This window comes from Myotis myotis, unplaced genomic scaffold, assembly GCF_014108235.1.
Source record: "Myotis myotis isolate mMyoMyo1 unplaced genomic scaffold, mMyoMyo1.p scaffold_m19_p_15, whole genome shotgun sequence".
Taxonomy (NCBI): domain Eukaryota; kingdom Metazoa; phylum Chordata; class Mammalia; order Chiroptera; family Vespertilionidae; genus Myotis; species Myotis myotis.
The window spans coordinates 351,793-420,089 of record NW_023416319.1 but is presented as its reverse complement, the minus strand read 5'-3'; the positions used below and the strand labels follow the sequence as shown (position 1 = coordinate 420,089).

The following is a 68,297-nucleotide window of genomic DNA, read 5'->3' as shown; positions in this document are numbered from 1 at the left end:
CAGCGGAGGGGAGTGTTCTGTTTCCATCCCCGCCAGAGCCCCTCCTGCGCGCTTCCCGCAGGGTCTGGGCCACCACACGGATGCCCACATGGCTTTTCCCAGCGTCCCTGTCCGAGCGTCCCTGTCCGTGTCAGGTGCCGGGTGCGGGGTGATCCGAGATGCCTGTGGGGGGCACAGGCGCTGCCCTGCCCTGAGCCTCTGCCTGACACTCTGGGGCCTGGACGGGAACATGAGACCTTCCCCTGCCACCGGGGGTGAGTCCCAAAAGTCCCTCGGAGCCCGGGGACCTGGCATCCCCCAGAGTGGCTCCGGAGCAGCTGGTGGCATCCTCCCTCCCCTCTGCCATGCGGGCGGGTCCCAGGGCCGGCCTCTGCCTATTTCCCCGATGTCACAGGACGGGTGTCCTGCTGCCTGGCAAGGTCCCGACATCCTGGCCGCTGTCCCGAGGCCTGGCGCGGCTGTTTTACAGGGTGGGGTGGGGCGGGCAAGGATGCCCCCCCTTAAAGAGCCTGTCTCCTTCACAGCAGCCTCATGCCTTTTTAAAGAAAAAAATATTTTTTATTGATTTCAGAGAGGAAGGGAGAGGGGAAGGGAGAGAGAAACGTCCATGATGAGAGGGAACCGTTGATGGGCTGCCTCCTGCACGCTCCACACTGGGGATCGAGTCCGCAACCCGGGCCTGTGCCCTGACCGGGAATCGAACCGTGACCTCCTGGTTCAGAGGTCAACGCTCCACCACCGAGCCACACAGGCTGGGCAGCCTCGTGCCTTTTGACCAGGCAGTGGCTACCCGTCTATCCATCCGCACGTCTGTCCCCACCCGTCCATCCACCGGCACAGTTTCCTGTGTCTCCATTGCCCCCGGATAAGGCCAGACTGGGTGCATCCACGGAGGGTGAGTTTGCTCTGAGGCATAGAAGCCGGAGTCCCGAGCGAGGCAAGCCCAACGGATGGCGAGGCGCTGGCCCCCTTCCTCCTGATCCCGGCAGCTCTGCCCACTCCCGCGTGTGGGCCTGGTCCCTGGCGGCAGGCGAGATGGCCGCAGCCGCGTGGGCACTGCTCCCAGGAAGGAGGCCCTCTCTTCTCTCCTCGTGCGACGGCTCCGGCTGTGGATCCTCTCATCCGCGGGAGCCCGTCATGAGAGTGGATTCAAACCCACTGCTGTCTTGCTGGGTCGCAGATCAGGCCGAGGTGTGGACGAGGACAAACGGCCGCCCCAGCCCATTCCGGACGCCGAGCCTGTCCACTGGGTGCGGTCATTACGACAGGCCCTGCCCAGAGGACAGCGCCGTCCTCCTCCCCGGCCTGGCATCCGCGGAGCCGCTGGAGGACAGGCTGTCTGCTCACCCGGCAGCTCTCCGCCGGCGTCCACGCCACGTCCAGGACTGGCCTCCCTGGGCCTCTCACAATCTCCCCGCTTGTTACCTTGGCTCTGCCTTTCCTTTTGCCCAGGAAAGAGGACAGTCCGCACAATGGCTCCCTTGTGCTGAGTGATACCGGAGACGAGGCTCCCGGAGCTGCCTGCCAGCACCCTGCTCTCCCAGCACCCTCCCCCACCCGCCCTGGGCTCCTCTGGGGAGGACGTGGGCTCACTCGTGCGCTGCCTGACATCTCTAGGCCTCAGTGTTCTCCTCTGGGAAATGGGGAGAATAAGCCCACATCTCAGAATCCAGTGAAATAAGACACTGGAGAGCGCTCTGTTCGCTGGGCAAGGCCGTGCGACTTTGCGGGGGGAGAGGGCAAAGGGCTATTCTTGGACGGGAGGGACCAAGGTCTTAGAATCCCGGTGTCAAGGTGGAAGCACGCAGTGAGGGCTGTGTTCATCCCATCCTCCTTCAGTTCCTCTTAAAGGCGCCTCACAGCACCCTCCGCCGATGGAGATGAGGGGAGATGTCCGAGTCAGCTGCCCTGGAGTGAGCAGGCAAGATGGGGATCGTCCTGGCATAGCTCACCACCTGCTCCCAGCACCAGGGCACGCCCCCCCGACCCCGTGCGCCCCCCCCCCCCCCCCCCGCGGCTCTACTGCATGAAAGGAATGCAAGAAGGAAGCGTCACTTGCATATTCATTCAATGAACCTGTGGGGCATTGTGGCGTACTAGAGCCAGGGCCAGGGCTGGGACGGACAGGTGGGGTCCAGCGCGGTTGGGCGCATTTGCGGTGGGTCTGGACAGACAGACTGCCCTCAGCGTCTGGCTGATGAAATAAGCCGTGGAACCTCTCTGAGCCTCGGTTCCCTGGCTTACAAAAGGGAACAATACAGAGTATGTCAGACGGTGATGACCAGAATTAGATAAGATACAGTGTGTGTAACGCATTTAGATGTGGTAAGAAAAGACACACGATGCTGCTGATGGTGATGAGGATGGTGATGAGGATGGTGATGAGGATGAAGATGATGGTGATGATGGTGAAGATGATGGTGATGATGGTGATGAGGATGGTGATGAGGATGGTGATGAGGATGATGATGATGTGAGATGATGGTGATGATGGTGATGAGGATGGTGATGAGGATGGTGATGAGGATGGTGATGAGGATGATGATGATGAAGATGATAAAATCCTTCCCCTTGGGGAAATCACAGTTCCCTGTAGAAGCGCAGGTTGGGGGCCTGAGGGGCTTGGGCAGGAGGCGTCTGGAGGAGGTGACGAGTTGTGTCCAAGAGGGAAGGGAATTCACCAGGATACCAGTCAGGACGGGCGAGGCCTCCGCTACAGCAGCCACCAGCCTGGCCTCTCGGGGGCTGGACACATATGACCCCTTCTTGTTCACGCAGAGGCCAGGCGTGTTGAGTGCCGACAGCTGGCGCCCCTTTGCGGTGACTCGGTGATGCAGGCTGTGTTGCCTGGGGGCCACCATCTCACCAGACAGTCGGCAACGAGCTGCCACCTGCTCCTCTGTCCTTCAGCCTGAAATGACACCGTCACCTGACGCACTGCCAGTCCGTTGTCCAGAGCTGGTCACGCGGCCTCCTCCACCTGCGAGCTGGGCCGGGAGGTGCAGGGGCGCATGGATAGTCAATGAGCAGGAGGTGTCTGCTACCCTGCAGGGGGTGCCTCCGGGCTGAGGGGGAAACATATTTAAGGCCCAGGGCTGAGGAGAGGTGTTGGGAAGCCATGAGTTATGGAGCTCTGGCTACAGTGGGCTGGAGGCCCCGAGGCCCACCAGAGGCTCCTGCAAGGGTCTGCATAAGGGGAGTAGGGGCCCCAGTGGGGCCACAGCCATGGGGCAGGAAAGGAGGGTCAGGTCCTTGAACTGTCACCAAGCAGAATGGAGAGCCCAGCGGGAAGCCAGGGCGGTCCCCAGTCTCCTCGTGGGGTGACTGGCCTTCCCTGAGTCGGGGCAGGAAGTCTGGGGCCGCTTTGGGGGAAGACAGGAAGCAGCGGGACACAACATGCAGAGCTTGGGAGAGAGGCGTGGGCTTAAGATCCACCCACCCACGGAGTGTGGCCATCCTGCCCACCTCCCCGGGCACCAGGACAAGCCCCGCCTGGTCTAAGGGGTCCTCCTCCCCCAAACCCCCGCTAGGCATGGCTCGAGGAGACAGGGAAGGCAGCCAGTTCTGAAGGGACAAAGGGGAGGCTGACGGACTGAAAGGCACCACGTCATGGATCGGCTGCCTCCTGCACGCCCCACACGGGGGATCGAGCCCACAGCCCGGGCCTGTGCCCTGACCGGGAATCGAGCCCTGACCTCCAGGTCAACACCCAACCCAGAGGTGGGCTCTTTACAAGTCCATCAGCACCTGCATCTGACTGCAGCCATTTTGCAGATGGGTAAACGGAGGTGCGGGGGCCAAGGCATTTGTCTGATTCCCCAGCAGGACCACATCGGGTTGGAAAGAGGAACTGGAGCTCGGCTTGTGTAAATGGGGCCTCTGCGGAGAGGAGCCCTGGTACCAAACCAGGAAAGGAAGCAGCCCCTGAACAGCCCCGCCCCACAGGGGCAGGTGTGGGAGACAGGCCGCACGTTCCCAGCCTGTCTGTCCCCTAGAGGCCTGAGCGCCTTTGAGGACACAGACGACTCTTCAACAATAAATATTTCTCACCCGCGGCCAGAGGAGGGCCCGCGGCCAGAGGAGGGCCCGCGGCCGGCGGGGCCCAGCCCGCTGAGTCAGCAGGAGGCAGCGAGGCGCAGAGAGCCTGGCCTCCACGGCTGGGGGTCTAAGATCCAGCTGCACAGCAAGCAGGACCGGAAAACACACACGGAAGCCACCCAGGGGCCCCAATCCCAGGAGAAGTGGGCCAGGGTCCTGGGGCGCTGGGACCCTCCTCTGGGTGAACATTCGGGGTTCGGGGAGGCGTCCCAGCAAAGCTCTGTCCGCGGCAGCATCCGTGTCCATGAAACAGGCGAAGAAAGGCCAGCCCTGGGACTGCTGCGGGTGCCGATCTGCGGAGTGAAGAGGGTGAGACAGGGAGAGCTTGCCCAGGTCCCAGGCTCGCCCTCCACTCAGGACTCAGCTCGGGGTCCGGCGGCTCTGCCCTCTCTGAGCCTAGCTTCCGTTATAAAGTGGGGCGCTTCTGTCTCCCTGGGGGACTTACGAGATGGGGTGCAGGCCCGAAGGACCGGGCGACCCCACACAGCTGCTCACGGGCCCTGCCTGCGCGTGGGGAGGCGCTGGGCGGCAGGCAGGCCTTGCTGGCGTCTGGGCTCTTCGTCGAGGGGGGCCGCGCCTTCAGGGGGCGCACAGAGAAGGAGGCCTCTGCGTCCCCTCGCCTCAGTGATGTTCCCGATGGGACGCACACCGTCGTTTCTATGAATATTTGATTCCTCGCTGCAAGTACCGCTCAGCTCGGGGCTGCGTTGGAAGAGGAAATGATTGTTGTTATAACGACCCCACTGGGAGGCAGCTGGACACGTACCTGACCGCAGCCTAAGTGGCAGCCTCGTTCGGACGCCCAGCGGTGCGGCATCCGAGGCGAAGACCGGACTTCTAGTTCCTGAGCCCCTCGAGGCAGAGGGAGCCCCGTGCGCCGGCGGGGGTTCAGGGGAGCCCCACAAGGAAGCTGGGTGCTGCACACCAGGACTCCTGGGGGTCCAGAGGCCACCCGGGGTGGGGGTGCGGGGAGACCAGGGTGGGCAAGGGGGTGGAGCAGGCACTGCAAGGTTCTGTCTCCAATGTGACCTCGTGGGCACCTGTGGGCAGCAGGCCAGGGGCAGGACTCAGGAAGGGTAGGTCCCTTCAGGTCGCTGGGAGAGAGGGACCCAGGCCTTCATGCGCTGCAGGGCCCAGGCCTTGGTCCAGGGGACGTCCTTCTCCCTTCCTGGCTCCCGGGGCCTGACTCCTCCTCCCAGGACCCTCCCTACCCGGGGCCAACCAGAGGCCAGAAACATCACAGCCGGGCTGGGCCGCAAAATAAAAGGCGTAAACAAGAATGACAGGTGGGCCCTGGCTGGTGTGGCTCAGTGGATAGAGCGTCGGCCTGCAGGCTGAAGGGTCCCGGGTTCGATTCCGGTCAAGGGCACATGCCTGGGTTGTGGGCTCCATCTCTCTCTCCCTTCCTTTCTGAAATCAATAAAAATATATTTTTTTTAAAAAAAGAAAGAATGACAGATGGCCCTGAGGCCTGTAACGGTGGCACTGTCCCCTGAAGCCACTTGCAGCCCTGTGGGCATGGGCTCCTGGTGCAGAGATGTGCGAATCAGGAGCCAGGTGACGGGCCCCTCACTCTCCTGGCAGAGGCCCCCACCTGAGCGCCCAGCTTTCCTGGTGATGACCGGCCGGGGTGGGGTGCCCACGTGACATCTGGTCCACTTCTGGATGGGGGGGTACCACCCCGTCTGCTGCTCTGCTGTTTGCAAAGCAGTGTGCCTTTGGCCAACCACACGATCCTGTTTTCTCAGCTGTAGAACGGGCAGCATCCTCCTAGCCCTCCCAGCCCCGCACAGACCCGCTTAGCTGAGGAGGCGGGAAGCCCCTGGCCCAGGGGCATGGAAGTGGTGGCCCGTGGACATCTCTACTGCACTCGGACCGGTTGACTCCACTGGATGCTCAATTTCTTATCTGACTTAGTTGCCAATCAAAGATTTTTTTTTTTATGGCTGCTTCACAATAAAACTCGGGTTTCTGGCTCCCCTGACCCGCCCAGCAGGAGCTGAGCTGGCCAATGTCCCCTTGGACAGGGCTGTGTGCTCCGTGGTGCCTCGGCCTGCTACGGGCCACCTCTGGTCCCGGTCAGTAGTGCCCTGGCCTGAGGGGACGTGTGAGGCCCCCAGGTGAGCGCTCAGCCGAAGGTCAGGGTGGGCCAAGCACCCTCTTCCTGTCTCTATGTAGCAAGGAGGCTCCTGAGGGGAGGGGGGACCTGTCCTGCCCCTCCTCCTCCCCCTCCTCCTCCTCCTCCCCCTCCCCTGGGGCCTCAGTAGCCAGGTGCATGGCCCCTCTCCTTGCTCTGCCCGTGTGCTTAGGGGACTGGGGTGGGTTGGCGTCTAGGTCTCTGAGACGAGGCCGGAGGCCGGAGGCCCAGCCTCACCACTGACCAGAAGGCCACCGCCCGGTCCAGATCAGTGGCCAGCGGTGACGCCAGCTCCTCTGGGTGCGCTGGCCTGGCTGTGGGTTCAGCCCCCAAGTGCTGCCTTGACTGAGGACCTCATCTCAACCTCCCCGAGCACTCAGGATGCCTGCGGCTCCGGAGAGACGGCAAAGCCACCTGCAGGCTCCTCGCGGGCCTGGGGCGGGGCTGGGCGGGAGGAGAGGCGCTGATGGACACTCACAGGACTGGGGGCTGCGGGTGGAGCAGGTGGGCTGGAGCCAGCAGCAGAGCTGGGCAGGGCGTCACCAACACGGCTGAGCCTGTGTGTGCGTGCGTGTGCGTGTGTGTGTGTGGCGGGGGTGGGTGGGTGGGTGTGTCATTCCCATTTGCTCCAGGGGCCCCACTTCACGTGGGTCTCCGTCTGGTTTCCTTCCGAGGTTCTGCCTGTGCCTTGCGGACCCCAATCTCACTGGTGGGAGAACAGTGATTGTGGGAGATGGTGAAACTCTCATTGCGTCTGGTGGACAAGTCACAGCCACTCACCGGCATTCACGGGGCTGCGGGCGGCTGGGCTCTGAGCCGGGGCTGGGAAGGGACTCACACGGCTGCCCTCCTGGGGCTGCTGGTCTCTCACCTCCCAGGAGGGAACGTGGAAATAGAATTCCACAGCCTTCCATCTGAGGCAGCATCTTCCGAGTAAGGAACTGCCCCCCCGGGGGGGGGGGTGAGGGGGGGGGACTCGTGAGGGTGGACAGCTCTCAGAGGAGCACACACGTTCGGTTGTTTAAAACTGGTCCCATCCCCCCCTCTCTCTTTTTAAAATATATTTTTATTGATTTTGGAGAGGAAGAGAGAGAGAGAGATAGGAACATCAATGATGAGGGAGAATCATGGATCGGCTGCCTCCTGCACGCCTCCTGCTGGGGACCGAGCCCGCACCCGGGGCCTGTGCCCTGACCGGGAATGAACCCTGACCTCCTGGTTCCTGGGTGGACGCTCAAGCACTGAGCCACGCCGGCCGGCCTCACTCCTCTCTTCACGGAAGTTTCCGCGCGGAGTGGGAGCCTGCAGCTTTCAGGAGCCCGCTTGTCAGCAATCTAAATCCGGTGGCGGTTTGGAGCGGGGGTAGGAGATTTTCACAGGAACCTATGTCGCGGGATCGGTGACGGATTAGCACACCCAAATCGGCTTCAAGTGCCCTTAATGGATGGGCTGCTGCGGCAGGAGAGAGTCTAACGGAGTATTTCTAAATTTATGAAACAGAGATGCGCTCCAGGGGGCCGAGAAGTCTACCTGTCAGTCACAGGCCGAGGCGCATCTGAAGCCCGGGCCGCAGAAAGGAATGGAGAGCCTGTGCCTGGTCCCCGAGGCCCCGTCACCCGTCGCAGCCTCGGCCAGCAGGGGGCTCTGACCCCGCAGCCCTCCACGCCCACGCCGTCCCTGCGGAAACCTCCTCGCACGTGGGAGTGAGGGGAAGGTGAAGCGAACCCTCACCGTCCCTGCAAATGTTCACGGAAAATGAAGGCATCGGCTGGTCATGAAGGCCTGTGGGCGCATCGCACATGGCTCTCCTCCAGGGGCGCTGGGTGCTGGGAGGCGGCGGCTGGGAGACCCCGCACGCCCAGCCACCATGTCCTGGCCGCCGATTGACCCAAGCGAGGCTGTGGCTGCCGAGCCGGCCGTGATGAGTGGTGCCCAAGGCCTGGCCTTGTCTCCTTTCCTCGGGAGTTGTCTGCTGTCCCCGCTCTCACGGTGCTGGAACCGTTCCCAGAACTGTGATTCCTACCCCGCCACTCTCTCGAAATGGACTGACTCCCCGCACCCTCTCCTGCTGACGGCTCTATGACCCCCCAGCGCAGCTTTCAACATGATTTCCCTGCGGTCGGAGGCAGTGGGGGCCGGGGCGGGGCTGGTGGCAGGAGCGGAGCCGGGGCTCTGAGCCTCCTATCCCAAGCGCCCAGCACGTGTGATGTGGACAGGGACCCGCTGTGCTCACCGCGTTCTCTGCTCCCACCGTTCTCCCCTGTCCGGTGTCTCCGCCATGAACTTGAGTTCACTGGCACCAGCACACACGCATGGAGTGGCCTCGGTCCTCTTCCCATGTTGTTTGGTTTCTGAGCCCCCCTCCGTCTTCTTGCCTGAAAAATTGGGTCTAAATACTATTGGCTCACAAGGCTGTTGAGGGTCAGATGACGGAGCCGAAGGGCTCAGCAGAGGGCCTGTCCCACGTGGGGCTCTGTGGTCCCGTCCGTGGCTGGGGATGGAGACTTGGTGGCTCTAACATTCGCTCCAGTGTGTGGCGCAGAGCAGGTGTCAGGGTCCACCTGCTGGATGAAGGAAAGAGCGAGTGATGCGACTTGGGGATCATGGCAGGCGCCTGGCCTTGCCGTTTTGTGATGTCCTCGCTCTTAGAGAATCTTTATCAAGTAATACTTATTCACTAACCCAATTAGCCAGCTACAAATTATGACGTCGCTGTGCAACACTGCTGTCAATTATGTGGATTGCTAATAAGAGCTCATGTTTCTGAGCTCTTTCCAAGTCCCAAGAATTGTACTTAGTATTTGTCAAATATTTTGTCATTAATCTTCACACCAGCCCACTGAGGGAATGTACCCGTCAGCGACTGCCACAGCGATGCTGTGTAACAAAACTCCAACCTTTACTGGCTTACAGCTGGCATTCCCATCCCCCAACCCCCATGTGTCTGTAGGTCAGCGGGGGCAGCTCCGAGGCCAGCTGTAGGTGGGGTGATCCGGCTCTGGCCCGCACACTGAGTTCAGGTGTACGCCGCCTGTGTTCCTTCCGGAGCCTTGCTGGAAGAGGCCGCAGCTTCTTGGGACATGTTCTCCTCATGTTGGGCCACAAGAACCAACGAGAGCAGGCCCGGCTCGCAACACGCTTCCAGCCTCTGATTCAGTCGCAAGCCCCTGGATCTCATCGTCTGAAGCAAGTCATGTGGCCAAGTCCAAGTCCAGGAATGGGGAAGATCATCCATGCTCTCTGAGACTGTGACGAGGATGTGGACCCGTCATCCCCACCCCCCCCGCCCCCCAACCCAGGGAATCAATAATTCAATCTACCGCTAGGAGGTGCTATTGGAAGCCCCAACTGAGACATAGAAAGGAGAACGGGCTTGCCCAATGTCCCTCAGCTGGTAGGAATGGGAAGCAGGTTTGACCCCAGGTGATTTAACTCCAGAATTATGGCATCCTCCAAGCGTGCATATGGGGAAGGGAAATTTATTTTCTCCGATATCTGCATTTTTTTTCATCCCTTACTTGCTAATGTCATGCTGGCATCAGCCTCTCTCACAGTTCCTCGTCCATCTATCTATCCATCACCCCCTCCTTCACACATGCTTGGCATTTGGGTGTTCTCTCCACTCTCCAGAATCACAGGCTCAAGTGCAGTTCTTGGGTGTTTTTTGAAATGAACGTTGAGAGGGAAAACTCGCCCCCCCCCCCCCAAGTTAATCTCAGGCACGTGCATAAAATCCCTTTGCAAAGTCCCTGGTGGAATTCGTATCAAAGTGGCTCCGTGATTTCACTTAGAAACAATTTGCTCCATGTCAGACGTGGTTCCTGACACCTGAATGTGAACGCGATCCCGGTGGGCCCAGCGCCATCTCCACAAGGAGCCAGTGTCGACTCGGAGGGAGGAGAGGAAAGACGGCTGGGCGGCGGTGTGTGCGGCTGTGGAATAATGTTCCACACACCCTTACAGAAGGGATTTCCTCCTCCGTGTTTCCATAGAACCTTCCCCGTGTTTGTTTAAACCCGTCGCACACGCCGGTCTGACAGCTGCCTGGCCCAGGGCCTTCCTTGCAGACGCCCGTACAACCGGCCCTTTTAGCGGCGCCCTGCCCCGTGTCCCCCGACGCAATTACTTGGGTATATAAACCTCCCTGAAAGGCGGGCTTTGCTTGGGAGCTAATAAATAAGCCCCCAAGCCACAGCCTGGGTAAGACCTTGAAAAATGGCATCACCATCTACGGGGAATTATGAACCCCGCAAAAAAGCAGCTCATTGTATTTCCAGAAAAAAGAGTTTTGTTTTTAAAAAAATAATGATGATGAATAAAAATCACCAAGGCGTCTGCGTGGAAAAAGCCATCGGGTCTGAGGTTCCAGGGCTGGTCGCGTGGCTGCGTTACTTTTCGGTGCAGATTTTGTGTAAGAGGCATTATTTGCAGGAAAACAAGAGGCCGTTTGGAAGAACTCCCCTCTCACCCCATCTTCCCATTTGCGGTTTCATCCGGAGTGTGACTCTGCATGAGCTGCCACGGACACGGAGCAGGAGCGGGCCACCTCCAGGCAGGTTATCCTTTGCGGGGGGGGGGGGGGGGGCTGAAGATCATGTTTTTCAGAAAAAAGAGGGGGGGAGGGGGAAGGACACTGCCAGGAGGCGCCCCCTAGCGGTGTGCAGGCTCCCCGCTTAGAAGGCACTTTGGGCCCCACTTCTGGACGCTTTAAGGAGGGCTCTGGACCGCGGCCACGGGGACGTGGGCCGGCAGCGGGCTGCGTGCCTGCAGACAAGGGTTCGCTTCTGTCCCTCGGACCTGTTTCCTGGGCGGCGGGCTGCGGGCTCTGAGCGCCCCTTGAGTCGAGTCTTCCCGGATTCAAAGCGTCTTTTCTTTAACCGATGGCGCCCTCACAACAGAATCCGCGGAACCGGCCACTGGCGCGGCTCCCGTGACCTCGGGCAGCCCAGGTGGTTTCTCGGGCGGCCGCCTCGGGCCACTGCGGCGGGCGGTGGGGTGGCGCTCGGTCCCGCCAAGCCTCCCCTCCCCTCCCCGCGGAAGCAACGGCGCGGGGCCCCGGAGCCCGTCAGCCTCCCGGGGACGCAAGCACAGCCCGGCCGGGGGCGCAGCACCCACCCGCGGCGCGGCCTGGAGTCCCAGTGCGTGGGGCTGGCTCCGGACCGCCGGGTCGTTAAAAACGTCTGGCGGGGGGTCGCTGGTCGACTCCAGGGTCTCAGCTTTCTTTCCATTTGAAATCCCCGCATCGCACCCCGTGTTGACTCGGAGGGGGGGCGGGGACCAAGCCCAGCGCGGCGCACGCCGGGGCCTCGCATTCCAGACCCGCGCGGCTGTGCGTCCGCGACCGGCGCGGGGGCGGGTCCTCCCGCGGTTTCCTTCGCCACCCGCGCGCCACTCCCAAACTTTTCCTTCCTGCGCTCGCTCGCCCGCTCGCCCGGGGGGCAGGTGGCCGCGCCTGGATGCCGGGCTCGCGGCGCGGGGCTGGGCGCGCTCCCGCGGAGCCGGAGCCGCAGAGGCCCCCGGACTGCGCTCGTTTCCCGCAGGTACCAGGGGGGAGCCAGGCGCGGGGGTGGGGAGCGGAGGGCCGGCGGGGGGCGCCTGGGTCCGGGCTCCCGCGCCCCTCCGCGTGCCCGCCCCGCAGCGCCGGCGGCGGCCGGGCCGGGCTGGGCACCGGGAGTCCCGGCCGCGGAGGCTGTGCGCAGCCTCAATCCCCGCGGCGCTCGCGGCGCTCCCGGCGCTGGTGGCGGCGGCGGCGGCGGCGGCCCAGCAGACAATGAACTTGCGAGCGCGCCACGCCGAGGCAGGTCTGGGCCCGGTGCGGCTCCGCGGCCCCGGCTCCGCGGCCCGGGCTCCGCCAGGCTCCCGCGGTCCCCGGGAAGGGCGGACCCTCGCCGCCGGTCCTGGCGGTGCTACAGCGGCTCCGCGCGCCGGGCCCCCACGGGCAGGATGGCCGGCGGCTGCGCCAGGGCCCGCGCGTCCCCCTCGCCGGCTGGAGTGGATGCAGCCGGAGCTGGGGGACCGGAGACCGGGCGCCGGGGTGGTGGCGCTGCGGGCAGCGCGAGGCCTGCGGAGGGCGCACGGGTCGGTCCCGGGGGTAGCGCCACCCGCGGTGGCGGCTGCGGGCGGAAGACGGACGGACCAACAGCCCGGCGCTTTCGCCGTGTGAGCGCGTGGGGGGCAGGGGAGGGGGGCTGGGGCTGGGGGCGGGGTTCCCTGGCCGGGCGCTCGCTCCGCCGCGCACTTCGGGGAAGTTTCGGGCGCCGGCGAGGCAGGTAGGTGGGCACCCGCCCCGCTCCCGGCTCTGGCTCCAGGGCCGCGGCTGCTCCAGTCGGAGGGGGCGTGTGATGGCGGGGGGCGGGGGCCCGGGCGCTGACTCCCGAGAAACCTGGTTCCGGGGTGGGGACCGCGGGGGCGGGCCTGGGAGGGACCGGGGCGTGGCCGGGCCCCAGCGGCCTGAACTTTCGCTCTCGGCGCCGCCCCTTCCCTCCCGCCCGCCGCCCGCGCCTCCTCCCGGCGCCCACGGGCTCGCATTGCGGGCGCTTCCCAGCGGCGGCGCGGGGTCCCTGGCGAGCCAAGCGTGGCAGGTCTGAGCGGGATGGCGGGGCGGCGTGGGGGTGGGGGCGGGGGTGGGGGCGGCCCCGGCGCGGGGCAGCGCTGCGGTCGGTCGTGGTGGAGCGCGAGTCTGCGGGGCTGTGTGCGCGGGCGGAGGACACGGTGGCTGTGGGAGGAAGCGCGGGGGTGGGCGTGGAGGGGGGTCCTTGGGGCCCCTGGGATGGCGGGATGGAGGCGCCGTGCCCGGAGCCTTGCCTCTGGGGGATGAATGAGGAGCTGTGGCAGCGCCTGCCGACTCCTCGGGGCGCCCCGGCGCGAGCACGCGTGTGCGTGTTGGGATTCTGAGCCGCCGGGCGCTGCGCGCGGCCGCCCCGCCGCCCCGTCGCGGTCCTGGGTGCCCAGGTGCCCGCGGCCCCGTGAGCGCGGGTGACGAAGCCGCACCGGGGCTGGGCTGCCGGCGGCTGGATGTCCGCGCCCCAGTGAGGAGGCTGGAGGAGGCGGCGGCGAGGCCGGGCCGAGGCCGCTCCTGGGGCTCCCGTATCCCCGTCCCCGGGCCCTGGGCTGGATTCAGTGGGCGAGTTAATGGCCCGGAGTTTTCGGGAATGAGGTTGGGTCCCCAGGACGCTGGGGGGATGTGGCATTTGCAGAGGTTGAGCAGAGGGGCCCGCTCGGTCCCCTCCCAACCCCATTGCAAAGCCATGACCCCCCCCCCCAGCACCGCACTAATTATCGTGCAGTTTACACGCTGTCGGAGCAGGACGTGTTGATTGGTCACAACAGATCGAAGGTGGTTTTGTTTGCGAGAGCGTCGGAATAAGCATGCTTTATACACGAGGCAGTCTTCACCAGACACGTTCTTATAGTCCTAAATGAGTGGCAGGGAAGTGTTCTTTTTTAATTTTAAATATATTTTTTATTGATGTCAGAGAGGAAGGGAAAGGGAGAGAGAGAAACATCAACGATGAGAGAGAATCACGGATCGGCTGCCTCCTGCACGCCCCCTACTGGGGATCGAGCTGCGACCCGGGGAATCAAACCACTGGTTCATAGGTCGATGCTCAACCACTGAGCCGCCCGGCCGGCGAGCCCCACGCCCTTTGAACCTGCACCACCAGCCGCTTTGGGTTGGTGCTGGTTTGTGATGAGACTGTGGCCATCCAGGGCCTGACTGGCACCGGGAGGACGGGGAGCGGAGGCTGGGGCTGCCCTGACGGGTGAGCCCGGGACCCCCCCGGAGAAGGCAGCGTGGACTCAGCTCCAGCCGAGGGGGAGGAAACCCACTAGACAGGTCTTGTTAATTTTCCAGAGAATTCTCAAGCCTGGAATGAAGGGTGGGCTCGAGTTCTAGAAGCCGAGCAGAGGGTTGGGTGAGGGCCTGCCCGGAGGTCGGAGGGTCGGAGGTCGGAGCTTGGCGTCCCCGGTGTTTGTTTACTGGGAAGAGCATTCCACGTCAGAGATGCGACAGGGCCACGCCCCCGAGGCTGAGGGGCTGAGAATTGCCCGTCCTGCCTGTGGCCGCGTGCCAGGCTCCCTCGCCTGCCTGTGGGCCATCCGATAGCTCTGTGAATGTGCGTCTGCATGAAACTTTTTGTAGCATTTCATGGACCAAACAGATCCCTCGGCTGAGCCCCTGGCGATGGCCCCATGGGAAGGCGGACGTGGGCCCAGCCCTCGCGGGAGGGAGCTGACCCGCCAGTGAACGAGGGAACGGGCGCGGCCTGCCGAGCTGGGGGGACAGGGAGGCAGGGACCGTGCTGGAGAGGCCTGGGTTGTGAGGGGCTCATCTCCTTAACAGACGTGGTGTTAAGAGGAGGCTCACACAGCCAGTAAGTGGGTGATGAGTCCAGGCCTCGCACCCCAGCGCCCCCCGCCAGGCCGGGCGGGGCCTCAGAGCTCCCCACGCCTCCTTCCTCCCCCTCGCCAGGCCAGGATTTCACAGATGCCACCGGGAAGGAACCCTTTTGTAGGAGAGGAGTCCCCTCGAGTCCCTTTCAAAAGGAGCTGCCGGCACGGGAGTGCCCTTTAAGAGCAGCCGGTGGCGGGCACCCCTTTAGCAGCATGTGAGTTGGAGGGGGCGCGCTCTGTCACTGGTGGCGGTGGTGCCCCGTCCAACCCCCCCTCCCCGCGGTCTGGGGTCGGAAGCTCAGGAGTGACTCTGACTTCCTGCTCCGCGGTGGCGGTGGCTCCCCTCCGGTCGGGCCTGAGCGGCTGTGTTCTCCCGCGGCCAGCGGGCCAGGCGCTGGGAGGGGAGCGCTCCCACTGCACAGCGGGCTTCCTCACGGTCCTCGGAGCGAGACTTCCTTCCCGAGACGCTTCCCTGGAAATAAAGCACCGACACACACGGTGAGTTGGGCGGAGGCTGCGGCTTCACAGCAGGAGCCTGTATCAGGTTAGCGCATCAGCCCAGGGGGCCGGGCGGGAGAGCAAAGGGTTGGTGGGAATTTGGGCCAACAGGGGCTTCTTTTAAGTTGGGGAATTGGGAGGAAGACGTCGATCAAAACAGCCGTCGCTTGCCGGGTGCCCGCTGGTTCCCAGCTGGCCCTGTGCCAGGCAGGTCACAGGTGCCCCTTTGTCTCGTGGGGGGGGGGGGGGCTCGGAGATCCCAGGGACCGGCTCTGAGCCTGGGGAGGCACCGGCGGGCGGCAGAGAGAGAGCGGAGGAGGAGTGAGTGGGTGGGGAGAGAATGGCAATCACGGCTTCAGGGGAGGCGGGCGTGACCCAGAGTGGAAGGGGGGGTGGCGGCAGTGGCAAGTGGTTCCCGGTTTGTGCCGATGGCGAAAGGGACGTGGAGGAAATGCATCATCATCAGCAGCAGCTCTGCGGGGAGGCTGTTCCCCCAGGGCCGGGGCCAGGTGCGTGGGGGCGGCACTCAGCCAGGGGAGCGGGACCCCGAGAGTCAGAGTTACGTAACGCTGCTGCTGGGCGGCTCCGGCTGGGGGTGCAGCGGAGCCGGCCTCGGAGCGGGCTCCTGAGCGCTAGCACCTCCACGGCTCGGAGCAGGGCTGGCGTCAGGGTGCGCGCACACACGGGCTCTGTGGTTCCTGTAATGGTCAGAACCGGGGCTGGGGTGTCTCTGAGCCCCTGACCTTGCTCATGCAGTTTTCATGTATGTTCCTTGGGAGGGGGTGGGATGCATGACTTCTGCATATTCTCCCGCGTGGACACCCATAGGCCAGGACCCGAGGGATACCTGGGATCCTGGTTCGTTGTCCTCGCTGGTTGCTTCACTCTCTGGGCTGTTTCTCCATCTGTGCAGAGGGCTAGGCACACAGCTGCGCTCCGAGGCCTTTGGCGGGCGCTGTGGAGGGCTGGGGTCAGGCTGGGTTAGGCTGGGTCAGGCTGGGGTCAGCTGGGGTCTGGCTGGGGTCAGCTGGGGTCTGGCTGGGTCAGGCTAGGGTCAGGCTAGAGTCAGGCCAGGGTCAGGCTGGGGTCAGGCCAGGGTCTGGCTGGGGGCAGGCTGGGGTCAGGATAGGTCAGGCTGGGGTAAGGCTGGGTCAGGCTGGGGTCAGGCTGGGTCAGGCTGGGGTCCGGCTGGGGTCCGGCTGGGGTCAGGATGGGTCAGGCTGGGTCAGGATGGGTCAGGCTGGGGTCAGGATGGGTCAGGCTGGGGTCAGGATGGGTCAGGCTGGGGTCAGGATGGGTCAGGCTGGGTCAGGATGGGTCAGGCTGGGGTCAGGCTGGGGTCAGGCTGGGATCAGGATGGGGTAAGGCTGGGTCAGGATGGGTCAGGCTGGGGTCAGGCTGGGGTCAGGCTGGGATCAGGATGGGTCAGGCTAGGGTCAGGCTGGGGTCAGGCTGGGGTCTGGCTGGGGTCAGGCTGGGCCAGGCTGGGGTCAGGCTGGGGTCAGGCTGGGGTCTGGCTGGGGTCAGGCTGGGGTCAGGCTGGGATCAGGATGGGGTAAGGCTGGGATCAGGATGGGTCAGGCTAGGGTCAGGCTGGGCCAGGCTGGGGTCTGGCTGGCTGTGTTCCCACTGATGATGTCGGGCAGAGGGCCGGCCAGGCGGCTCCTGCTGGAAGGGTCCTGAGTGGCTTTTGAATGTCACCTGTTGGGCCCGGAGCAGGCTGCCCGGGGGCCTGTGTTAGGTTCTAGAACGCATCCCGGTCCAGGCCTCGGCGCTCCCGCCCTCGGGAGGAAGTGGCTGGCGGATCCTCAGAAGCAGAGGTGTTGTCCTAACGGAAACTGGGCCGCTGTCCAGGATTGTGTTTGTGACGGAAACGGGCAGCCTTGCCGCCGGGTGCCTGCAGACGCCCCGGCCTGGGCGAGCCATTAGGTCCCGGTGGCGCGATGCTGTTCTCACCGCGGGACTCCGGGGTTCCCAGTTTCTCTTGACGTGGAATGGACGCCCGCGGGCTGTTGGCTCCCTGGGCCTCTGAGAGGGAGGAGGGGCCATGAGAGCGGGTGGCTCCCCCTCCAGGCAGCCCTGGGCTCCGGGCATCTTTGCGGGGAGGCTGGAACCTGCATTTGGGGTCTGAGAGGTCTCATCCCTCGTCGCCGGGGTTCTGGTAGCTCTGCCCGCCCTCCGTGGCCTGTGGACGCCTCGCGCCGAGATGTCGGTGGGTTTGGGCCGCACCTGCACGCTTCCGTCAGCCGGTGCGCCCCCCCCCCCCCCCCCCCGGGTGAGCCCGGGCGCTGAGTCCCCGCGGAGGCCGGCAGCGGGGGAGGCGAGCGGGAGTCCCTCCTGTTCTCCCAGAAGCCCATTTCTGCTGGACAGAGGCGCCAGGGACTTTGTGGGCTCCCGGGTGTGCACCCAGAGAAAGGGAAAGGTCCCCAGTGGGTAGCAGGGTGCAGGCGAGTTCACGCTCGTCACCCACTGTCCGGAGGAGACCAGTGCTGATGGAGTGGCCTGGGGTCTCCCGGCGTTCGGTTTCTGGGCGATTGAAAGGTAGAAACCACAGCTTTTTGTGTCTTGAGCGTCTGGGGGGAGTAGCGTGGACATGGGGTGGGGGTTTCGGGAATCTGAGCAGGAGCCGCCTGCCCGGGGAAGGGGCCCGGGGTCCTCCTCGCGGGAGAGCCAGCTCGTCTCCAGGCTCCTTGTCTCGTGTGGAATGTGAGTGTTTGATTAAAGATGGGGAGCGTGGCCGGGTGTGGGCCGGCCGGGACCGCAGTGCCCGAGCCACAGGCCTGACCCCGGCCCGGGAGGGTCATTCCTCTGGTCTGTGAACCTGCGCACACGGAGGGGGTCTCCGGGTCAGAGCGGGTCCCCGGGGAACGTGGCCAAAGGGTGGTCTTGCCACCCCCACGCTTCTCACCTGCAGCCACGTCGGAGGGTGAGGCATTGGCCGAGGTCCCCTGGGGTCTGGGGCTCCCGTGTCCTCCGTCCCCTGGGCCCCGAATGTCAGACTTGCTGTTGCTCTAGGAAGATGTGAGGAGAACGGGGTTGGTGTCCTCTCTGTGGTCTGGGGGGGGCGGGGGGGAGCGGGAAATCTTTGTTTCTGGTTGTGGGCTGAACTCCGAGGCCTCTGTAGGGCGTCTTCCTCCCTCAGAGTCTGGGGAGCAGCTGACTCCAACCCTTGTCACGAAGAACAGCCGCGCTGTGACACGCACTGGTGGGAGGTCTCACACCGCTGGACCTCCGTCTCCGCTCGGAGGGAGAATGGGCTGCGGGGGGCTGGGCCAGGGCCTCTGCTCCGGCACTGCAGGGGTGTGAGTGTGAGTGTGTGTGTGTGAGTGTGAGAGTGTGTGTGAGAGTGAGAGTGTGTGTGAGAGTGTGTGTGTGAGTGTGTGTGTGTGTGTGAGTGTGAGAGTGTGTGTGAGTGTGAGAGTGTGTGTGTGAGTGGGTGTGTGTGAGAGTGTGTGAGTGTGTGTGTGTGAGTGTGAAAGTGTGTGTGAGTGTGAGAGTGTGTGTGAGAGTGTGTGTGAGAGTGTGTGTGTGAGTGTGTGTGTGTGTGTGAGTGTGCGAGTGTGTGTGAGTGTGAGAGTGTGTGTGTGAGTGTGTGTGAGAGTGTGTGAGTGTGTGTGTGTGAGTGTGAAAGTGTGTGTGAGTGTGAGAGTGTGTGTGAGAGTGTGTGTGAGAGTGTGTGTGTGAGTGTGTGTGTATGTGAGTGTGTGTGTGAGTGTGTGTGAGTGTGAAAGTGTGTGTGAGTGTGTGTGTGAGTGTGTGTGCGTGTGCGGAGTGTGTGTGAGTGTGTGTGTGTATGTGAGTGTGTGTGCGTGTGTGTGTGTGTGTGAGTGTGCGAGTGTGTGAGTGTGTGTGTGAGAGTGTGTGTGAGAGTGTGTGTGAGTGTGAGAGTGTGTGTGTGTGTGTGTGTGAGTGTGTGTATGTGAGTGTGTATGTGTGAGTGTGTGTGTATGAGTGTGTGTATGTGTGTGTGCGTGTGTGTATTTGTGTGTGTATGTGAGTGTATATGTGAGTGTGTGTGTGAGTGTGTGTGTGTGAGCTGTTCTTGAAATGCTTGGTGGCAGCTCTCGACAGAAGCCCTCTCCCCCGAGTCTCAGCACGTGGCCTCTCGGGAGGGCCCACCGGTGGGTGGCAGCCCATAGGCCCGCGTTCCCCACCTGCGACCTTCCTGTCACACGGGGGAAGGGCAGGTGGCACAGGGAGCGTGGGGTCCAGCAGTGCCCGAGTCCTAGCCGTGGCCCGGGTTGGCTGGTACCTGCTTTGCCCCCCGCCGGCCTGGGGGCCACTCCTCCCCTGCCCACTGCGGGCGCTGGTCCCCACGCAGCCCTGGTGTGCGGCCCGGGGCTGAGGCGGGACCCCGTTGGGCCCGTCCTGTGACCCGTCAGCCAACGTTCCGTCCCGGGAAGAGGCATTGGCCGGGCCTAGAAGTGGCTTTGACATGGCGTGTCCTCAGCGAGGCCCCGCTTCCTGTGCGCCAGGGGTTCTTGAACTTCATCTTTAGCCTGAGCCTCGATGATGGGTCCCTCCTGGCTGTCACAGCTCTTAATGAAGACGCTGTGTTCCCGAAAGCCGCGCGGCCCCGCCAAGGGCGCTGCTCCGACGCCAGAGGAAATGGCTGCGCTGAGGACGGAGCTGCCGCGGGGACGTGTGAGCGAGGAGCGGAGGGGGCGGCGGGCAGTCTGTTGTCCCGACTCCGAAAAGCTCTTACGTCCCCGCACCCCCCACCCCCCCCCCGCCCGCCCCGCTGCAGCGGCTCCCGTGAGAAGTCCGGTGGGAGGAGGCGTGGGGGCCGAGCCGCGGGGCCGCCTCCGAAAGCCCTTCCAGCCAAAACGTGCATCTGCGGCGGCTGACAGGTGACGGGTGACAGCTGACGGGTGACAGGTGACAGGTGATGGCTGATGGGTGACAGGTGACAGGTGCCAGTCCCGGGGCCTTTGAAGGGGTACAGTCTGGCTCAGAGAGTAAAACTGATGCATTAAAAAGTAGAGGAGACCTCGGTTGCCATTTGGGCGGCAGAAAATGACTTTGCTTTTGGCTGTTAAAACGGAAACGAATCCATAGGAAAGTGCAGGCCCACTCAAGTCGGCCGTTCTCCTTGGTTTGTAGATTTGCCCACAGAAACCAGCTTTGTGCCTGTGGCCCCGTTAGGAGCTGCAGAGCTGTTCAGAGGGCGTATGCGCGCGTGTGTGTATGAGTGTGCATTGCAAAATTCTCATCTGATTTATTTTTTTTCCATCTGATTTGTTATTTTAAAATCATGGAACAGACCTTTTGCCCATTCGACCCATTCTTTTTATTTATTTACTTTTAATTTAAATTTATCTTTCTTGTTGAAAGTATTGCGGACGTCCCCTTCGTCTTTTCCCCCATTAACTCCGTCCACCCTGCAGCCGCCCTCCCAGGCCCTCACCGCGCTGCTGTCTGCGTCCGTGGGTGATGCACAGCTGCAGTCAGTTTCCCAGCTGACCTCTCCACCGGCCTCCCGCTGAGACCGTCCGTCTGTGCCGTGCTCTGTGTCACCCGCTCTCTAAACACGGCTTGATTGGGATGGAACTCACACACGTGCGTCCGCCATGGAGAGGGTGCCAGGCAGGGGGCTCTGTATGTTCACAGACGTGAACACGGCCGGAACCACCTTCCAGGTGAGGCCACGGCATCAGCTCGGAAAGGAAGCCTGTGGCCATCAGCCCTCGGCCCCTCGTGACCTCCCCCCTCCCCCCCCCCGCCCCCAGCCCCAGGCGGCGGGAAGTGCGCTTCCTGTCCCCTCTCCCGGACTTTCCATGAACGCAAGCTTCCAGCAGGTGCTTCCGTGGCCGGGCCCCTTGCCCTCGGCGTTCCCACGGTTCTCCACGCGGGGATCCGGGTGGGCACGTCGTCCTCCTCGCGGCCAGGGCTGTGCTGTGTGCGGACGGACACATTCTCTGTCCCCCGTCTGTCGGTCGGGCTGCCTCCCTCCGGCTCCTGTGAGAGGTGCTGCTGCAGACGCTCCTGGCCGTTTCCTGGGGACCCGCCTCTGCGTCGCGGCTCTAGTCTAGGACGCTCTGTTTCCTGGCTCTTGTGCATGAGGTCGATGCCCTTTCTCACATGCTCTCTGGACCGGAGAAGGCTTGATTCTCAGACGGGGTTCCGCTGCCCCTCAGGATTACATGCAGCTTAGAGCTTGGATAGGCCCTCACCCACTTCATAGATGGGGAAACTGAGGCCCAGAGAGGCCACACGGAGCCTCGGGGTCAGTCCAGTTACCCTGCATGTGCTCCCTGATGAGCTCTGAGTAAACCCCAGTCCCCCTGAAGGGCTCAGGCGGTAAGAAGGCTGGCTGGGTGCACGTATACTGAGGCTGGCTGGGTGCGCGTATGCTGAGGCTGGCTGGGTGCACGTATGCTGAGGCTGGCTGGGTGCGCGTATACTGAGGCTGGCTGGGTGCACGTATACTGAGGCTGGCTGGGTGCACGTATGCTGAGGCTGGCTGGGTGCACGTATACTGAGGCTGGCTGGGTGCGCGTATACTGAGGCTGGCTGGGTGCACAGATGCTGAGGCTGGCTGGGTGCACGTATACTGAGGCTGGCTGGGTGCGCGAATACTGAGGCTGGCTGGGTGCACATATACTGAGGCTGGCTGGGTGTACAGATGCTAAAGGCTGTCTGTGTGCACATATACTGAGGCTGGCTAGGTGCGCGTATACTGAGGCTGGCTGGGTGCACGTATACTGAGGCTGGCTGGGTGCGCGTATACTGAGGCTGGCTGGGTGCACGTATACTGAGGCTGGCTGGGTGCACAGATGCTAAAGGCTGTCTGTGTGCACATATACTGAGGCTGGCTGGGTGCGCGTATACTGAGGCTGGCTAGGTGCGCGTATACTGAGGCTGACTGGGTGCGCGTATACTGAGGCTGGCTGGGTGCACATATACTGAGGCTGGCTGGGTGTACAGATGCTAAAGGCTGTCTGTGTGCACATATACTGAGGCTGGCTGGGTGCACATATACTGAGGCTGGCTAGGTGCGCGTATACTGAGGCTGGCTGGGTGGGTGTATGCTGAGGCTGGCTGGGTGCACGTATGCTGAGGCTGGCTGGGTGCGTGTATACTGAGGCTGGCTGGGTGCGCGTATACTGAGGCTGGCTGGGTGGGCGTATACTGAGGCTGGCTGGGTGTGCGTATACTGAGGCTGGCTGGGTGCACGTATACTGAGGCTGGCTGGGGGCGCGTATACTGAGGCTGGCTGGGTGCACGTATACTGAGGCTGGCTGGGTGCACGTATACTGAGGCTGTCTGCACATATGCTGAGGCTGGCTGGGTGCGCGTACACTGAGGCTGCCTGGGTTGGTTTGATGGGATTATGCTCCGGTATATTTTAATTAAACCGTCTACAAACCGATTTCCTAAAGGCGCAGACTCCCCATGCAGCCGGCCCGCAGCATCCGAGCCCCATGCCCACTGGGGCCGAGCGATGCTGTAATGACCAGAGGCGGTCACGTGGGGGCTGCTCACGGTCGGCCTCCAGGTGCATCCATCCTGAGATGCAGCCAGAAGGCGATGCGAGGGCATCGTCAGCAAGGACTTGATTGAGTCTGCGGTTTCCACCAGCGAAGGGGAAGGGGCAGCTGGCTTGCTACTGGTGTTTAAACCGCAGGGTCCTGGGGACGCTCCTGGGGGCGCTCAGTGTCCTCCCGGCTGTGGGATGAGCCCATCACCGTCCCAGGTAAAGACTTTCCCGTTGGAAGGGCTGGGGGAGCGTGAGGGCCATCAGGTAGTAAAATTCACAGGAGGGGCCGCCCTGAGCGCGGGGAGGCGGCCGGCCGGGGTGAGCCTGTCATCGCAGGAACGTGACAAATCAAAGGGCCCGTGGTTCTGCTCAGGGCAGAGCTGGTGAGAGGATGCTGTGTGGACCGAGGGCTGCCGGGCGGGCTCGGGGGAAGCGCTTCGCCAGCCTCGCTCCTGTGCCGCCTGGAGGCCGCGGGTTCTGAAAGGCTCCTGGGAAGGCCCCTCCTTGGGCCTTTGCTCTTCTTGTTAAAATACATTTTTGCTGATTTCAGAGAGGAAGGGAGATGGGGGAGAGAGAGAGACATCCGTGATGAGAGAATCACGGATCGGCTGCCTCCTGCACGCCCCACTTGGGGATGGAGCCCGCAACCCGGGCCTGTGCCCTGACCGGGCATCGAACCCTGACCTCCTCGTTCCTAGGTCGACACTCAACCCTTGAGCCAGACCGGCGGGCTCTCTGTCTCCTTTTTAAACTGTAAAGTCAACGCTAGTGGCCGTTCCTAGGGAGAAGCATCTTTGGCATTTGTTCCTAATCACTCATTTTTTTTGCTCGAGGTTTTACAGCAGCAAAAACTGTGAAAACCTCAGAAAAGCTGAGTCAGCCGAGGGCGGTCCAGCCAGGTCATAACTGTGTCTGCTCAGAACGTGAACATGACCCGATTGCTGGGTCACAGCTCAACTTGCTTCTTTCTGCCGGTTTCAGGGGGTGGGGCTCAGGAGGGAGGCAGGGCAGTGACAGCAGGTCTGGGTGTGGGTGTGAGTCCGACCGTCGCCTGCAAGCTGAAGAGGTTCTAGAAGCTTCTGTCCATCCCCCTCCCCTGCTGGAAAGAGCTGGTCGACACCCCTTCCAGCCCTGGCACCCTGTAATGCCGTGGGGAATTGTTTAATCCAAAAGTCTCGTTTTCCCCGCCCATAAAACCAGTAAAAACCCCGAATGGATTAAGTAGAGGAACTCATTTAATTACGTAGGTAATTGGTATCGTCCCTTCTGAAGTGCAGAGGAGGGGAAGGAAGCTGAGGGGACCAAACATTAAAAATGAAAAAAGAGGAAGAAGGAGAGAGGCGCTTTGGATTGTAGGTGCCTCTGAACACTCGCTGTCTTCGAAGCGTTCCCAGGCTCCCTTTGCAGGAAAGGAAGGGACATGATCGGAGGGAGGAGGGACTTTCTCCTTCCTCGTCCTGAAGTCAGTCCTGAAGTGCTGGGCGACGGAGCGCCTTCAGAAATGTGCCTGAAGGGCCTCTAAGAACAAAAAAACGGGTAAAAACAAAACAAAATGGAAAAACAAAACTTCTGGCCACAGATAAGAATCGTTTAATTCACCAAGACACAGCGTGCTGGTGTTTGCTTAAGTGGGAAAGCTCGGTTAGGAGGGCAGGCGGGAGGTGCACCCCCGCCCCACGCACCCCGGAGCTCTTGGGGTGTCCGGAGCCCGGGCCAGCCCAGCAGAGTTCCCCGTGGAGCCGGGCCAGCACAACGGCCGCAGGCTCGGTTGGTACCAGGAAATGGGTTCGGAGTAACATAGGAAGGAACTAACCCTAGAGAGGAGAATTTTAAAACTCGCAGAATTTCAGTTCTATTTTAAATGCAGAAACCACACTCCCTGGGGATTCTGTTGGCGACTGCGCTATATTTGTATGCGTGTTCCTGGCCGGGAGGCTTCCTTTCTGATTTCCTTCCTTCGGGAAACATTTGCAACCTTCGCAGAGGTGACAGCCCAGTGGTCGCGGCCGAGGCCGGTCCAGCTGCCCATGTCGAGGTGGGAGGAGGAGGGTGGGGCAGAGGGGGGCCTGACCTGGGCTTTGGGGGGCTGGGCTGCCATCTGAGGGTGAGCTGGAGTTCCAGTCCAGCCGGCCGGTGGTGCTGGGGGAGGCAGCTGGACACACAGACAGACAGACAGGCAGACACCGAGGCACTGGGATGAGACTGGAGGGCAGAGGCGGCACCGGGCGCGGTTCCATGGTCCCCTTCACCCTCCTGTGGTTCTTTCTAAAAAACATACGTTTTTATTGATGTCAGAGAGGAAGAGGGAGGGAGAGAGAGAGAAGCATGGATCGGTTGCCTCCTGCACGCCCCACACTCGGGATCGAGCTCGCAACCCGGGCCTGTGCCCTGACCGGGAATTGAACCCTGACCTGGTTCATGGGTCGACGCTCAACCACTGAGCCACACTGGCCGGGCCCCCCTGCGATACTTGATGGGGTTGGCGAGTGTCGCATTTACAGCCCAGCCCAGCGGCTGACTGGGGCTCAGAGCGTAGGTGGCCTGCCCACGTCACAGGGTCCGTGACCGTGTGTGTCCCCGGGGCCGCCGGGGCCGCTGGTCAGGCTGTCCCTGTCTGCTGGGCGCAGCCCGTGGCGGGGGGTGGGCCTGTGGGATAAAACAGTGCTGACAAGTGTTCAGACCGGCGGCTTCTGTGGGCGGCACCGCTGCCCTGTCCGTCGAGCGGCCGCTCATGTATGCGTCGGGGGGACCGGACACTTGCGCACCGTTGTTCGCACGCGGTTTGAACACGTGAGCATCGTGTGTACGCACGTCCCCTCCCTCCGCTGCCCGAAGGACACGGGGCTGGGCCTCTCTGCGCTCGCCACCTTCGCACTCTTCCTGACGCAGCCCACGCGGGCGGGAGGGGCCACGTGGGGACGGGCCACCCTGCTCCTCCGGGCCCCGCAGTCTCCGTGCTCTGTGCGCGGATCACATCTTCCACCCGCTTTCCTGCGCGCGGGGAGGAGAAGTCGGGGGAGGCAGCCGGAATCTCCTCTCTGAGGTCGGGCTGTGCTGGAGCCCAGGTGGCCCCGCGTCTGGCGCTCAGGGTCCGTTGGTGCAGCCGTCGGAGCCTTCGTGAGCCTGCGCAGAGTAAGGACAGAAGTGACCGCATCCGGGGTTCCGGCGACCCGTGGGCCGTGCGTGATGGCCCGCTGCGAGAGGGAGAGGCGAGGGTCCAGGTGGAGAGGGTTGGCCTGTGGTCATGCCGCTGGCTAAGGGGCCTGTAGATGCCCCGGCCAGCTCCCCTGTGCTAAGTCCTGGGGGAGGCGGGCAGGGCCTAGAGCCCCCGCCTCAGTTTCCCCGTCTGTAAAATGGGGATGCTGACCGTGTGTTCCACTTCGATGGCCGAGGTGCATCAACAGTACAGTCGACGGAGCGCTCAGCCTGGCGCCTGTCACTTGGATCGTCACTCGGTGGCCCGAGCCCTGGCCTGGGGACCTGCTGGCCGTTCGCTTCTCCCTCGTTAACTTAGGAACTACTTCGTGGGCAGCCCCCCGCGCCAGGCACGCAGCACACGGGCCGGAGCGGGAGGCCTGGTGCCGACGGTCTGAGTGAAGGTGGCGCGTCAGGGACCCTGCCCGAGTAGACGGTTTGAGACTCGGCAGCCCAGGTCGAGGAGGCGAGGGGAGGGGGTGCCTGCATCTCCTCCCGTGCTGCCTCCGAGTGCTTCCTGGGCTCCTGTCCGTGTCTGTGGGGGAGACAGCAGCTCTGTCCCTAAAGGGACTCCCGAGGGGTGGGGTGCGGGCTGGACGGCTGGGCTGTCCGCTCCAGGCCACGACGGGTCGAGGTTAGGATGGGCTCCCCCGTGGTGGGGGGCGCGGGGCGGGGACTGGGGTCAGACCTGGGTCTTTATGATGAGCTAGTCTTCATAATGAGCCGCCCTGGCCTCAGTTTCCCTGACTGAGAAATGCAGGCTGGGCAGCAGGTGCCTGCAGGCTGGTCCGCAGGCGCTGGCCTGGCGTGGACCTGGGCCATCACGCCCGGGGGAAGGGGTTCCTCTCTGCTCTCCCCTCCCAGAGGCAGCTCGCCCAGCCAGACCCTTAGGCCTTGGGGCCGGACACTTTCTGGAAAACGGACCCTCCCAGTGGCAGCGAAAGGTGCTGGGCTGACCCCGGTTCCGAGGGCTGAGCCTCTCAGGCTCCCCGCCCGGTCGCTCCTACCCCAATGATCGGGCGCCTCTGCCTTTGCTGTCTGCCTTGTGACTTCTCCCCACGTGTGGGGGCCCAGAGCCGCCACCTGCCTCCCTCCCCATGACTTGGGATCAGCCACAGGCAGGAGGACTGCTCCCCCCGGGGCCCGGGGTTATGTCCCCTGAGCGCGGGGGGCCCGGAGCGAGGCGGAGCCCCTCCTGTAGTCACGGGAACAGCGCCCGCCGTGGCTGAGGCTGCTCCGTGCCGGGCGCTTGTCTCCCCTGCTCTTCCCGTCTCCCTGGGGACCGAGGTCGTGCACCCCCGCTGTGCACACGAGGAAGGGGAGGCACAGCTGGCTCAGCCGGCTCCCTGGCCGGACGCAGAGGAGGCTGCCTGTGGGGAGACTGGGCCTCGGTGAGGGTGGGGGTGGGGGACGCCCGGCCTGCAGGCTGTGTAAGGCCCGGGAGATCACTTGGTGGGACCCTGCCGAGGAGCGGGGGTGAGTTCGTGACGCGTTTGACCAGACACCGCGGGGATATTTCGCACGGCCCCGCCCGCGAGTGGTGTGGTAAAGCTCCAAAGGGCCCTTGGAGAGCAAAGCCCCCCCCCGGGTTAGAACGCGTGCGGGCGCCGTGCCCTCTCACCACGGATGTGATGTCCAGAACGTAAAGTACCAGCCTGAGTTCCGCGGGACCCGCGCTCTGGGCCAACCGGGAGGAACTGGCCGGTTCCAGACAAAGCCCGGATGAGGCGGCTCGTCGTCAGGAAGGTGAGCTCTGGCTGGGCCCGAAGGAAGGATCAGGCTTCAGGAAGGGCTTGCTCCAGGGGAGGAAGGAGTTATAGAAGCTCTGGAGAGGAAGGAGCCAGGCCTCTTCCCCGGCGGGGCGCGGGGTCAGCCGTCGGAGAACAAAGCGGAGCAGCTGTGCTCGTCGGAACACGTTTTGCCGGAGAAGCGCCGGGGTGAGGCGTGCGGCGGGCCTGTCTCGCGCCGGGGACAGCGGCCACCTGGCGGGAGCGGCCTGGGGCGCTCTGGTTCCGGGTCCGCGATGGTCAGAGCCGTGGTTCAGACTATGCCTGGGTCTGCGGGTGAAGGGCCCGTGACTCCCTTTGCTTGTGTGAACATGCTTTCCGGACTCCTGCGTGTGGAGCCGCGCTGGTCTGGCTTGGTCACGTCCACTGTCTGTGGAGGAGCACGTCGGTCGGCTTTCGTCGCGTCACAGAACTCCTGGAACTAGGGAGCAACCTGCCATTTCTCGCGTGTCCGCAGGGATCGGCTGCGCCAGGCTGTGTCTCTCGCCCCCTCCCGGCCGCACCACCGCGTCCTTCGATGGTAAAGGTGCCGGGTAGCCGGGCAGGCGACAGGTCCTCACGCCTGGGCATGGACTGGCGTGTGGTCACTCCTGCCGCGTTCTATGGGCCAAAGCGGGTCTCCGAACTCGGTGGGGGTTGGGGGGTGGGGGAGGGAAGCGTATTCCACGCCTTCAGTTGTAGGAACGGCACCGTCGCTCATGTGGTGAGGGGTGTGGAGACACGGAGGGGTCAGCCATGGAAGCCATCTGCGATCTGCACTAAATAGACTAGACCTGCCCTGGCCAGTTTGGCTCAGTGGATGGAGTGTCGGCCTACGGACTAAAGGGTCCCGTGTTCGATTCTGGTCAAGGGCACATGCCCGGGTTGTGGGCTCGATCCCTAGTGTGGGGTAAGAGGCAGCTGATCAATGATTCTCATCATTGGTGTTTCTCTCTCCCCCTTTCCCTTCCTCTCAGAAATCAGTAAAAATATATTTTAAAAATAGTGCTAGGCTGCTGCTGAGCAAACACTTAGCTGTGGGCCAGGGCTGTGTGTGCAGAAGAGTGAACTCAATCCGTGGACCGGACGCTCTTCCGAACGCTTCACCCGAGCTGGCGCACTTCCGCTCACAGCCGTGCGACCAGGAGTCTTGGGCTCATTCCCACCTCACGTCCAAGGAAGCGGGAGGAGGGAGGTTGCGTGACCTGCTCAAGGTCACCGCCAGGCACCTGGCCGGGCGCCCCGCTCCGGTGCAGGGTGTGGCCTGTCAGGGTCAAGGACTTCTGCGAATACAGAGGCCCCATCACGGATGGGACTGGTCTGCGGTCTCCAAGTGGACACGCCGTTAGCGTCCCCGCCCACATAACGGCCCCCGTGTCCTTCCCACCGCGCAGGCCAGTGAGTGTCCACCCGGTAGCTTCGTTCTGTCGATTGACTAGACCTTGTGATCGAAAGCATTCATCTCCAGCTAGAAACTGAACCTGAGGCCCCAGATGGTGTGGGTCAGTGGGTAGAGCATCGGCCTGTGGACCGAAGGGTCCTGGGTTCGATCCCGGCCAAGGGCACATGCCTGGGTTGCGGGCTCGGTACCCAGTGGGGGTGTGCAGGAGGCAGCTGATTCTCTCTCACCATTGATGTTTCTCTCTCTCTCTCCCTCTCCCTTCCTCTCTGAAATCAATAAAAATACATTTTTAAAAAAGAAAAGGAACAGAACCGGATGAGCTATTATTGTTTGGGCTGAACCCTCCACTCTGGACAGCTCTCTCAGCCTCAGTGACGTTCTTAGGATGTCTTGGATGTGAATGGGAACCCTGGTCCCTCCTCTGCTCGTGGATTGATGGACTGATGTTCCGTGGGAACGTGCATGTCCGTGTCCACGGACTGATGCTCCGTGGGAACGTGCATGTCCGTGTCCACGGACTGATGCTCCGTGGGAACGTGCATGTCCGTGTCCACGGACTGATGCTCCGTGGGAACGTGCATGTCCGTGTCCACGGACTGATGCGCCGTGGGAACGTGCATTTCCGTGTCCACGGGCTGATGCGCCGTGGGAACGTGCATGTCCGTGTCCACGGGCTGATGCGCCGTGGGAACGTGCATTTCCGTGTCCACGGGCTGATGCGCCGTGGGAACGTGCATTTCCGTGTCCACGGGCTGATGCGCCGTGGGAACGTGCATGTCCGTGTCCACGGGCTGATGTTCCGTGGGAACGTGCATTTCCGTGTCCATGGGCTGATGTTCCGTGGGAACGTGCATTTCCATGTCCATGGGCTGATGTTCCGTGGGAATGTGCATTTCCATGTCCACGGATTGATGTCCATGGGAACGTGCATTTCCACATCCACAGCCCAGAGAGAGAGGTCAGCGTGATCGGAGCGGCTCCGTGTGTTAGTAAAGGTTAATGAGGAACCGTCCATTTTCCCCGCTAAAACATTCAAGTGAAGTGATGTGATTAGCCATCGCGTCCTCTCTGCTCCCAGAGGGCAGGTGGGAATGTTCCACCTACAAGAGGCGATTTGTGTAACTCCATCCAGATTGCTTCTGAAGTCACACATGTCTCTCTTCTGCTGTGTCAGCTCGTGGCTGCCATGCTTTCCTCTGTGTTTCCTGGGGTGACTCTGGACGCCATTATGGACCTGACATGAGGGGGCATTCAGTTACGGAGCCTGCGGTGGGATTCCTGGCTCTCGATTACGATTTTGTTATAAATGGCTCGCTAATGACGCTGGGGTGCAGAGGTTAATGGGGGGCCTCCCGGCCAGGGAATTGAACGCCGGCTATTTTGGGAGCAGCGATGCGATCTCTCACGGTGGTGGCGGGTTCCCACGGTGGCAGCCTGCGGCCACAGGCCCCGCATGGAGCCCGCTGGGAGCAATCTCCTGAAATCTCGCTGAAACGTACACCGGGTGCTGAGGGTGAACACCTGAGCGGGCGCGCCCGGTCCCGTCTGACCTGAGTCCGCTGGCACCGAACGTGGTGAGGGCGGGGCCTGCGTGGCTCCATTTGAAAGGCAGGACAGCCGAGTGTCGGGTGTCGGAGGGCCTGTTTCGGGGTCACCTGTGGCGCGTGGGAAAGGCCAGGCCAGGGACGGAGTAGCCATCCATCCTCCTCGGTGCAGGCCGTCCGTCCGATGTTTGTCCACGGAGGTGCGTCGGTTAAGAGCTGCACACATTGTAGGATCCTTTGGAAGATCCTGAGCCACGCCAGCCAGGCCCAAATACTCATGTTTTTTTATGACATCACCCCCCCCCATCTTGTACGGGCTCCAGGCCTGACCTGGGTGCCCCCCTCGCGGAGCCCACACGCCCGCCGTGCCGTGGCCACCGTCAGCGGCTCCCCTCCCTGGGCGTGTTTACTTACTTCGCTGGGATTGAGAAACCTTTGTTCTGGTTTGGGAATGTTCTGCCCCTTCTGCTGGGTCGAGAATGTACATTCTTGTCTTGGAGCATCAGAGACCGTGTTTTCTTTAAAAATAAATTGATGAGGCCCTCCACGCCCGGGACGGGGTGGGAACACGCCCCCCACGGGGACCCTGGCGGGAGCCTTATCTCCGACGCTAAAGCAGTGTGTTCTTGGCTGAGGGACGGGCTGCCAGGCCGGGGCCTGCCCTTTTGTGTCTTTGGTTTGGAAGGATTGTTTGTCCCGAGAGAGGGGTCAGGGTGGTGGACGAGTTGGAGGCGGAGGTTGGAGCCTCGCGGCGCGGACGCTCCTCAGACGCCTCGGGGTGCGGGCGGCGGGGCCTGGGATGTCCCCGTTCCGGGGCAGCTTGCTCCCACGGCCCCCTCCCCGCCCCCTCCGCTCTTCTCAGAACTGCCTGACCCCTGACTCAGCCCTCGCGGGCCAGGGTTTCTCAAGCTGGCTCCTTGAACCTCGGGGAGAAGTTCACGGCCGGGTATGTTTTGGAAATTCTGTGTATCTTCCTCTCCTGTGGGCTCACAGGGCTCATGAGCAGATGGAAGGCCCCGAAAAGTCCTGCTGTAAAGCTGTCTGTCTGTCTGTCTGCCCGGCTGGTGTGCCTCAGTGGCTAGAGCATCGGCCTGCGGACTGAAGGGTCCCGGGTTCGATTCCGGTCAAGGGCACAGGCCCGGGTTGTGGGCTCGATCCCCAGTAGGGGGCGTGCAGGAGGCAGCCGATCAGTGATTCTCTCTCACTGTTGATGTTTCTCTCTCTCTCCTTCTCCCTTCCTCTCTGAAATTAGTAAAAATATATTTAAAATACTTTTTAAAAAGTCTGTACTCTGTCCGTTCCACCTCTTCCCAGTGGTTTAAGCACACGGCAGGGAATGCTGGGGAAGCCCTTTCAGGAGACGCTGCCTGACTATTGCCTGGTCCACGTGCGTCGTTAAAGCACCGGCTTCGCCGCGGTCCCAGGGCGGGCCGCCCCCGCTAGTGACTTCCGACCGCCGAGCCCGCCAGCCAGCAGGACGAGGCCCTGACGCAGACTGGTCCCACCTTCCCTGGAGACGGCAGGATCTAGAGGGTGTGCGACAGTGGGGGGGCGTCCACCACGCTCGGGCAAGGGCACAGGGGGAAGTCGGTGCGGTGGGATCTCCCACTTCCAACGCCATTTCAGATGTCCTTGGCCTTCACGCCAATTAAAAACCGCCTGTCGTCATAGTCACTGCTGATGCGAGTATCATGAACGGCACCTCCCTTTCAGGGGATGGGAAAGGCGTGTAGACATTATGCAAACTCCTTTCATGCACCAGCTAACTTAGTGCTTTGGCCGACGGGTCGGGAGGGTCTCCGGTCCTCGTGTGACTGGTGAGGAGACCAGAGCTCAGAGAGGTTACCTGGCTTCCTCAGTTTCACACAGCTCGTGCGTGGCGGTCTACCACCCCTGGAACTGAGGAGGTTTGGCTTTTTTAAAAAAAAATATTTAATTTGATTGATTTTAGAGAGAGAGCAAGGGAGAGGGATGGAGAGAGAGAGAAACATGGATGAGGGAGGAACATCGATCGGCTGCCTCCTGCACGCCCCCTACTTACTGGGGATCGAGGCCACACCCGGGCATTGGACTGGTCACCTCTCGGTCCATGGGCCGACACTCAACCACTGAGCCACCTGGCCGGGCTGCCTTTTTTTTTTTCTACATCTACCACAATGGATCACCCGGGCAACAATACATTTTATCACCACAAGATTCTCTGCATAGACTTTAAAGACTCGTGTTGTTCCCAGGACGATGCCCGGGACAGCGAGTGCAGGGTCTGAAGGGCGATGCCTCACGGGGATGCTGCGCGCTGCGTCTCGTTGCTGAGGGACCGCGAGCCGAGTGGTGTTTGTGTGATCCCCCCTGTGAGGAGCGTCCTCGTCGGCCTGAATGCTCGTGAGCTCCTGCTTCCTGCACGGGCAGTAAAGCCGGGGTCCCGGGAGGAGGCGTCGGGCCTCGGGAGAGGAAAGCATTTGGCCTCCGCCTGCTCCTGGCCGCGCCGCCCGCCTTCCTGGGCATTCCGTCGGCTTAAAGCGCTGATATTTCAGTTCGTCTCTCACGTTCCCCGTCACCGGCTGAGCCTGAATCTGGGAAAGATTCCAAACCCGGGGCTGAGGGCTCCTGTAACTTAGCCAGGTCGGGGGGTGTCGGAGGGGGCTTGAGAGGTGGGCAGAATACGGTGTCTGACGTGGGGCTGGTGCTGCTGGCGTTGGGGCCACGTTTGCTGGCTGAGACTGAACCCCAAAGCCAGGCCCCAAGGCCCCAGGACCTCCCTGTACCCTGTATGCTTTCCTGTGACTTGTTTGTGACCCAGTGGGCTGGGGCCAGAGCCTAGCTGTCTCTCCTTGGAAGATGCCCCCGGGTTACTGTGTCACCGCACGAAGGAACGAAACCTCTTTTCTTGCCCGGCCCGCGTGGCTCAGCGGTTGAGGGTCGACCCAGGAACCAGGAGGTCACAGCTCGATTCCCGGTCGGGGCACAGGCCCGGGTTGCGGGCGCGTTCCCCAGTGCGGGGCGTGCGGGAGGCAGCCCATCCGAGATTCTCATCATCGATGTTTCTGTCTCTCCCTCCCGCTCCCTTCCTCTCTGAAATCAATAAAAATACTTTTGAAAAGAACAAGCAAGAAGAGCTCTTTCCTTTGCCGTTTAGGTGAGCTGACGCTCTAAGGACTGGCCTGCCCCCAGGAGGAGACATTCCGCAGGAGCACGGGATGCAGAAGGGGACCCCGCGGATGGCATGCCGGCCCGGCCCCCCGAGAAGACCATGACCCCTGCCGATCTCCTGGGCGTTCCCGCGTTCCCCAGCGAAGCCTCCCCCACTTCCTCCCGTGCCCGGGGGGGACCTGAGGGACGGCGGGGCTGCCCGCGAGCGTGAGGCCGCGGCTCGGGCGGAGCATGACCCTGGGAGGCCACGTCCTCTCGTCTTCCCGTGGCACCAGAGGTCGCCCTCCCCCGTGCCCCGGGGCTGCGGCGGCGCCTCCTTTTCACACCCGTGGCCCGTGCCGTCCGACCGCCTCCTGTGCCCATAAGTCGCCCTTCCAGCCGCCCGCACGCCGCACGCCCCCGGCTCCTCGCTCATGGCTGGGGCCGGCCGGCCGCGGGCGCTACCATGAGGCACAGCATTGACGGGGGCATCCAGGTGTCGCCGGACGACACGCACCAGCCGCTGCTTGGCGGCCGAGCAGGCCCCCCCCACATCCCCCAGGAGGGCCCCGCGCGCCCAGGCGACACCGGGGCCGCGTCCCGCGTGGACGGGAAGCTGATGAACCTGCTGGCCGTGCTGGAGGGGCGGCCGGACGGGAGCGAGAGTTGGGGCGGGTGCTGGCGCTTGGGGAAGGGGCGGCGATGCAGCCTGGCGTTCGGGCTGGTCATCATGACCTTGGTGATGGCCTCGTACATCCTCTCAGGGGCCCGCCAGGAGCTCCTGCTCGCCTCGCCCTTCCGCTACCGCGCCTTCCCCGGCAGCCCCGGCCCGCCCGACGGCGAGAGCCCGAGTGACGCCCAGGAGCTGCACCCCCAGCCGCCCGCGGGCAACCTGTCCTCCGCGAAGGACGCCCCGGGCCTGAGGTCAGTCATCGACAGCATCACGGCCAGGATCGCGTTCACGGCCAGGCAGCTCCCGGGCACAGACGACCTCAGGAGGCAGGAGCCCCACGTGAGTAGCCCCCCCTCTAGACCCTGTCGGTGGGCGGGTTTTGGAAAATGGATGCTTCTCTGTCAACATCGCTGGGAAGAATCTCTCCGGGTGACGGGGAGAATCGGACGCCTGTGGCCCAGGGTGCGCGGAGAGTTGTCTGTTACGTTACCCGAGAAGGGACTTTCCGATATAAATGGTGCAGCTGGACAGCTGAAGGAGGATGGACAGGTGGTCACGGCGATTTCAGCTGCTTTTTATTTTATTTATATGCTAGAGGCCTGGTGCACGAAATCCATGCACTCGGGGGAGGGTCCCTCAGCCTGGCCTACACCCTGGCAGTCCAGGAGCCCTTGGGGGCTGTCCAACTGTCCAGCTTAGTTGGACAGTCAGACATCCTTAGCGCTGCTGCGGCGGCGGGAGAGGTTCCCGCCACCACCGCTACGCTCGCCAGCCGTGAGCCCGGCTTCTGCCCGAGCGGCGCTCCCCCTGTGGGAGCTCACTGACCACCAGGGGGCAGCTCCCGCATTGAGCATCTGCCCCCTGGTGGTCAGTGTGCGTCACAGCGACTGGTCGTTCCGCAGTTCGGTAGATTTGCATATTAGCCTCTTATTACATAGGATAGGATGTATTTTTATAAAAAGATATTTTTTCTTGATGTCAGAGAGGAAGGGAAAGGGAGAGAGAGATAGAAACATCAACGATGAGAGAGAATCATGGATCGACTGCCTCCTGCAGCCCCACCCTGGGGATCAAGCCCACAACCTAGGCATGTGCCCTGACCGGGAATCAAACCGTGACCTCCTGGTTCGTAGGTTGATGCTCTACCCCCCCGGCCGGGCTACAGCTGCCTTTTAGGTCTCCCTCAGCCTGTTTCCATTCTGTCCTAATTAGTACTTTTGTCTCCATTCAATGTACAACCAGTGAGAAGCCCCCACTGTTTACCTAGCCTGTTGTGTGTGTGTGCGCGTGTGTGCCTGTGCGCGTGTGCGCGTGTGCATGTGTGTGAAAGATAAATCATGCTAGGGTGGCTCTTGATCAAACTTTCATCTTCGTTTTCTCCAAAGGTTTTTTTACTTTTTACCTTTGGGCTAAGAAAAGGCAGGGTCCTCGGCTCCTCACCGGTTTTGCTCGATGCTGGTGTGGAGTCCGTGTCGGAGCGTGCCTCCCACCGAACGCGCGTCCGTCTGTCCGCCCCCCTCCCTCTCTCGCCGCAGATGTTCGCCGTCATCCCCAGGAAATTCCTCCCGAGCAGCAGGAGCCCGTGCTGGTACGAGGAGTTCACGGGGCGCAACACCTCGGACCCCTACCTGACCAACTCGTACGCGCTCTACTCCAAGCGCTTCCGCGCCACCTTCGACGCGCTGCGCAAGGCCTTCTGGGGGCACCTGGCCCACGCGGCCGGCCGCCACTACCGCCTGCGCTGCCTGCCGCGCTTCTACATCGTCGGGCAGCCCAAGTGCGGCACCACCGACCTGTACGACCGCCTGCGGCTGCACCCCGAGGTCAAGTTCTCCGCCATCAAGGAGCCGCACTGGTGGACGCGCAAGCGGTTCGGTGCGTGAGCGCGGCGCCCCGGCCGGGGAGGGGCCCAGGGGTGGCCCGGGCCCCTGCCTCCATCACTCACCACACTTTTTCTTCTCTTTTTATTTTTTATTTTTTTAAAATATATTTTATTGATTTTTTACAGAGAGGAAGGGAGAGGGATGGAGAGTTAGAAACATCGATGAGAGAGAAACATCGATCAGCTGCCTTCTGCACGCCCCCTATTGGGGATGTGCCCGCAACCCAGGTACATGCCCTTGACCGGAATCGAACCTGGGACCCTTGAGTCCGCAGGCTGATGCTCTATCCACTGAGCCAAACCGGTTAAGGCTCTTCTCTTTTTTAAAATATATTTTTATTTTTATTGATTTCAGGGAGAAAGGGAGAGGGAGAGAGATAGAGAAACTTGAATGATGAAAGAGCATCATTGATCAGCTACCTCCTGCACGCTCCACACCAGGGACCGAGCCCACAGCCTGGGCATGTGCCCTGACTAGGAATTGAACTGTGACCTCCCAGTTCATAGGTCGATGCTCGACCACTGAGCCACGCGGCCGGGCTCACCACGCCTTCTGCTCACTGAGGTCCCTGGGGTCGGCTGGGAGCGAGGCAGCCTGCTCTGGGCCGGGCACTGGACTGGGCTCCTGGGCGCAGACACAGAGTCATCCTTCCCTTGTCTGAGGTCCCAGGCAAATGTCCACAGGCAGGAGCCGGCCCCGAGCCGTCCAGGGAGCTACTGAGCGCCCGTGGTGTGCAGGGCCCCGGGACGGAGCAGAATGGGCAGCTCGCCGTCCCGAGGAGCCTGAGGGCAGGCACCGGTGGACATTTGTCGGGGACTGTCCTGGCCCACTCTGACCTGTCCTCTCCCCTTCTGACCTGTCCCCTCCCCCTCTGACCTGTCCCCTCCCCCTCTGACCTGTCCCCTCCCCCTCTGACCTGTCCCCTCCCCCTCTGATGCTGGGGTCCAACCCCAGCAGATCCAGGGGTCCCCAAAGGTGTGGACGGAGTCGGCGAAGAAGGAATGACATGGAGGCAGCATTCAGTTCATCAGCGGCCTAGCCAGGATCTCTAGCCAAGTTCTGGTCTGGATCTCCAGCGAAGTTCTGGTTAGGATCTCCAGCCAGGTTCTGTGTCCATGTTCTCTTGCTAGGTTCTCCAGGTTCTCCAGCCAGGTTCTGTAGCCATGTTCCCTTGCTAGGTTCTCCAGGCAGGTTCAGTAGCCATGTTCCCTCGCTAGGTTCTCCAGCCAGGTTCTGTCCAGTTCTCCAGCCAGGTTCAGTCACCAGGTTCTAGTCAGGTTCTCTTGCCAATTCTGTAGTCAGGTTCAGTCCAGGATCTTTTGCCATGTTCTCTCGCTAGGTTCTGTCTCTAGGTTCTGAGGCCAGTTTCTGTCCAGGATCTTTTGCCATGTTCTCTCCAGCGAAGTTCTTCTGTCTCTAGAGAACGTTCTGTGTAGGTTCTGTGCCTCCTGGTTCTGTCTTCTTCTGTCTTGTTACATCTGTATTTATACCAGTTGATTCAATCCTGTCAATCTCTATTCCAAAGGTTAGGGCATTTCTTATCTCCATTCCAGGGAGTAAAGATTATGTAGCTTAAGCATGATTGTTCGTAGTTAAAGTGATTAATTACCCGCCTAGCACTTAGTTAAGAGGTTTTATTCCCTCCCTAACTTCAGGGGAAAATCCCTACCTGGGGAAAACCTTTCTCAGAGAGGTGACCTTGGTTAAAACACATAGTGCCAAGAAGGTGAGCAAACATATTAAGAACAGTATGCCATATATGCCAGGTCCCTTGAAACAGCAAGCATGGACCGGCTCCCGGCAAATTCCCCCTTTTTTATTTTTTAAAAGCAGGCATTAAAAAGAAAAACCCCAAATTCTCTCTTGTATCCATTTTAAGAGTAGGATTGGCACTTTCCGCTATTACCTGAGTCCTGATCTATCACCCCAGGGAGAGCTTGCCAATCCTGCACTTTCCCGGGGTGGAAAGGCTGTAGTGGGGTTAAGGATAAGGCTCCTTGGTCCTACCTTCTCCCATGCCTCTACATTTACCTTTCCGGCACCTTTCCTTCCTCAGAAAAGCATGGACGTATTTCTTGTATAAAATGTTCCATCTGACTGGGAGTAACCTTAACTCCTCTGCTAGCAAGCATATGTGTTAAAAGATCAATACAGAGTCTTATTTCTTTAGACTCAGTATGGCATATTTTCTTAATCTAAAGATCAATACAGAGTCTTCTTTCTTTGGACTCAGTATGGCACATCTTCTCAATCTAAGAATCAATACAGAGTCTTCTTTCATTGGACTGAGTATGGCACAACTTCACAATCTAAGTTCTGTACTATCCACCTTCTTACCTTACTTATCCTCTAAAGGGGGGGGGGGTCTGCAGCACCCTACGGTGCAGTCCTATCCGTCCCAAGTACGGGGGGGACTTACCTAAGGGTCCCTGTTCGGGCGCTCCCGGCACTCTGACCTGTCCCCTCTCCCTCTGACCTGTCCCCTCCCCCTCTGACCTGTCCCCTCCCGCTCTGACCTGTCCCCTCCCCCTCTGACCTGTCCCCTCTCCCTCTGACCTGTCCCCTCCCCCTCTGACCTGTCCTCTCCCCCTCTGACCTGTCCCCTCCCCCTCTGCCCTGTCCCCTCCCGCTCTGACCTGTCCTCTCTCCCTCTGCCCTGTCCCCTCCCCCTCTGCCCTGTCCCCTCCCCCTCTGCCCTGTCCCCTCCCCCTCTGACCTATCCCCTGCAGCCCCTCCAGGCCCCGGGCGCCCGCTCAGCTGCTCTGCGTCTTGTGTCCTCACCCGTCATCGGCATCTGGCTCGGGCTGGAACGAAGCCACATGGAGACGATTCTCGGTGCCTCTGTCTGGAGGGGGACCCAGCGCCCCTGCCCCTTGGGTTGGCGTGGCCTCGCCGTCCCTCCTGCTGTGGCTCCTGCCCGGCCGGGGCCACCCTGCGCTGGTCACTCTTTCCTCTCCTTGACCTTCTCCCTCTGCCAGGAGACATATGGTCACCGGAGCTCGGGAATGACAAATGCTGGAGTCTGGGCGGGCCAGGGCCAGGGCCAGGGCCGAGGGCGTTTTCCGATGCGGGGCCAGGCTGTGAGGAGGGACCTACGTTTTCCCGAGTGGAACCAAGTTGGGGCCAGCGCTTAATGTGTTTCCTGACGAACGTTTGGCCGAATCCTTTGATGTCCCTCCCGGAGGGGACAGAGCACAGATGTGTCGGGGGTGCGGCGGCGGCTGCGGCGGGAGCCAGGGTGTCCCGTTGGTGCTCATTTGGGGGTGCTCCCCCCACAGCTCCCCCTTTCCCTCGTGGAAGCTCCGTTCCCCTGGCGGGAACCGGTGGCACCGTCAGCCTCCTGTCTGTCCACGGGCGTGTCCACTCCCCTTGACCTCGGCGGCTGTGGACTGGGCCGGTGTGTGGTCACTGCCTGCAAGTGAAATGCAGCCACGTCAGGCTGGGCCCGTGGTGGCTGCACGTGGCTGATGCCAGAGTCACTGCCAAGCTCAACCCATGTGTCTGTCCAGCACCATCAGCTTCCTTACTGTTTGGACAGACGGACAGGCTGCTGGCTGACAGCAGAGGACAGAGCTGAGGTGCGGTGTGCGCGTCCCGCGACCCAGCCGTTGGCCCTGGCGCTCACCTCACCCAGCCAGACACTGGCCCTCCCAGCAGACACGGTGACGGTTCTTGAATGGCCTGGCCAGTGTGGCTCAGTGGCTGAGCATCGACCTATGAACCCAGAGGTCAGGGTTCGATTCCCGTTCAGGGCACAGGCCCAGGTTGCGGGCTCCATCCCCAGAGGTGGGCGTGCAGGAGGCAGCCGATCCGTGATTCTCTCTCATCATGGATGTTTCTCTCTCTCTCTCTCTCTCTCTCTCTCTCTCTCTCTCCTCCCTCCCTCCTCCCTTCCTCCCTTCCTCTCTGAAATCAAACTCGAGTGCCCACCCCGTCTGCCTGCCGCCCCCGCCAGCAGCCTCCTGGGCCGAGCCTGGCTCTGGACGCGGCCCGGGGCCTCCGTCCTTCCTGTCGCCCCGGGAGCCCTCAGCCCGCGAGCAGCGCTGTCCTGGGTAACTCCTACCTCTGGTCCTCGCAGGCATCGTGCGCCTGAGAGACGGGCTGCGGGACCGCTACCCCGTGGAGGACTACCTGGACCTCTTCGACCTGGCGGCGCACCAGATCCACCGGGGCCTGCAGGCCGGCGCCGCGGGCGACCCGGGCAGGAGGAGCCGCATCGTCATCGGTAAGCAGCTCGGCCCCTCAGCCGCTCAGCCCGGGGCCGTCCCACGCCTGTGCCCAGGGCATGACCCCGATGAGCATGTGTCCCCTCCCGCCGTCCCCTCGTCCTGGGTGACACGTTCTCGTCACCTGCACGGTTTCTATGAAGCAGACATGCTGGGGGCCTCCTGGTTCCATGGGGACTCAAGTGCAGCTGAAATGGCTGTTTTTAAGTTGCCGTTTCTTTGTTCCTATTCTAACGAAAGGCACAGGCCTGGCTTCTCTAAATGCCGAACCCGCCTGCGTTGGACGGGGTCACAGTGCCATGAAGTGATTAACGTGGCTTTGTAATCCCGGCTGGGACCCGGGGAGACGGGCAGCCTCTGGCACAGCCCCGGCCAGGACCCGGGGAGACGGGCAGCCTCTGGCACAGCCCCGGCCGGGACCCGGGGAGACGGGCAGCCTCTGGCACAGCCCCGGCCGGGACCCGGGGAGACGGGCAGCCTCTGGCACAGCCCCGGCCTGGACCCGGGGAGACCGAGGCAGCCCCTGGCACAGCCCCGGCCGGGACCCGGGGAGACGGGCAGCCTCTGGCACAGCCCCGGCCGGGACCCGGGGGGACCGAGGCAGCCTCTGGCACAGCCCCGGCTGGGCGTCCTTGCCAGCGAATCGCTGTTAGAAAGTGGCCCTTCTCACCCGGTGCCTGAGAGGCCAGAGCGAGGAGGTGCGATGCGTGTCATGGCTTTCGCGCACGAGCACGTGGTGCGCTATCAGAGCACATCTGCTCGCTGTGTGTTGGGTGCAGCTCAGGATATTTGTCCCCACGTATCTCCTGGAAGAGAGACATCGAATCACACACTTTGCTTAAGTTGGCAGGAAACCAGTTTTTAAAAATGTCCTGAGTCTTAGATTTTTGAATCTCCACATTCAGCGACTCTGTTAGCAGCGACCAGGAGGGATTGTAACCCGCCCTTTGATCGATGGTCTTTACTTAGGATTCTCTTGTCCAACTGCCTAAGTCCTGACTGTTTTGTTTTTAATTTTAGCTCCAATCCAAGCCCTGGGAGCCTGGATTGGCTACTCGCTATATTCTTACAGCCCTGGGGTCCAAACACCCCAAACCACAAGTCTCATTACTATTTGACTGTGATTCCCACCCCGTGTGCCTCTGGGAAGGTCTCATGTTCTTACGCAAAAGCCAAAAATATGCCTGCCAGGGCCAGGGAAGGGAGCCCGAGCTAATGAATGAGACAGGGAAGCCTTCGCTGGGTTTCCTGATGTTATTTACGTCTTCGTTTGGAAAAGCAGAATAAAGAGCAGATAGGCTGCTCTGTACTGACCCAGAGCAGAGCGTGTTGTTTTATGGTAGCGGAGAGGCGGGGGAGCTGGCGTCCAGCCCTGCTCATGCACCGTGTGCCGAGTCTGTCTTCGTGGTCCTGACCTCAGTCTGCACATCTGTAAAATGGGCTTGTTGGATCAGATCCATTCTGGGCTCCTCCCAGCCCTGAACGGTGACTCAGCTCTGCCCCGGTTAGAGCCTGGCTAGAGCTATAGGCTCTTTCTTTCTCTCAGCCCACAGTCAGAGGGCCTTTCCTCTGTGGTCTGGGCTGAAGGCTGGAGTCACCAAGGACTTGAGTGGCTGGGGTCATTGGAGCTGGGGCTCTAGACACATTGAAAGGTGCTGCCTCTGCCCTCGGCCCCTGCTCTGCCCTGTCAGAGAGCACCCGGGGGCTCTGAGTGCTGACCTGTTGGTCTTGCTCCAGATCCCGTCTGAGAGAGGAGGGGTTATCCGTCCTCTCTCCCTGATCTGTCCCCAACGCCAAGTGCAGTGCTGGGCATCTATTACACACCAGCTGGATGCTTTCTGGATGGGTGGGTGGGGATGGATGGGTGGGGATGGGTGAAGGATGGATGGATGGGTGGGGATGGGTGGAGATGGGTGAAGGATGGATGGATGATGGGTGGGGATGGATGGGTGGGGATGGGTGAAGGATGGATGGATGATGGGTGGGGATGGGTGGGTGGGGATGGGTGAAGGATGGATGGATGATGGGTGGGGATGGGTGAAGGATGGATGGATGATGGGTGGGGACGGATGGGTGGGGATGGGTGAAGGCTGGATGGATGATGGGTAGGGATGGGTGAAGGATGGATGGATGATGGGTGGGGATGGATGGGTGGGGATGGATGGGTGGGGATGGGTGAAGGATGTATGGATGGATGATGGGTGGGATGGATGGGTGGGGATGGGTGAAGGATGGATGGATGATGGGTGGGGTTAGATGGGTGGGGATGGGTGGGGATGGATGGATGATGGGTGGGGATGGGTGAAGGATGGGTGGATGGATGGGTGAAGGATGGATGGGTGGATGGATGATGGGTGGGGGGATGGACGGGTGGGTAGACAGTGCTTCTTGCTTGTAGAGCTCGTTTGTGACATCTGGCAGAATCTGTGCATTTTAGTCTAAGATACTCGCCTTGTCCTAATAGTCTCTTATTCACTGTGAGTGGAACTTTCAAAGGACTCTGACTGTCTTTCTGTATTCTGTGGCTTTCCTCTTAAAAAACAGAACAGCTCCCCGGGAAGGACTGAGGGGAGGCGGCTGGGTGGGGGTTGGGGGGTGGGCGTGCCGGACCCCAAGCCTGAGATAGAGGTCCCGGGAGCTGGACCTGAGCCCGAGATGGGGGTCCCGGGAGCCCCTCGGAGAGCCGGGAACTGGCTGTGGGGCTTCCTGGCGGAGTCGATGCCGACTGTACACGTTTCCTAGTGAGGATCAGCTCCCAGCATCCTCCATCCCCGATGCGTCCCTCCATCCCTGAGGGAAACACCTCGTCCGTGCTCCGCGGGCCCTTCGTGCCACAGAGCTGTGCAGGCGCAGCGTTAAACAGCGTGGAGCCGGGAGGCCGGCTGCCGGTGGAGGTTTGGGCACGTCCTGCAGGGACGAGCGTGGGAGGCACGCGCATGCCGCCTGGGTCACCGAGAGGTCCAGATTGAGGTCCTTTTTTAAAATACAGTTTTATTGATGTCAGAGAGGAAGGGAGCGGGAGAGAGAGAAACATCCATGATGAGAATCATTGATCAGCTGCTTCCTGCACGCCCCCCACTGGGGATGGAGCCAGCATCCTGGGCACGTGCCCCGACCAGGAATTGAACCCTGACCTCCTGGTTCATAGGTCAACGCTCAACCACGGAGCCACGCTGAGGTCCTTGGTGTGTGTGTGTGTCACTGCGGCAGGGGGTGGGTCTCAGCCTCCGCTCCCTGGAGACCAGCCTGCCAGCCTGGGGACCAGCTCGCCCCCCACGGCTGTGTGCGGGGAAGGCATCAGCCAGGCGTGGCCCTGGCGCAGGCTGCTCTGGGGCCCCGTCACTTGGCGCAGCTCACCGGCCGCGTCTCCGTTCCAGGGGAGGCCAGCGCCTCCACCATGTGGGACAACAACGCCTGGACCTTCTTCTACGACAACAGCACGGACGGCGAGCCGCCCTTCCTGACCCAGGACTTCATCCACGCCTTCCAGCCGGACGCCAGGCTCATCGTCATGCTCAGGGACCCTGTGGAGAGGTGAGCGCTTTGCTGTTATAATTTTTAATTGTACGGATCTCAGAGAGGAACGGAGAGGGAGGGAGAGAGAGAGGCATCCATGATGAGAGAGAACCACTGATCGGCCGCCTCCTGCACACCCCTCGCTGGGGATCAAGCCTGCAACCCAGGCCTGTGCCCTGACCGGGAATCGAACCCTGACCTGGCTCATAGGTCGACGCTTGACCAGTGAGCCACGCCAGCCAGACGAGAGGTGAGCCGTTCAGATTTTCTGTCCGGGCGGGGGTGGGGAGGAGACGAGGCGGATTGAAAGAATAGTCTTTCTTCTTGTCACAAACTAGATTGTGCCTCTTGGAAAAAAATAAACAAGCTGGCCTTGCAATGTTAGCGGTATTTCTTACGTAAATATTATTCGGGACGATCTTTTGCGTCTAAACGGTTGTGATGGTTTCTTGGCCGCTCAGGCCTGGTCTGCCGCCCGCAGCCTGTGGCGGGTTTGGCTGGACTGTGGCTGCTCTGCCGGCACCGCCAGGAAGTGAGAAATGGCCCTGGAATCGGGGGGTTAACGCCTGGGGTCCCCGTCTCCGGGCCTGACCGAGGCCTGTCTGGTGGCTCTGGGTGTGCGGCTCTGGCTTTTCCGTGAGACCAGCGGGAAGGAGGAGGCCGGGCGGAGTGGCTGTGGCATAAAGAGCAGGCGCTGCCTGGCGTGGACGAGGCACAGCGGCACCTCCTGCGCCGACGGGGACGGGGCGAGGCCGGGCCAGAGCCGCCTGGACAGCTCCGGGGCCATTCCTCCCACTTGAGACCCAGTCTGCATGGGAGGTCCTCACGCTGCGCCCGCTTCTCCCCATGGAGCCCCATGGGCATGCTCTCCCCCACGGAGCCCCACGGCCACCTTCTCCCCCACAGAGCCCCACGGCCACCTTCTTCCCCATGGAGCCCCACGGCCTCGTTCTCCCCACGGAGCCCTACGGCCTTGTTCTCCCCACGGAGCCCCACGGCCACCTTCTTCCCCACGGAGCCCCACGGCCACGCTCTTCCCCACGGAGCCCCACGGCCACCTTCTTCCCCACGGAACTCCATGGCCACATCCAACCTGTAACGGGTCACCCGCCAGGCACTGAGGATGGTGGCCAGGCCTCTGTCTTGCACCGATTAGCGCGTCACAGGTTGAACTGAGCGTCCAGGCCCGAGCCCGGATGTGGGCTGTGACCTTGCTGGATTGGGTCTTTGTGGAGTCCTGCGTGATGAGGTCACACTGGATTCGCGGGGCCCAGGTCTGTGATGGGCGGCTTGGGAAGAGGAGAGGACGCAGCGCACAGGAAGGAAGGCCGGGGCCATGGAGTCGGGCGAGGGAGATGCAGCCACCAGCCGGCCGCCCGCAGCCCCAGGAGCTGGGAGGCGAGGCCCTGACTGTCGTGGAGCCCGCAGGGCACCCACCCGCCCACACCTGCTTCCCGCCCGGATCTCAGCCGGGAGAGGACCCGCTCCCGAGGGGTGAGGCACCGAGTGTGGTCGTCCGTGCTGTGGCCTCGGGCACCAGCTCGGCCCGGTCCCTCCGAGGACGGCACACGCCCCACCCCACGGCCTCGCCCACAGCAAGACAGGTCGTCCCGGAGGCTTTGGGAAGCACCTTGGGAACTGTGTGAAATCACCCATCGCCCCCCCTCGCCCCCCCTCTGCCCCGCGCTGCTGCCTACACTGTGGTGTCCCCAGCCTGCCCGCCCAGCGTGAATGCCCGCCCAGGGTGAATGCCCGCCCAGCGTGAATGCCCGCCCAGCGTGAATGCCCGCCCAGTGTGAAAGCCCGCCCAGGGTGAATGCCGGCCCAGCGTGAATGCCCGCCCAGCGTGAAAGCCCGCCCAGCGTGAAAGCCCGCCCAGCGTGAATGCCGGCCCAGGGTGAATGCCCGCCCAGCGTGAATGCCGGCCCAGGGTGAATGCCCGCCCAGCGTGAATGCCCGCCCAGCGTGAAAGCCCGCCCAGCGTGAAAGCCCGCCCAGCGTGAATGCCGGCCCAGTGTGAATGCCCGCCCAGCGTGAAAGCCCGCCCAGCGTGAAAGCCCGCCCAGTGTGAAAGCCCGCCCAGCGTGAAAGCCCGCCCAGGGTGAATGCCCGCCCAGCGTGAATGCCCGCCCAGCGTGAATGCCGGCCCAGTGTGAATGCCCGCCCAGCGTGAAAGCCCGCCCAGCGTGAATGCCCGCCCAGCGTGAAAGCCCGCCCAGCGTGAAAGCCCGCCCAGGGTGAATGCTGGCCCAGGGTGAATGCCCGCCCAGCGTGAATGCCCGCCCAGCGTGAAAGCCCGCCCAGGGTGAATGCCCGCCCAGTGTGAATGCCCGCCCAGCGGGTGAGGGCAGCGTGTGAATGAGCCTCACACGGCGGCGTTTCGGATGCTTCACATCGATGCCCCTGGGGGGACACGCCACACAGTCCTGCCCCGGGCGCTCCTCTGCGTCTGCCCCTCATGGGGTGCTCAGAGGGGCCCGCTGCTGGGAGGCCTGGTCAGGGGGAGTGGACAATGCTCCTGTGTCCGCCCCACGGTCCCCCTGGCGGACCAGTTCTCTCTGTGTCTGTCCGTCTGTGCGGCCTCCAGCCTCAGGACCCCCCCACCGCGGCCTCGGAACAACCCGTCCCGCCTGCCGCACCCACACTCGGGTGGGCTGGTCCCGTGGCCGAAAGCAGTTGACACAGACCAGGGGCCCTCAGGGGCAGGAGAGCTGACGGTCAGCCCTGACGGAGGGCCTGGGACTAATGACCGCCCCCCCCGCCCATGGGGGTGTTGTCACAGCTGCGCTGCCTCCTCCAGCCGCCCCTCCCCCGCGGCAGGTCATGCGGTTGGCACACCTCCCAGGAGTGAGCTGCTCACTTCCTGCCGCAGCTCCTGGTTCCTCATTCGGAGGAAGGCAGGGGTCAGGGGTGAGACTGCGGCCTCTGTCGCTGCCTGGGCACAGAGGTTCCCGGGTGCCAGCCCGGGTCCAGGCCCTGGGAAGCCGGAGCCCACACTGGGGGGGTGGGGGGGGACACGCAGGCACGGCTGTGGTCACTGGGGCCTGTGGATCAGCCAGAGCAGAGAGGGGTGAGGCGTGGCCGTGAGAGACGAGGAGCTCCCAGTGGGGTCCTCAAAGGCAGCTCCGGAGGAGCTGAGGCCAGAGGGCTTTGAAGGATGAGTAGGAGTTTGCCAGGTGAGCAGGGAAGGAAGGTGAGCTAGGGGACGAAGCGTCCTGAGCAGGAGAGCGGACAGGACAGAGGTAGGGGCTGTTCTGTTTTGGGGAGCGGAGCCCACTTCCCCGAGCGCCCCCTCTTCCTGCGGTTCCTACTCTGCCTCGGAGGGCCCAGCGCCATGAAGGCGAGCCTTTGAGCGAGGAGGGCAGTGCTGCCCGGGGTCAGCCATCTGGGTCCCCAGCCCCAGCTCTGGCTTCCTTAGCAAGAGTCATGGTGCCCTGGCCGGTTGCTCAGTGGTTAGAGCTGCAGCCCCCACACTGAGGGTCGTGAGTTCGATTCCCAGTCAAGGGCATGGACCTGGGTAGCAGGTCCGATCCCCTCCCCCAGTCGGGGCGTGTGGGAGAGGCACCCAATTGGTGTGTCTCTGTCACATCGATGTTTCTCCCTCTTTCTCCCTCTCTCCCTCGCTCTCTCCCTCTCTCCCCTCCCACTCTCTCTCACTCTATTCCTCTCCCTCCCCCCTCTCTCTTCCTCTCTCCCTCTCCCCCCTCCCTCCCACTCTCTAAAAGTCAGTGGGAAAATACCCTCACTCCTGGGTGAGGATCAAGAGAAAAGGAGGGTCCCGCACAGGGAGGCTGTCCAGGCGGACGCCACGCTCTCACCTTCCTTCTTAAAGAGCAAGTGCTCTGTGTACGTGGGAACTGAGAGCGAAGGCTGCTGCCTCCTGGTCCTACACCCACTCGAAGTCCTTCACCAGTTAAAACGGCACCGAGCCCCGCCCCCACGCGGGGCCGTGCGTGGTGCTGCGCGCACACTCGGTGGTGAACGATGGAGCGTCTGGCGCCTGCCCTCCTGGAGCCGGCACGTGATCAGAGAAGGAGGCCTGGACCCCAATGTGCCACGGGTGTGCTGTGCCCAGGAGCGGGGAGGGTGCGTGGCTGCCTCCGGCGACGGGGAGCTCACGGGTGTGGGGCTGCCCGCTGCATCAGTCGCCTACAGCTGCGTAACAAACCACAGTGGCTGAGGGTCAGACCTGGCCCAGCCGCCCGGGCATCCACGTCCGCCTCTCCTCGCTGTCGGGGTGTCACCGGGGGGGTCTCATCGGCAGCTGGGTGGGGAGGACCCGCATCTGCCCGTGGTGGCGGAGAATGCAGGTCTCCAGGGCCAGGGGCAGAGGCGGCCTCCGCGTCCTGTCCCAGGGCCTCGCCCCCACCTCTGCACGTCGCCTGCCCCCTGGTCAGAGGCCTCCATCCCCGTGACCGGATCTCAGAGCGACAGCCATCGCCTTGGCCACGCTCTGTTGCTTAGACGCAAGTCACGAGGCCCAGGCCACACTCCAGGGGCGGGGAAGGCAGGGCGTGGAGACCAGGAAGCGGGCTCCGGGGGCCCATCCTCAGAGCCTGTTACCTGCCGCACCTGCTCGGCCGGTCCTCGCGGAGCCGGGCTTTGCAGCCAGGGGACACGGAGGCCGGTGGGACGGGCAGGCCTCCCGCCCACGGGGAGTGCGTGCTCCGTGTGGGTTATGACGGCAGCAGCTGTTTCATTGCTTTTTAAACATTTACACGCGATGTCACAGTGGGAATGTCTTCTTAGAAGCCGCGCCTCCTGGCCTCTCTGAGGGGCTGGCCCCCTCCCACCCAGCCAGAGGGGATGATCAGGCTGGGGTGCAGGCCACACTGGAAGGACATCGCCTCCTTGGTTCCATCACCTCCTTGGGCCCTGGCCGTGAGCCAGGCCGGTCCTTCCGTGACCTTGCGCTTCTGCAGGGAGATGCCCGGTGCTGGCTGCCAGGGAGTGGGGCCAAATCGTTCATTTCCTCTTACTAATTGGCTTGGTGATAAGGGGAGGGGGGGAGTTTATTTCTACATTTAGATTCACATGTGGCCCTTATTTCTATAATTGGTTGAAGGGAGAGGGTTTGAAAATGTTGGAACTGAGAGTGAAACCAAAAAGAAGTAAATTAGGTCCGCAGGACGGGGTGGCTCTTCGGCCAGAAGTTCTCGTCCATCTCTGCGTGAGAAATCAGGAGGGAAGACGCAGGCGGTGCGTCCCTGGGCTGAATGGCCGGTGAGTGAAAGAGTAGCCGCCGCCGACCAGCAGTTCATCCGATGCCTCCGGGGAAGGGCCTGTTCCTGTTCTTTCCGACGCCCCTCACCTCTGCCTCTGAGACGCTGACGGGTTTGCCCCTAATTCGGCGGCAGTTCCCGCCGGGAGCCGAGACCCGTGACCCGCGGCTGGCGGTGCCGGCCTCTGACCTAGGTCACCGGTGGGCACGGGGAGGGGTGTCCTGCCCTGTCTGCGAGGAGGTTGCCGGCTCCGGGTTCTCGTTCTAATTCTGCGCGTAGACTTCGCTGCTCACAGACCCCCCCCCCCCCCCCGGGGGGTTCGCACGGCACGTTTCATGGCGACAGGTTGGCGGGGAAGGAGCGCGGGACTTGGTTTTGACCCCAACGCCTTGGGCCTCTGGACCTGGGCCGCGGCGTTCCTCATCGGCTTATGTAACCGGCGCTGAGCCCTGGGCCTGGTTAAACAATCATCGGTTTACAAGGACGACTCGGAATGAGAGGAATGAGGCTGACCGACGGGCCTTCGCTCCCTGCAGCCCGGACAGCGAGGATGGGCGGGAGTCCCAGGCCCAGGCTCTCGCTCCGTGCTCAGCGGGTGGCGGGTGGCGGGTGGGGGTGGCGAGCAGAGTGGACCAGGATCCCACAACAGCGACACGGCCTTTGGGGGACAGGAGGCTGCACCTGACCCCCAGCTCTGCCGCTCACCGGCTGTGGGGCCTCAGGCGAGTTGCTTCACCTCTCGGTGAAATGGGGGGAGATGTCCTACCGCGAGGGCGTGAGCACTCCATGACGGGAGCCACATAATGACGGGCGATGGCGATTGGTCCCTGTGGTCGCACATACCAACAGCCAGCGGCCTGAGACGCTGGGCGCACCGCGACAGGGCAGGCAGTTCGCACACTGGACAGTGAGGTCCTCCCCCGCCCTCCTGGAGCCCGTCTGGTTGGGTGGGGACAACCCTCAGTGACGAGGCCGTGCTGACAGGGCACCTGCTCCGGCCTGGCTGCCAGCTGCGCCCTTTCCAGGCCTCGCCTCCCGTGAGCTCTCAGCCAGGGGAGAGGGGAGAGGTGATGTGCTCACAGGGGTGGCGAGCGGGCTCTGTGGGGTGAAGGCAATGACCCACAGTCACCTGTCAGTGAGGGGCCAGGCGGGGATTTGATCCCACGTTGGTCCAGCCGGGAAGCCAAGGTTTTCACGGCTGCCGCTGGCTGGGTCCCCGGAGGCAGACCTGAGGCCACGTGTGTGCAGGAGGGCGATAGGGTGCATGTGGGACAACCCCCGAGGGCCTGGCCTGGAGGGGAGACACGGGCTCAGGCTGCCCCTGCTGTCACGTGGTCCATGGACCTGCCTCTGGGCAGGTAGTGAGAGCCACACCCTCAGGTCCTAAGGTGAGGCAGCGTGGCCGTGGGTGTCTGTGCAGGTGATGCAGTGTGACCGTGGGTGTCTGTGCAGGTGAGACAGCGTGGCCGTGGGTGTCTGTGCAGGTGAGGCAGTGTGACCGTGGGTGTCTGTCTAGCTTCTACCTGGAGGGCCTTCCAGCTCACTGTGGCTGTTGCTCTGTCCCCATGGGGAGAGACTTGGTCCTTCCAGAAGCAGCAGGTCAGGGAGCCCCCCCCCCGCCCGCCAGTGCACACATGCAACCCCACTGCCCCCCAGGAGTGCGGGGTCCTGGGACCCGCCGGGCTCGGGAATGGAGCTGAGGAGCGCTGCCCAGGAGAGGCCGTGGTCACACCCCTCAGCCGCCCCAGCCGCCTCTAAAATAACCACAGCACAGAAGGCCGGAATGTGTTGGGCTTATATTTGGAATCGCTGTTGGAAACAGGCCCGGCCAAATGTAACCCCATCTGTTTGGGATGGTTTAAGAGCAAGAGAATGAGGCGGCTTTGCAGGAGGGGGCTTGCACCCCACACTCGGGGCTGCCTGGGTGTCGGGTCCCGGGCCCTCGCTCTGCCCGGGACCTCGTCCCCTGCAGCCTTGGGCTCCTACTGCCTGGCCGCTGACGCCATGCGGGACTGCCCAGCCAAGACATCTGCCCTTGAATCAAGCCTGCCTTTTTTCCTGAACCTTCCATGGACTGGTCAGTCCTTTAGGAACCTGGGCGGATCTCTCAGCCCAGGGCAGCTTTCCTGCCTCGGAAGCAGGTGCCTTCCTGCCGGCTCCCTTCTCTGGCTGCAGCAGCTCAGCCAAGGGTCCCTAGGGGTCCTGGCCTGCCGGGGTGGAGCCGAGGGACACCCTCCCGCATTCTCAGTGCCTTACCTCTATTAATGCATCCCCAGGTTGCATCGTGTGCCTGCAGCTCTGTGATGATTTGTTATGAGTTTATGTCGACTAAACGTCTCCTTTGTTTTCCCTACTTCATCCTGTAGAGTTGATTTTAAAGACGAAAATGACGTTCAGGGTCTCCTTACGTCGGGTCTTTTTATGGGTGTGCCTGCTCCAGTCTGTGAGGCCCATTTGGATACTTCTTCTTTTTAATGTGTTTTTTTTTTTTTTAAATTGATGTCAGAGAGGAAGGGCGAGGGAGAGAGAGAGAGAAACCTCCATGATGAGAGAGAATCATGGACCGGCTGCCTCCTGCACGCCCCACACTGGGGATCAAGCCCACAACCTGGGCCTGTGCCCTGACTGGGAATCGAACCCTGACCTCCTGGTTCATGGATTGACACTCAGCACTGGCTGGGCTGGGTACTTGATCTCGATACGTTTGCTGTCCTCAATGTTTTCTGAGTCGTTTTAACCCAGCAAGTGGCTTTCCCTCCTGCAAGGTGGTCACCTGACTGTTTCCCTGGAGGTAGTTGTGGGGAAGTCCTGGCACCGCTTACTGCAGGCATTCCTATGCAGCGTCCACCTACTTCTCGTGGGGGGGGGGGGGAGGAGGGGGCGAGGGAGGGGTGAGGGGGCGGACGGGCGTGGGGACCCTGACATGCTCCCTGAAAGCAGGAGCCCGCCCTTCCCCTTTTCCCTCCTCGGGTGGAGGGAGGTGCAGCCCTGGGGGGTGGGGAGAGGGGACACACAAAGGGAAGTAGGACTCAGCCCGCATAGCTTAGTGGCTGAGCATCAACCTATGAACCAGAGGGTCAGGTTTCAATTCCTGGTCAGGGCTCAGGCCCAGGTTGCAGGCTTGATCCCCAGTGGGGGGTTGTAAGAGGCAGCCGATCCATGATTCTCTCTCATCATTGACATTTCTATCTCTCTCCCTCTCCCTTTCTCTCTGACATCAATAAAAACATATTTCTTTAAAAAGGGGAGTAGGCAAATGGCTCACCGGCAGGAACAAAGAGAAACGGTCGAGCTTTAAGGAATGAAACTCCACACGGTCATTGCACGCTGGTTTCACGGTCACCCAGAGGGCGACCCCCTGCTCTGGGGGGTGACACGCTGTCGACTTTGCTTCCAGGCTGTACTCGGACTACCTGTACTTCGCCAGCTCCAACAAGTCCGCGGAGGACTTCCACGAGAAGGTGACGGAGGCGCTGCAGCTGTTCGAGAGCTGCCTGCTGGACTACTCGCTGCGCGCCTGCGTCTACAACAACAGCCTCAACAACGCCATGCCGGTGCGTGCGACCCAGCCCGGCCCAGGGCCCTGCTGCTGCTGCTGCAGGCGGTGTCGGGGGGTTTCAGCATACACACGGGCGGGGGGCAGGGTTTGTGTGTGTGTTTTTAATTGATTTCAGAGGGGAAGGGAGAGGGAGAGATGGATACCGCTTTTCCAGGCTGCTGTAAGGCTTAGAGTGGTAGTTCATCCATTGGCTGGGGCCGTCACGTAGACTGATGAAAGGCCGATTCGTGCGAGAAAATGAAACAAGTTGGTGGACACGTTTGTTGCACACCCACATGGGAGCGCCCAGTGGCGAGTAACTCAAAGAGGTGGTTATAACTCTGGCTTATAAAGCCTCTTAACAAAAGAGCAGTGCATTGGCCACAGGACAGAGCAAGCTGGGTGTGCCTGTCGTCTGTCGTTATTTTATTTTGAATTTTTATTTACTGATTTGAGAGAGAGAGAGAAACATCGATTTGTTGTTCCACTTTTTAATGCATTCATTAGGTGCTTCTTGTATGCACCCTGACCGGGGATCGAACCTGCACCCTTGGTGTACGGGGATGACCCTCTAATCACTGGGCTGCCTGCCCGGCCAGGGCTGGCCTGTCTTTAATGCCCCCTGGAGGCAGGTTGCCCGCAGCCACTTCCTCCCACGGCGAGGCCAGGGCGTGCCCTCCCTCCAGCTTCCAGCTTCCCCGTTGGCCCTGCAGCTGTGAAGGAAAACATGCGGAGGCTGGGGGACAAGGTCACAGGGACAAGGTCACGGGCGTGGTCGCCAGGCTCAGCGTTTGTGCAGCTGGTTTTTCAGATCAAACGTTTTGAAATTCCCCGTCCCTGGGAGGGGACGGGATTCGGGCTCGTTCATTACCGGACCGGCACCTTCCTGGTTCCTCCAGGGCACCCCCTTGCTCAGTCCTCCAGGGGCCCTGAGACCCAGCCTGCTGTACGGGGAGGCACAGAGGCTCCCGAGGGTCCCGGGCACCCCAGCCGTGTGGCTGGTCCCGGGCAGGCTCAGGCTGCAGCCCAGGCCCACGGCTTTGGACCTCAGGGGCTCCCACCTTCCCTGGGGCTCCTGAGGGCAGAGACCCGAGTCAGCAGGAGGCAGCCGCTTCTTATTGTTTTAAATGTGTTTTTGTTGATTTTAGAGAGAGGGGAAAGGAGAGGGAGAGAGAGATACTGAGCAGTTGCCTCCCATGCGCACCCCAACCAGAGCTGGAACCCGCACCCTGCGTGTGCCCCGACCAGGGCGTGGCCGTGCCGTGGAGCCGCCACAGGGTCCTCACGAGGATGAAGCGCCCCTCTAAGTGGGAGTCTTGCAAGAATGTGTGGTGTGCCCGGCGGGTGTGACTCCATGGTTGAGCGTCGACCTATGAGTCAGGTCACGGGTTCGATTTCTGGTCGGAGCACAGGCCTGGGTTGTGGGCTCGATCCCCACTAGAGGGCGTGCAGGAGGCAGCTGATCTGAAATAACAATATATCTAAAAAAAAGAAAAAGAATATACTATATACATCTAGAAAAACGAACGCGCGGCATTTAAACCCAGCGTCCGAGGTCGCTTGCGCGCCAGGCCCTCTTGGGGCTTGGCCCCCGAGGTCGCACCCTCCCCCCCCCCCCCCCCCCCGGGTGGTGCCGGCTGGGAGCTGCCCTGGAACAGGCCTTCCTCCCGCCCAGGTGCGCCTGCAGGTGGGGCTGTACGCCGTGTACCTCCTGGACTGGCTCGCCGTCTTCCACAGAGAGCAGCTCCTCGTCCTGCGCCTGGAGGACCACGCGTCCGATGTCAAGTCCACCATGCGGAGGGTCTTCCAGTTCCTCAGCCTCGGTACGGAGGTCAAAGGTCGCTGGAGCCAGGCAGGGATGGGCAGGGATGGGCAGGGCTGGGCTGAGCTGGGCGGCCATTCGGCACCAGCTGTGGGTGGTGTGGGGAGAGGTCCCGGGGAGGGACGGGGCGTCCCCTGGAGGGAGAGAGCTGCGCCCTGTTCCTGGTGGAATGGCGGGAGTGTGGGTGTCCCAGCAGGTGCACGGGTGGGTGACGGGGGTCCCGCTGCTGAAGGGCGCGGGGAAGGCCCCTGTCTCAGCAGGAAGCGGGAGGCGGGGGGAGGCCTGCCCCGCCTGGCGCCCCTGCTGCCCCTCAGCCTCTGTTCCCGCGCTCCAGGGCCGCTGAGCGAGAAGCAGGAGGCCCTGATGACCAGGAGCCCCGCCTCCAACGCCCGGCGCCCCGAGGACCGCAGCCTGGGGCCCATGTGGCCGCTCACCCAGCGGCTCCTGCGGGACTTCTACGGGCCCTTCAACGCCCGGCTGGCCCAGGTCCTCGCCGACGAGGCGTTCGCCTGGAGGAAGACGTGAGGCCGGGGCGCCCGGGTGCAGGCTCAGCGTCACGGTGATTGCAGACATCTCCCTCCGCGGGCCGTGGGCTCAGCGTGAGCAACCCCGACGTCCGAGGCTCCTGCTCCCGGGCACGGGTCCGCCGGGACCTTCCGGAGGCCTTTGCGAGGTCACAGCCCCGCCATCGGCCCCTCACGAGGCCCCAGCTCAGTTCACAGGCGACAAGACACCCCGTCCTGATTCAGAAACTCGGGGGTGAGCCCACGGGCCGAGCGTGGGGCGCTGGGATCCCCAGGAGAACCTGCGGGGCCACCGCAGCCTGCTGTGCCCGTGGACGGGCTAAAGGCCTCGTTGTTTCTCAGAGGCGATGGGGAAGGATTGAGGGGAGCCCTGAGCCCACTGCGCACCTGCCCGGGGGACCCAGCGAGGCTTCACACTCACTCGAGTGCTGTCGGAGGCTCCCTGTGGCCCAGACCAGGGCTCTCTGAGGTCCTGACGCCAAGGCGAGTGCGTCAGCAACCCCATCCCCACCGAAAGTCAACACCTCCACACCCCCGTCACTCCGCGTGCGGACGAGCTCAGCCTCCAGCCCGGCGCCCCGTCTTCCTGCCGTGGGGGCGCAGCCCGTGGAAGGCGAGCAGGGGCTCAGAGACCTGCGGCCTGGCTGTTCCTGACCGGAGGGTCTGTGTGTCCTGACCTGGCTTCCAGGGACAGTCCCCGCCCCTCTCGCAGCCGGCAGGGCGCAGAGCAGCAGCCGCGGGAGGTCTGGCCCCAGGACGGCAGTGTGTGAGTGTGTATTTATTTGCAGCACACGTGTGCGCGCGCGTGTGTGCGTGTGTGCACAGGTGCATGTTATGAGTGGGTTCCCTCCGGTTCTGTGGCTGACGTGGCTCCCGGCTCCCCACTCTGGACACAGCGCTCCTTGGACTCGGGTCTCTGCCCGCGAACTTTCCACGTTCACTGGGATTTGCTCCCAGCGCAGCCGCCACCACGGCCTTCTCACGCCTCCTCTGCACGTGACCGCGTGCAGCCCACCTGCTTCTCACAGAAGCACCCGGCGGTGTTGTTCCCGATGCCGCCGGCTTATTGTACAGATCGTTTTCTAGGCCAGCCGTCCGTCCGTCCGGGCCCGCGGTGCCCGCAGACGCGGTGTCTGCAGGGCCTCCCCGAGGGCACTGCCTGTGCTCTGCTGCGAGGCCTGTTGGTGCCGTTCTGCGTGGTGGCCCTGGAGCCCTCCCCCAAACCAAAGTGGAACGGGGCGTGCCCCCGCCTGTGCCCTGCAGAGCCGCATGCAGGCCCCGCGCCCCGTCCTCGCTGCGCCCCCTGAGCTGCCGAGGGAACCACGTGATGCTGTACTTTCTGCCGAATTAAACGTGGGCCCGACGGGGACGGAGCGCAGGCGCTTCCTTGCTGTGCTGAGCCCTCGGGGTCCTCTGGGGTTCGCTGTGTGTGACTGAGTCGCTGGGGAGGTCAGAGGTCAGCCTCCCCTCCTGCTCCCTAGGGCGACTGCGGAGGGAGGCAGGATCCCAGCGAAGGGTCCGGTGTGACCGGGGCTCTGCGGGCCTGTGGGGGTGAGCCGAGGGTGAGGCCCTGCCCCGACCCCAGACGGGCCCAGTGCTGGGCTCAGACGTCTGGGTTCAAAGGTTGAATGGCCACAGGCCCTGCCACTCCCCACAGGCTGCTCCCCGTCCCCGCCACCTGCCTGGCTCAGGGGCTGCGAGTCGGAGACGCCTGTGTCCCTGTGGACACTCATGTCCTGGGGTTTGTCTCAAGTGTGGGGTTTGGAAGGCCAGGCCATCGGGGGGCGGCGGGGACTCTGGTTGGTCCCCCAGTTCTGGGGAGACCACATTGGGAGAGCCTCTCTCGCCAGCGCTGCCCCCACGGGGTGTGTTGGGGGGAGGGGGGCTGGTGAGTCCAGACCTGGAAGTGAGGGGACCCATCTCTTGACAACAGAGGCAGGAGCGTCTTTGCCCAGCAGCGGACGTGTCTAAGCAGAAAGGGGGTGGTGGTGGGGGATGGGGACAGACAGGCGGGCGGGTCTGAGGGCTGATTGGCGACTCCCTTTCCCTCTGTGAGTGGCCCCCACTCAGGAACCAGCTCTCGGAACACCCTGCTGCGGCTCATGCATCTTCATGTCACTCTCCCCGGAATGGCCTCCCAGATGACCCCGCGGGGACCCGAGGCAAAGGCCGCTCCTGGAGACACCTCGGGCCTCATCGCGCAGGGACAGAGGCTCCGTGGGCGGCGTGTGTGGGTGGGAGAGCCTGGTCTTCCCAGAACCTCGCCCACAGGGCTCCCTGGGGGGCAGCAGGGACGGGGGGTCTTGGGAGGAGGGACAGTGGGTCCTGGGAGGAGGGACAGTGGGTCCTGGGAGGAGGGACAGCCATCGGCCTGAGGAGCTGCCTTAGTGTCCTGTGGCTGCTGTAACAAGTCACCCCAGACCGAGGGGCTTAAAACAAGGGTGTTATCTCCTAGTCCCTGGGGTCAGAGCCCGGCGTCAGCCTCGCGTGGGCACCGTCTTCACATCGCCCTCCGCCCCTCGCCCCTGCCCCTTAGGGACCCTTGGCTGCTCTGGGCCCGCAGCCTCGCAGGCCCCTCTCTGTCCCCAGGACGCAGCTCGAAGCGCCTTGGCCAAGTGAGGGACAGGCCAGGCCAGGGCCGCTGTTCAGCCAGTCGCAGCAGGGCGGTCAGTGAGCTGGCCGGACGGTCCAGGGAAGGAGTGGGTGGCCTGGCCTGTCCCTGTGGCTGTGCCCTGTGGGGCCCACCAGGGCTGAGTGGGCAGGCAGCCTCGGACACGCCCGCTCTGAGATGGAGCGCCTTCCTGGTCCCGCCACTGGAGAGTGGGGGTGAGGGGAGCGGGAAAGGCCCGCCGGCCTCTGGAATTCATTCTGCACATTTCTCCTGAGTGAGCCCAGTGCTCCCCCCCCCTCCCCGCACCCCCTCCTGGGCTGTGACTGCAGCTCCAGGCAGCAGCGCTTTGCAGGGCCGGCCTTCGCTGCTGCTGGTGTGTGTGTGTGTGTGTGTGTGTATGTGTGTGTCAGGGCGTCCTCAGCCGCCGGACCTGCCTCAGCCACACGGCCGTGCCAGGGCTGGACAGGGCCGTGCCAGGTCTGAGGGCCAGTGGCCTGTGAGTCAGTCATGCTCCCAAGGAAGCAGCTTGCGAAAGCCACACAACCAGAATGTTCCCTGGCCCCCGAGAGCTCAGGGCGGTGGCTGGGGAAGGCTGACCCCCGACCTCACGTCCACGGGTCCTGACGGTCCCAGGCTGGGCTCAGCCGCGGGGCTCTGCTCTGTCCCTGTCGCAGCTCCCCCCCCCCAACCTCCCCCCTGCTCCCCCCTATGGCCCTCCTTGCACATCACGTGGCCAGCTCGGCCGTCTCCCCAGTGGAGGTGCCTGTGCCGGGCTCGGTCTCACCCAGGTTGCCAGGGGACCCAGGCCAGCTGGGAAGTGTGGAGTCGGCATGTGCGGTTTCAGCAGCACTTTGTGCACCTGCACTTTGCACGAGGCCCTGGGCTGGGCACGGGGGTGGGGATGGGGGTGGGGGTGGGTGCTGCTCCGTCTCTGATCCAGGCTGGCTCCTGCACCAGGTGTCTGTGGGGAGGCCGTGGGGGGTTGCGGGCCCACGTTCTCAGCAGCTGCGATTACAGAGCCAACGGGGCAAGTGGGGAGAGCGGGGAGGCCCTGCCTCACCCCTCGTGCATCCTCGACTTTTTGTCTTTACTTAGCAGCGGTTCTCAACCTTCCTGACGCCGCGGCCCTTTAATACAGCGCCTCATGTGGTGGCGACCCCCACCCATAACATTATTTCGTTGCTACTTCATCACTGTCATGTTGCTACTGTTATGCATCGTCATGTAAATACCTGATATGCAGGATGCATTGCCATTGTTCGCGACCCACAGGTTGAGAACCGCTGAAGAGCACTTAAGGTCCAATTACGCATCTGTCTGTTGGAAGGGCCAGTCCTTTCTCTGAGCGTGATCTGCAGGGGGGATTCTGGGTAACCTCCAGGCCATCTGCGGGTCACCTCGGGGTCATCTCCGGGCCCAACCGCACTGGGATGGTCAGCGCTGGCTGCGGCTTTAGCTCCCTGAAGGGCAGGAGGCCGCAGAGCCCTCCGGGCAGAGCGTGGCATCCGGGGCCGAGCCCCCGGTGGTCTCCTTCCTGTGCTGGGCTCCAAGAATCTCCGCCTGCTTCGCAGAGAGGCGCTCGCCAAGGCGGGTCGGGGGTGCTGGGGACCCCTGAGGTCTTCGAGGAGATGAACCAAGACGCCCCCACCCTCTGCACACCCCCCCTCGCGCATGTGCGGGGACCGGTCCCAGCGACCCCGCCGCTCCCACGGCCGTGGGCGGCGTGCTGTGCGAGCGCGTCTCCCGCCTGCAGTCTCCCACGCGGGACCTGCCGGATGTCGGCCTGAAGGGAGCTCTGTGCGCCTCGGTGCTGGCTCAGCGTGTGATGGGGTCACAGTGCAGGTCCCTGTCAGACACGCTGGCGGGAGGACGACGCGGGGACCATGACAACGGGTTCATTGTGAATGCAAAGCCGACCGAGGGCCTTCCGCGGGGCAGCCGCGAGCACGCCCTGGACATCGGCCCGGACATGGGACAGGAGGCCTGCGGTGGCAGCGGTGCCGGTCGGTCGCTGAGCAGCTGCCGAGAGCCAGGCCCCGGGCAGCGGGCCCTCCTCCTCCGGCTTCCACCCCATCTCAGGAAGGGGTTCTGTCTGTCCTGGTTTTACCCTTATCCAGGTGGGCAAACTGAGGCTCGGGGGGCCAAATAAAGGGCCCCCGCCCCCCAGCTGCGAAAGACCAGAGCTGGTCCTGATCCCTTCTCACCTCCGACCTCGGAGTCCTGAAGCCTGAGCTTCCAGGAGGCGGGGGAGCGGAGGGGTGGGGGGGTGTCGGGGGGGAGGAAGAGCCTCAGGCAGAGCTGGTGGGCGGGCAGGAGGCCGGCCGGATGCTGGGGCAGAGGTCAGGGCCAGGCGGCATCTTCCAGGCCTTTCCTGGTCGAAGCAGCGAAGCTGACCTAGCGGCCCCTACATCCCCTGCGTCCTGTTGGGCGCCCAGCGTTGCGAGGGCTGCTGGGGCCCAGCCCCACTGCTGCCTCCGCCGCCGCCTCACTGCCTCCACCCTGCATCCCTGGTGGGCAGGGAGTGCAGCCGATGGGGCCGCTGCCCTCGGCAGGAGCCCTGACCTTAGGAGGCTGAGCAGGTGGCCCTGGGCTCCATGGGCCCCCCCTCACCACCGAGGCTTCCAGCAGCTGGTTCTGGGGTTCATAAGGGGCCCCCGTGGCCAGCAGCTCTGTGGCACTGCAGGTCCGAGTCACGGCCGAGGAATGAGGAGTGGCTGCCTGCCTCCTCCGGGCTGGCCTCCAGATCTCAGGGGGGCAAACCCGAGCCCCACCGTTGCCACGGAGACCACTTGTTTACTCCCACCTCCACATGAGCTCATCTGGAGAACTGCCATTTTCTGCTCTTTCACCGTAATGGAATTCAGGAACATTCCAGAGCCAAGGCGGCCCCTGTTTCCAAAGGCGGCCTGCGGGGAGCTCAGGGTGCGGGCGGGCGTCTGTGTCTGGCCTCGAATTTCCTGCGTCCCTCAGAGAGCACCTCTGCTCTGCAGTTCCGGCCTCCCTGCCTTCTCCCAGGCCACCACTCCACCTGGAGTCCCACCTTTCCCACCACCCAACGGGACAGCTTCTTACTCCACCCAAGGCCAGGGTCAAGCGCTGCCTCCTCCAGGATGGCCTCCTGGACCCCACCCTCCAATCCCCTCCTGATCAACACAAGATCTCTCCCCCTTCTTAGTCCCTCTCCACCTAGTGTGGCATTGGTTCCTCTGCCTGACCCTGTACTCGGTCAGGGGTGTGTTTCCATCTCCCACCAAGACAGCAAATTCTGGAGATGCTACCCCCAGGCACCCAGGTCACCAGTGGTCGTTGGCACCAATTCCACGCCGACAGGAAGCCCCAGTGTGGAGTGCACCCTGTGGGGAGTGGTGACGAAGGAAACTTGATTCAGTGCAGACAGCTCAGCTGTGATAATAGTGTCACAGCTCGATGGTGCAGCAGCTCGGCCGTTGCCCTGCCCTGCTGGCGGCTGCGCGGCTCTGCACTGCCCGCTCCATGCTCTGTTCTGAGGCACCGCGAACATTTCACCTTCAGCGGTTCAGCTCCAGCCAAGGAAACAGCGCCCAGTCCCGGGAAGGGGAGGACAGGGCACCAGCCCAGGGCCGGCGGGGAGCTCACTTATGTAGACAGAAGGCCCCACCCCTGGCCCCTGATTGGTCTGTCCTCATGCAAATGAGGACTTCAAATCCTCACAGTTTGATTGGTCCAAAACTCGGGTGGAGGGGGGGCAGATACAGCTGAGTAGCTCCCATTGGATGGGCGTCTCAGTCCTGATGGATGTCAGGCTCCAGGACGCAGGCGGCGGGGATCAGGGCTGGCTTCTCCCTGCAGCTCTGTGCATGCGAGGCCCATGGGTGAAATGGCTGCTGGGCTCGTTTTCCCGTTTTTGAGCCCAGCTGGTCCCCAGGACCCCTCTTGGCCTTATCGCCTTTCTCGGGGTTCATACCTGGCAGATGCTCCTGCGGGAAGGGCCGAGGGTGCCTGGGGAGACCTGGACTGGGAGCCCGGCTGCTGGAGGACATGGCACCGCAGTGAACTTTTCGGAGCCTCAGTTTCCCCAGCTGCTGGCCAGGGCGGGGCCTGGAGGGTTTCGAGGACCCTCTCGATGCCTTTTGGAAACCTGTCCCTTTCCCGAAGCTGCTACCTCCTGAGGCGTTTCACAGAGGAAGAGAGTGAAGGGGTGGGAACCGGACGGCACCCCCCTCTCCATCCTGGGATTCCAGGAGCCGAGGCACCCAAACGCAGCCCTATGCTCTGCTGCCCCCGTGTGGCCCCCGTGGGCACTGCAGGCCGGACGCCCTGGCCCACGGGAGGGTCACCAGAGGACGCCCATGGCCCCTCTGCCCGCTGGACTTCCTGTCTCCCCGGCCACCTCTCCCCGAGCCAGGGAGCTCCCGGGTACCAAGGGTGACCCCGGCCAGAGGGTGCCCAAGGGTGGGGGGAAGGGGTGGAGTGGCAGCCCCCCACCCCGAAGTGCACCCCTCCTGCTTCTTGGTCTGCAGGCTCACCCCACCCCTGCCTCAGGGAGCCGGCCCGCAGGCCAGGCACCGTCATGGCCATGGTGCCCGCGGGGAAAGGCAGGCTCCCGGCCTGGACTTGCCGGACATTTACTAATAATTTAAATTAATGTACAAACGACTGAGCACCTTCCCCGCGGAGACGAGGCCGCTGCCTCCCACCTGCCCCTGCGGAGAGCGGGCCCAGGGGAGCGCGTGGCCGGCCTCCTCCACCAGGGGGCGCTCCTCCCGGAGCGAGGAGCCCTGCACTGCGCCTGCCCCCGCCAGGGGCGTGCAGTGAAATTCAGAACAAAAGGGAAATTTCCTGTCACCTCAAGTGTGTTTATTTACATTCACGTGTATTTATTCACGTTTAATGTATTTATTTGCATTCACATGGATGTGTTTGCATTCACATGGATGTGTTTGCATTCACATGGATGTGTTTGCATTCACATGGATGTGTTTGCATTCACATGGATGTGTTTGCATTCACATGGTTCACATGTATTGGTTTGCATCTCCCCGGTTCCTGTGTGCTCTCCGCGGGTCCCAGCGTGTTCCTGACGCCCTGACCGGTCCTGGGCCTGGCGTTGGCCGGGGAGTCAGGGCAGGACCCCTCTCCGCGAGCCGGGCTGTGTCTCCCGCTCGCGGCCCTTCCGCAGTCCCAGCGCTGAAAGGGCAGCGTCAGCCCCTCGTCACAGTCAGATTCAGAATCGGACTTCCAGCCGCAGCGCGTGGGGGACACACGGATGCCCACGCGTCCCGCCTCCCTGCGACCCCCAGGCCGACACAGGCCCGGGAGGAGAGAGGAGTTAACCCCGTGAGTGTGCACTTGTGTGCCTGTGTGTGCCTGTGTGTGCGTGTGCCTGTGTGTGCGTGTGTGTGTGCGTGTGTGTGTGCGTGTGTCCCGATGTGTGTGCCTCTGACCTCTGACCTCTCACCCGGGCAGGGGCTGCCCCCGCTCACCAGGCCCCGGAGCCGCCCCGCGTGAGCCCTGCCCGGGCGCGGCCACGTCACTTCCGGGCGCCCCGGCCGTTCCCCCGCTGCTGCCCTCGGGCGCGGGCGGGCCAGTGCCGGGCCGTGGCCGAGCCGGCGGCGGGCGTCGGTCCGCAGGAGGGGCCGCTGGCCTCGGGACAGGACCGCAGGTGAGGAGTGAGCCGCCCGCCCTGGGCCTCCCGCGGTGCCGCCGCTGCGTCCGTCCGTCCGTCCGTCCGTCCCGCCGCCGCCCACCGGGGCCACTGAGCGGGGTCGGCGTGACGGAGCCGCTGGGTTTTGCACTTCGGGTCATTTTCATGGTTGAAATGTCAACGGCAACGTGGGGCCGAGGCTCCGTGGGAGCCCCGCTCGTGAGACTCGGCGGGTGGCCCTGCAGGGGTGGAGGAGGCGCCCCTGGGTGCGCGGGGGGGACCAGGGGGAGGGGGACGCCGGGGGGAGGGGGCAGGCAGTGACGCCCAGGGTTCGGCCTGATGGGGGGGGGGGTGGCGCGGACTGGGCCGCAGAGAAACGGGGTCCGTGCGGAGGATGAGCCGGGAGGAGGCAGCCGGAGCCGGAGCCGGAGCCGGAGGCTGGGCCGAGCGTCCGACACCTGCCAGGCGGCTGGTTCGGCCTCTGCGGTCAGACGAGTGGGGCTCGGCCCCAGATCCGTCCCCGGCTCGAGGGGCTGGAGCGCGGCCTGATGTCGCCCGTGTCGATGGCAGCCCACGGGGCGGAGGCGGGTCCTGGCGGCGGGCGCAGAGCCAGACTTTCTGCCCCAAACACGCGGAGCCAGGGCGGCCACCGGAGCCAGGGCGGCCGGGGCTGGGCCTCACTGACCAGGGCCGGGCCTTGAGAAGCCGTCGGTCGGCAGGGTCTCTGGCCTCTGACCTCTGACCCTCTGGAACCGCCTGGGGGCAGGAGGGCAGGCACCTGAGGAAGCGCTTTGACCCCGAGTGACCCCAGCCATGACATTAGCGGGAAAAGTCTCCTAGTTGCCCGGCAGCCACCATCTTCCCTGCTCCTGCCCTGGGCTCCGAGTCAGTGTGTGCGGCGCCGATGCCCGAGGGCCGGTCCCCCGGAGCCCGCCCCGCCTGCAGCCGCGGCCCCTCGGCCGGACCTGCCTTTCAGGTGGAGCAACACTCCGTGACCCACAGACACTCAGGGACCCCCACATGCCGGTGGAGGGAAGGGGGGCGCCGGGGAGCTCAGCCTTCACCCTCTGCACCACCACCTACCTCTTCCCCGCCCCACCCTCCATCCCCCCCCCACCCTTCCTGCTCAGACATCCCCACACACTGCACATCCCAGCAGGGACTCATGGGCCAGCGGCCCTGGGGTGACGCTCCCCGTTCAATAGGGGTCGGGCCCCCTGTGCGGGTGCAGCAGCCCTGCCTGCGCTGTGGACGCCCCCCGGGTCTGGGTCTGGGAGCACAGACCGCAGAGGGGCCCGAGGTGCTGTGAGGGCCCCAGCGCCCAGCAGAGGGCAGCCTGGCCCTGGGAATGAGCCGCAGCCGCTCCCAGTGAGGGAGGGAGGGAGGGAGGGCGGCTTCCCAGGAAGAGTGAGAGGCTGGAAGCCGGGGTCTGCCCCCCCCAGGCCTGCTCCCCGCTCCCCGCTGGCCCCCTGCTAGGACCCAGTTTGCTCCCCCAGAGAGCAAACCCTGGGAGGTCTCAGCCAGGCCCCCCCCCCCCCCTCCTGGCAGTGCCCCCTCGTCTACCACACATCCTGGCTGATCGGCTGAGGTCCTGTGAGAGGGCTGCCCCTCCCCTGCTGTCCTCAGGGCCCGCTGGGCCGGTCACGGTCACCGCTGGGCCTGTGGCTCTCAGCCAGCTCCCCCTCAGTTCCAGCGCTGTCCCTGCCCGGGCAGCGGCACAGAGGGCGAGAGCCTGGCTCCAGACCAGCCTGTCAGCTCCTGTGCTGCCACTTCGCAGCAGAGGGACCTGGGCTCCCACACCTTGGCTTTCTCATCTGTAAAATGGGACCAATCCTATATAATAAAAGCCTAATATGCAAATAGACCGAACGGCGGAACAACCGGTCACTATGACATGCACTGACCACTGGGGGGCAGACACTCAATGCAGGAGCTGCCCCCAGCCTATGGGCCCCAGGCCAGCCAAGGCAGGTTCCAGCAGGGCTCCCTCCCCACCTCCTCTCCCCCTTCCCCGCCATCGCTCTGCGGGTCCCACAGAGGGAGATGACCAGTGGCAGTGGCAGGGGGTGGGGCCAGCGAGCAGGCAGCGCCAGGCCGGCCAAGGCGGGTGCCAGCAGGGAACCCCCTGATCGTCCCGCCAGTCACCCCACAGATGGGCCCTGACCACCCGCCAGGCCTAGGGACCCTACCCGTGCACACATTTTGTGCACCTGGCCTCTAGTGAATTAATAGTGAGACGTGCTTAGCAGAATACCTGGCATGGAATCTGAGACATGCATACATGCACACGTATGTGATAGATTGGTAGGTATGTAACATGTTCTTAAGCTCTGGGACACTCTGATTTTCCACTTGAAATGCTCAGTGACCTCAATCTGCTGAGGCGGGTGGGCGCGGCCGGAGCCTTGTCCCCGCAGGCAGGTGAGTGTGCACCTGGCCCCCTGGCCCCGGGCGACCCAGCCCACACTGGGCTGTTCTCTTTGCAGGAGATCGGAACCGCGCGGTGCCGTCCCAGTGCGGTGAGCAGGGAAGGGGATTGAGTTTCCTCTTGTTTGTGTTCAATGCTTAGAGGTTGGGTTTCAGTGCCAGACGGGAAAAGTAAGGAAAGCCTGAAATTCTATATGTGTCTGGATCCTTCTAGAAGCCCCAGGGAGAGCACGCTGCCAGAGCCACCAGGAGCCGTGAGGCTGCCTCCTGCCTCCTGCCTCCCGCCAGCCTGGCACAGGCCGGGCGCTCAGCCAGGGCTCGCACTGGGCGGAGACGGCCAGGCACGGGTGGGCCGAGGGCACAGTGAGCTGGGGGCTTCCACACACGTCCTCCATCTGGGCCCCATGCAGGAACCTGGGCCATGGCAGCCCCTTACCTGGCTTAATCCCCAGGCCGGTCTGCTCCGAGGTGCAGCGGCCCCCCCCCCCCCCCGCCCTCCACTCCTACCCCCCCAGCATTCTTTCCCGCACAGCCACCGGGAGCAGCACCTGCTTCCCTCTCTGCTGGAGAGGCAGAGGCGCCTGGGCTGCGTCTGACCACGTGGCTCTTCATTGCGGGGCGACCCCGGGTGTGCGCCCGGGAGGGGTGCCCCGGGGAGCGGGAGCTGTGTGAGCTCCATCGCAAGCCCTGTTCCGTTTGGTCCCTCTGACTCATGCAATCAGCTGAGACGTTAATTACAAAAGGATGGCGAGGTGCTTAACGCGGGTTCCGCCCGAAACGAGCCGGTGGGGGTGACCTGCCAGGTCTGGGGCCCCTGGCAGAGCCGCGCCTGCACCCGGGCCGCTGAGCACATCCCTGGTGGGGCCTTGGTTCCTGCGGGCCGGCCTGCCTTTACAGCGGATTTCCCTGGAAGTGCAAGCCGAGGCTGGCCATGGAGGCCAGGGCGGCCGGATCGTGTGGAGGCCCCGCAGGTGCACAGGCCATGTGGACAAGGACCTGGGGGCCCAAGGGGAGGCAGGCAATTCTCAGGACAGTAAGGAGAGCAGGTGTTTGCCCTGCCACACACACACACACACACACACACACACACACACACACACGTCTCTCCTACAAAAAGTTACCCCTGGGAACAGCTCTCTCTCAGGGCCAGGCCCTCTCTCTAAATTCTTTCAGGCAGTGGAGGGAGAGAGGAAAGGTTTTCTTGAGTCAGCTGGGTCTTGATTGCCTTCAGCTCAAATAATCCAGCTTGGGCAGCCGGCGTGGCTCAGGGGCTGAGTGTTGACCTATGAACCAGGAGGTCACGGTTTGATTCCCAGGCAGGGCACATGCCTGGGTTGCAGGCTTGAGCCCCAGTAGGGGACGTGCAGGAGGCAGCCGATCAGTGACTCTCTCATCATGGATGTTTCTCTCTCTCTCTCTCTCCCCCCTCCCTTCCACTCTCTCTAAAAGTCAATGGAAAATATCCTCGGGTGAGGATTAACAATGAAAAATCTCTCTATATAAAAGCCTAGCGACTCTTACGACTGTTCTACGGCTCGGCCAATCACTATGATGCAGGAGCTGCCCCTGGTGGTCAGTGCGCTCCTACAGCCAACCTCCCGAAGTCCCTCCCCCGGGCTGGCTGGCCCTGATCGGCCCCGATCGCCCTGATCACTAGCCCGGCCGAGGAACCCCAGCCGTGCACGAATTCGTGCACCAAGCCTCTAGTATGTAAAGTTAAAACGTGCCTAAGAGGTTGTGGCGACAGCCCTGGAGACTCTCTGCACGGAGCCCCACCCGACACCCAGGAGGTTATGGCTCACCCCACTGGCCTTCCTGCCCCCATGCTCCCGGGGGGGGGGGTGTGCTTTGTGGTGGACACAGGAGCAGGGAGCTGCCCCTCCGAGAGGATGCAGTTGGCACCTGAGCTTCTGTGCAGAAGGCGCCGAAGGGCTCGCCTGCTGCAGCGGGAGGAGGGCTCCGGGGTCTCGGGCTGCGTTCCAATCTTCGTGATTCTGTGGCTCTGTTCCCTCTCGTGGGGCAACAGGACCCTCCCTCGGGGTGCCCCTTGCCCGCGCCGTGGCCCAGCGCCTGCGGTTGTCGGAGGGGATACTGGCGCCCCAGCTGAGACGGGTCCTGCATCTCCCATCAGCGGATTGACCTGCGCAGGGGCCTGGTTCATGTGGCCCCGTCAGTGGCCTTGCTGGGTCAGGGCCCAGGCCTGCAGCGCCTCCCACTGGCCACTGGCGCTGCTTGCACTGACCTCCTATGCTGCCCCTGCCACCCCAGTCCCTGGGCACTTTCCCAGGCTGTGTGAGCAGGCATCCTGCGGCCCTGGGCATGGGTGGTGGTGGCGTGCAGGTGCTGGTGAGGGAGCAGGTGCGGGTGGGGGAGCAGGTGCGGGTGGGGGAGCAGGTGCGGGTGGGGGAGCAGGTGCGGGTGAGGGAGCAGGTGCTGGTGGGGGAGCAAGGTGTTGGTGGGGGAGCAGGTGCGGGTGGGGGAGCAGGTGCGGGTGGGGGAGCAGGTGCCTGTGGGGGAGCAGGTGCCGGTGAGGGAGCAGGTGCCGGTGGGGGAGCAGGTGCCGGTGGGGGAGCAGGTGCGGGTGGGGGA

General features: G+C 63.1%; 1 protein-coding gene across 3 annotated transcripts; it reads left to right on the top strand.

The window, feature by feature from the left end:
- The first annotated feature begins 11,646 nt into the window (after window positions 1–11,646).
- Window positions 11,647–56,467, top strand: CHST15 (carbohydrate sulfotransferase 15). 3 transcript variants are annotated; one of them, XM_036335601.1, is made up of 8 exons: window positions 11,647–11,775; window positions 33,651–34,655; window positions 35,852–36,191; window positions 40,278–40,424; window positions 43,803–43,959; window positions 52,561–52,717; window positions 54,377–54,524; window positions 54,858–56,467. In XM_036335601.1, the coding sequence occupies exons 2-8, from the start codon at window positions 34,110–34,112 to the stop codon at window positions 55,046–55,048; spliced, it is 1,686 nt and encodes a 561-aa protein (XP_036191494.1). In that variant the 5' UTR covers window positions 11,647–11,775; window positions 33,651–34,109; the 3' UTR covers window positions 55,049–56,467. The 3 variants fall into 3 exon arrangements, with proteins under 3 accessions (XP_036191494.1, XP_036191496.1, XP_036191495.1); XM_036335602.1 differs by lacking the exon at window positions 11,647–11,775 and adding an exon at window positions 12,743–12,816; XM_036335603.1 differs by lacking the exons at window positions 52,561–52,717; window positions 54,377–54,524; window positions 54,858–56,467 and adding an exon at window positions 44,848–45,055.
- The last annotated feature ends 11,830 nt before the right edge of the window (window positions 56,468–68,297 follow it).

Coding starts and splice junctions, on each gene's coding strand:
- CHST15 (XM_036335601.1), top strand. CDS start 34,110: ATGAGGCACAGCATTGACGGGGGCATCCAGGTGTCGCCGGACGACACG. Junction 34,656..35,851: donor TCAGGAGGCAGGAGCCCCAC/GTGAGTAGCCCC, acceptor CTCTCGCCGCAG/ATGTTCGCCGTCATCCCCAG. Junction 36,192..40,277: donor GTGGACGCGCAAGCGGTTCG/GTGCGTGAGCGC, acceptor TGGTCCTCGCAG/GCATCGTGCGCCTGAGAGAC.